The following is a 72,089-nucleotide window of genomic DNA, read 5'->3' on the forward strand; positions in this document are numbered from 1 at the left end:
CTTTTCCAGTCTTCTTACAAGTTTAAAAGCCCCAGAGTAGGACCAGACCTGCAAATTTGATGCAGAATGCAGTAAACTGCCTTCTGGCTCTGGGATCCCAGAAACTTAGCAGAAAAGTTGTACAAAGCATTGTGTGGCATGTTTAAAAATTTACATTTCATTTTCGATTATTTTCCAATTTACAATGCCATCTCTCTCTTATTAATGCATATATTAGCCTTTTTTTTTAATTCTTAGATTTCTGCTCAGAAGTTAATATATTCTGACACTGCATGTTTCGTTTTTTTTTTCTTACACATCATTGTTATTTTTTATTAATAAATTTTGTCCTAAAAATTTGAGTAACTGGGAGAGCTGTTTCTCTGTAAGAGTTTTTATTAAATATATCATTCATCTTAAAGCTGTGCCTAAGTCTGTTCAGCAGTCTATTTAAAATATGTGTGTGTTCTCTGTCCAGTCTTTAGCATTGCAATCTGCCTTGCATCACTCTTAAACAAAAAAATCACTGTCAAATCTGATTCCATTATTGGCAGTCTTGCTGAGCAGCTCAAAGTCTGAATGTACTGCAGGGCTGATTAGGATTCTGGAATGGTCATGTTTCTCATCTGCAAAGGTTGGCTCATTGGAAGGAGACCGAAGAGGACAAAGGATGCTAAAAAAAAGCTTTTCTTTTGTCACATGCGCTCATTGTGTTATGTTTCATTTCATTTCATGAAAACATAGAAATACACTTCATGGCAACATGACATGGCAACATGATGAAAACTGTTACAAGATGATCCATGATGATTTTGAAGATTTGAAATAAAACTCAGCGCTATGGAACTTACACTAATTTCCAATAAAATTGCATTTTTTTCAGATTTATTTTTGTAATGTGAAATAAAAGCTTAATACAATGTAATCAATTTTAAAATATTAAGGAAATAGTGTTTATCTAATAAAACAGTATTGATAAGAAGCCATATTTAAAATCACTGTAGCCATTAAGGAAAATACAAATTCTTAACTCAAGCAGATCATGCTTCTTTCTTTTTAATTGTACTCTCACCTTTAATAATTTCACTCACAGACACTTAAAATAAAGATTTTTGATTCTAAAATGAATTTGCTAATTTTGCCCACATATATTATACTCTTTTCTGAGTCAAATCTTATTAAAGAAAACATGGCTATTATATAAGGATAAATTCATTAAAACACTCTTTGTATCTCCTTACACCTTCACTTCTGCTGCTTAAACTGATACATTTCAGTAATTTAATGCTGAATACAAATCCACGCTGCTACAAAGCTGCCAAAGTGGTTGTTTTGCTTAGATATAAATCTCTTGTTTTCAATTCTGTTCTGATTTGTCAGACAGCATTCTCATGTCTTAATTTTTTTTTTTAATTTTTGTGGTGACTAATAGACTCTGTGTAAGAAATTGTTTTTTATGGCTTCTAAGATCGTGTTACCCATGTTGGTTCACCAATTTTAAAAATGCATCTGAATATTCTGCTTTTGCGCTCACCATGTCTTTGCCATTTAAGAGTTTCCATCATCCTCCTGGCTCCCGTCAGAGTCCTTGCCTAGCTCTGGGTCCTAGCATTCCATCTCTTACTCATAGTCACTTAATAACATGGTTCAACACACCATGCAAAGAATCATTGGTCCTCTATTTCCTTTCAGCTCAAAGTGTTGTTTGGGAGTAAGGACATAGTAGCATCACAAGAAAACCCATTGTCTATGTTGTTTAGCAGCAGCCAACACAATATTCTGTTACACAGGGGCTTTTTAGAGTCTCTACCTTTTGCCAACTACAAGCCAGGAAAGAATGATAATGCCCAAAGTCAGTATGAGAGAAAAAATAGATGCATATTGTTGATATGTTTTTTTTGTTTATTATTTTTTCTGGTAGTGGTCCCAGTGACATTTACCTTTCTCAATATCTGTTACTGAATTATTTATTTAGCAATATTCAACTTATGTATGCACATATACCCACACACGCATATCCATATATATATGTACATGAAAAAAAGGTGTTGAGTAGTCCTCTAAAAATCATTTTTGTTGTACAGATTTCTCCATCATAAGAAATGCTGCAAGCTGTATTGAAACAGATACACAGAAAGCTTTCAAAGTAGTTTCTTTTGAAGCAGTCTCAACTGAAATAATAGATTCTTCATATCAAAAAAAAAAAAAAGATTCTTGAGTGAATTTAATCATGTACAATTGTATCTAAGAAATGAAGTGTTAAATTTACCTAAGTAACAGCAGAAGCTGTATTTATTACTCTTTCATTCATTTTGTCTTTGAAATAAGTAGATGAGAAGAATAATACAAAGTGGACACACTGAGCTTCCGGACCTGTTTTTTTATCTTTAATGATGCCAGAAGTGTATGCTTACATTTCAACGCAAATAGATAAAATATATTCTCTGCAGTCTCCATTTCCAACTTGAAAGGTCCCATAAAGCATTTGTGTCTCAGGGCACTTACAAGGATATGACTGTAGGTTGAATGTACTTCATATCACAAAAAGAAGCCAAGGCTCCTTGCACTTGGGGAATTGACCGTACAGGAAGAAGCTAGGCTTTGCTTTCAGATACAGTAAAGTATCATGGCTATTATCAAGTGTGCGTTATTACTTAACATACTAATACTGGCTGTAAAGTATGTCTGACAAAGTACCACAGCTACAAACCATGTGCAGCTTGTAATCTGTACTTACAGCTCAGCAGCCAGATAAAAACTCCATGGCAACCCAGTGCAAAAATCCTAAAAAAAAACCCAAGGAATTTACTGATTGAATTATCATCTAATAATGGGATATTTGAGTCCCTGTGTTCTGAAATGTATTTCAGTCACCCCTGCTGCTCTCATTTCATCTCTCCAGAGATACCACACATATTATAAATCCATTGCACACATTTTTAGGCACTTTAGTTATTCTGTTACGACAAAGTTTTGTTTGAGTTCTATGATTTTCTCACACTCGGAGACAGCATTTTTCAAACAAGAGAGTGCAGAAGGAGACGTCAGTTTCTACCTATGTTTAATGACTAATGGGTAGATGTAAAAGCTTTCTGACTAAAATAATATGAGTGACTAAAAGACCAACTAACTCTTTAGTTCAGAATTACACTATAGCTGCAACAATACCCAGCTAATATTACAGAATTGACAGCTTTCCTTTTATTTGCTTTTATATGATACATTTCATTCACTGGAGTCATGGAAAAGGATATTTCTATTCAGCTTATTAAACTGAGCTAACAGGAAATTTTTCCATCACAATTCCTTCTTTCCTTAATTACCCTGAACTTCAGTTTCTTGACTTCTTCCCCATGAGTAATGCGTAAAAGTTGATCTTAAAGAGTGTAGTGGTCATAAGCAAAACTCTATTTCTTCTATATAATGCAAAGTTCATCAAAAATTGTAAACCCTATTTGTGCCAAAATATTGTTTACACTTAATCATGCAAATAAAAAGGTGTAAAGAATGTATTGATACAAATGCAGTAATTAAACTGTATGAAAACTGCATGAAACTTTGTTAAAAATAAGAATTGTACAATTTATAAAAAGTACAGTAAAATGAAGTAAATGGTTCCTGCACTCTATAATAAAAAGCTTAAGATGGTTAGCAGCAGTATTCTGAAGATCAGTGGCTATTTTGAAATGTTGAATAGTTTACTTTCCCCCTTTTAAACAAGTTTGTGATAGTTTTAGACAAGATGATCTTTTGTTTTGCCTGTTTTTTGAAGAGAAAAATAAACTTGCACCTAAGAAAATATACAGCCCACGCTTCTTTTTGAAAAAGTTAACATTATCCTAGACTGAGTAATTATTACTGGAAATCTGAATAGTTTTAATGGAATCTGAATCTCCTGCCATGATTCTGTTTTCTCGCTACGGAAGTCTGTGGTATTGATCTTTTTAACTATGCACTTTGATATTTTTTACGTGTTGTTTTAGTGAATGGCCTTTTAATTAATTTTTTTTAATTCTTATTTTAGTCAAAGAATAAAAATCTATCAAAGATCTGGATCTGGTTGCTGTTTTTATCAAAGTTCTCTGAAACAAATCTCTTCCAAATAACTTGCCACTTCAGAGGTGCGGGATTCTATTGCTTTCCCTGGCAGACTCTGAAAGGCAGTTTCACATCACATGCTTTGAAGGTGAGTGTGAAGATCTTCATATTACAGGGAAGGTTTCCTGCTCTGCTTTGCTCATAGGACAAAGCAGAAATCTTGTTAGACATGAAGTAGTGATGGAGACACATTTAACGCAGCAAAAATAAAGGTTAAGGTTGGGCTGAGCTGCCACTGAGATCTTAACAGGAGGTGGCTGGAAGGTTTAGAACTGGTGATGGTTGTGATGCAGGCATGGCTTTAGGAGTCTCAAAATTTTTACAGCAGTCTCTGAGAACAAAATTCTAATATGCACTTGTAGTATTTTGCATTTGTCTTGCTCAGTTAACACTAGTAAATGATAAGTCAGCAAATGAAGAGATGGAATCTGGTTCAGTCACTTGACTTAGGTTACTTGCGGTTTTCATTAAATAAGGAAAAAGATACTTGTCCAACTGAGTAAAATTCTTTGCTGACATAAACAGTGAAAACTCTAGAGAGGTCATCTGGCTTAGTGACAACATAAGATAACATATCCTCCAGTGCTTAGAAAATTTCTGATCTCTGCCTAAGAAAGTTTACATCCCTATTTAGAGTAAAAAGTATACAAACAATGTGTTCTCTCTTGCATTCCACTTTAATTAGGCTGGAATGTCTTCCCAGTGGCCATATGTCTGTGTGTATAGCGAGGCATCCTTCATCTGAGAATGAACAACTGTTTCTGTTATGTTATGGTCTTTTATGGTATAAAACTAAACTATAATTCAAAGTCCATAAAGGAGGGTGATACCCCTTCCTAAAAAGGATTGTTAAAATTATACTAAACTGAACATCTCTGAAAATTGTTCTGTATTTCTCAAGCCATTTCTCACTGCTAAGGCAACTGTTCAAAGAGGGAGAGAAGTATTTCTTCCTTTCATTCAGTGCTTTGCAAATGCCATTTCAAAGGGCAAATTAAGCATCTAAAAATAGTGAGCTTCTGAGGTATAAGGCAGCTGTGTACAGGAGGCTCAGCCTGAGGCCCAGATGTTAAGAGTGCAAGTGGTGCCAATACTTCCCGCTCACACTCTACCCCTTTTTATCCTTCATGAGAATGATACTGTATATACCTCAGGCATTTATGTAAAAACCAGTATTTTTTCATTACTATTTTAAACATATTTTCAACTACTTCTACAATAAAAATTAAGAGGATTGAAAATGATCCCAGTGGTTTTAGCTTGTGATCAGCAAATATTTTGGAAAGAAAACAGCTCATGACCAAATAGAGCTCTGCTGAAAAATAATTATTGTGCTTTGCTCTCAGGTGCACTGCTTTTAAACCTATCCTGCTCTTGGCATTCTGCTGCTGACATCAAATGGGCATTTTACAGTTAGTTACCTAGACTGTGTCATAGATGTATGCGTCCCAGAAGAGGCTACCCATATAAAGACAACTTAGCAAAACCAACAACATTTATAATGTGCCTCAAATACCTGCTGGCTTTTGTAATAAAAGTCCAACAGCAATTTCTACAGTTACAGGGAGCTGCAGAGTATGTTTCTGGCTTGGACAGTAAGAAGGGTGGCTCATTCTTTATAATCTCTGATGTAAAATCAAAGCATGCTTGCAACAATACTTTAAATAGTTTTTTCCATAAAGTGCAAAATTTTGAAGATGATAGCCTCTAGTACAGAATGAATCAACCACAGCTTTATGGTGCTGTCCCAGTAAGGTCATGGCTCCTACCTCAACCTTCCCCACTGAGAGTGTTCTGTGTTCTACAGTGCTGCGATGCCCATGCAGTGCTGCTTCTCCCACTTTGTCTGGGCAGCAGCTGCTTCAAGCCCTGCAGCAGTGGCAGGGTGCTCAGCTGTAGGCAGCCAAGGCAAGGTTTTCCAATACAGTGCCTATGATTACATGCCACGTAACAATGTGTTGTGTTATACTGAATTTTTTTTATCATCCCAGCCTATTTTATTTCTCTGTTTTTCTTTGTCATTTTCTCCAAGAAAATTGAACCATGCTTATTTTAATTGAGAATGGCCAGACTTCTCCTGGAAAGAAAGAAACAGATTCAAGGTGGGATTTCACGAGACAGCTGAGCTACGCTCTGACCCTGTAGTCAGTCGGTTCTACTCATTGTATTAGTAGGAAGCTAATTAAGGTAAATGTGTGATTGGTTCTCTTTCAGGTCAGTGAATTTCAGCTACCACAGCTGTCAAAAAAAAGTATCATTCTGTAAAAGGTGATGACCATGAAAGCATGACAACATGTAGCAAGACAATAGGATGCATGTCTGGAAACCAGATCTGCCTCAGAAGTATCTCACAGCACATAGTGAGTAGAAAGTGTTTTCATTTTTTCCTGATATTTTATACTGATAGTTATGTGAGCTCTGAGAGGTGAGTAATGGGAGGAAGTTGATAATGCTCAAAACAATGTGGTCTGGTCAGTCTGGACCCTCAGATAAGGTAAAGATTGGCCATTGTGAGTTCAGCAGCACAGAAGGAGTCACGGTAAGCCATGCAAGTGATGACTACAGCAGTGACTGGGGCTAGACCACATGAGTTTCTGTTCCTTACTTCGTACTGATCTCCTTGACTTGTCCTGTGCAGTGGATCATGATTATTCTTCTGTGAACAATCCTTGTCTGAGAAGAACTAGATTCATGCTACTCAAACTGCTGTTGCAGAATCACGTGGCTAATGGTATTAAAATAACAGTCATGTTCAGTCATAAATTAGTGTATAGCTGTGACATCTCCGTGTAGACAGAAAGCATCTCTGTGCCCTTTACAGTTGAATTCTGCAGTTGCTTCAAGGATTTCTTGACAACTGCTTTTTCGCTCTGACTTTACGCAATGCCTAGCGCATTAGAGAACTGATGCTGTCTCTTTCTGGATTGGTTGCTATAAATAGCACAGTAATAAATCTCTTTAAATATTATCAGCAGTAGACTACAGATTTCCACAGTACATCCTTTTTCACTGATTACATCAATACCAAAGGTGTGGGTAGTAGAAGGAGATGCAGTCATAATAGGAGAGTAATAAAGGAAAAAGACAGGATTATAGTATTGTATGTTGCCTTTATAGTAATGATAATGGACAAGTAATTGATACTAAAGTGACAGAGAAGGGACAACCAGTAAGCTACAGAGGAGAGGAGAGGAGAGGAGAGGAGAGGAGAGGAGAGGAGAGGAATTGTAACAACTGGAATAAAAAAAATGAGAGAAGTCTGAAGGCTGAGATTATGGATGCCATTGCTTAAATATCTGTAGGTACTTTGTAGGTACTGAAACCTTCTAAACTTTCCTCTGAGCTTCTCTCCTGCATTAATTAAGCTAATTATAAATAGGAACACTAGCAAGATTATGCAAGCTTGACTTTGATTACTGCATTCTCAAAAATTAGCGATTTTCTTATGGGGAGTACTAGCCACAGAGGAATACATTTAAGAAGTTTGCATGAGCCAAACAAATGTAGAAAAAGGAATTCATATTTTTTCATTAATGCGTGGAAACTGTGAAGCATCCTCCACTAAATGAAATCCAGGAAAAAGAAAGAACTCCAGAATGATGAAGAGTCACCCTGTTTTTAATTAGTCTGTCATTTGAGACAATGGCTGATATTACTGTTTATTTCCATTTCAGTCAAGTTGTTTTCCAGAATTTATTTCTCTGCCTGTTACTCTTTACTATGCACTTTGGTCAGAGCAACTCCAGGCAACACTACAGGCTTGGGAAGGAGTGGCTGGAAAGCTGCCTGACGGAAAGGGACCTTGGTGTGCTGATGGACAGCCTCCTGAATATGAGCCAGCAGTGTTCCCAGGTGGCCAAGAAGGCCAATGGCATCCTGGCTTGTATCAGGAATGATGTGGTTAGCAGGACTAGGGAAGTCATCTTGCCCCTGTACTCGGCACTGGTGAGGCCCCACCTCAAGTACTGTGTTCAGTTTGGAGAGCCTCAGTACAGAAATGACAATGAGGTACTGGAGCAGGTCCAAAGAAAGGCAACAAGACTTGTGAAGGGCTTGGAGAACATGCCCTGCGAGGAGAGACTAAAGGAACTGGGGCTATTTAGTCTGGGGAAGAGGAGGCCGAGGGGAGACCTCATTGCTCTCTTCAAATACCTGAAAGGTGATTGCAGTGATAGCGGGGTTGGTCTCTTCTGGCTGGTGACAGGTGATAGAACAAGGGGAAATGGCCTCAAGTTGCGCGGGGAGAGGTTTAGGTTGGCTATCAGGAAAATTTTCTTTACAGAAAGGGTTTTTAAGCACTGGAACAGGCTCCCCAGGGAGGTGGTTGAGACACCATCCCTGAATGTGTTTAAAAACTGTTTGGATGTGGTGCTCAGGGACATGATTTAGTGGTGGGTTGTTAGAGTTAGAGTAGTATGGTTAGGTTGCGGTTGGACTTGATGATCTTGAAGGTCTTTTCCAACCTGAGCAATTCTATGATTCTATGATTCTATGATTCTATGCTGGCTTCCTCTCAGCATTTGTGTAAGCACTTTTGGGGTCATTGTAATCTCAGTCATGTGCTGCCAGAATTTCCCACAAAATTGTTCCTGTGTGCTCTCTACCAAATCCTGAGTCCCTCTAATGCACAGAAAAGGAGGAAAAAGAGGAATAAAAGAAAAAAATTTTTCTTTTAAAAACATTATGTTCCTTTTCGGAAAGAATAAGAGTGAAAAATGATGTTTTGTGGTATGAGCCATTTAGTACAGGGAAATAGTGTGCCTTTTGGGGGGCAGAAGGGTATTCCACTAGCATTTGCAAGAATACATTCTTTAAAGTGTAACTCAATAAATAAAACTAGTAGAATACAGGCGAATTTGTCTATACAACTGAGATATTTTAATAGGTCCAGTGAAAACTATTATTACCGCATGTAATGAAGGGCCATACTATCCTTAGCTTGTACACATTTTTTAATGAGTCCCTATTGCCTTAATGAGAAAAAGAGAGGGCTAGTGGCAGTATTCTAAGTTAAAGGGTATCCATGAGAACAAAAGTAATTGGAGCTAAGAGAAAAAAATTTATGCAAAGCCAGTACTCTTTTTGAAGGCTTGTAGTATCAAGATTTATCCCTTAGATTAACTAGCCTGGGATGTTATTTACCTACAGCGAAAGAAACATTCTACTAGAGACAGCTTATCTGAAAATTATAGGTATAAGAAAGCTGTCTACACTGGGAGTGATCCAATTATATAGTGAAATATGAAATAATATTTCAATTAGTAAGATGTGGTCAAAATTCTTGCTACTGCCCATTCTAGACATGCATCTGACATTACTTAGAAAAGAATCTTGGATTATTTAACTGTTGTTTTTTTACAAGACAAATTTGCTGACTGGGTGCTACAGTCTCAGGTCTTACTTACAGTTGGGCCTGATACAGACAGACAGAGGTATTCTTTATCAGTGCCTTTGTCTGCCAAAGATATTTCCCAGCTTTTATTTTTATTGGCCATATGTACATTTCCAAGGCTGAAATAGAAGAATTACAGCAGTTAGGATTTCTGCAAAAACATCCTGTCTCTGAGGTCCACTGGTAAGTGAATAAAAACATCTCTTACAAAATTATACCTCATCACATTTTATGGCCTGTATTTGCAATGCAGGCTAGTTCCTTTGCCCTAAAGGTCCATCATGTGTCTTCATGTAATGTGAAGGTGTCTCCAACCCCTAACAGGACCACCCAGAATTCAAATCCTATGTCTGAAAGCATTGTCCAAACACTTCTTGAACTCTGGCAGCTTGGTGCTGTGACCACTGCTCTGGAGAGCCTCTTCCATGCCCATCACCCTCTGGTTAAGGACCTTTTCCTAATACCCAGCATGAACCTTGTTAACTATATTTCTTAACTAGCACAGTAATTAACAATAAGCCAGATATCTATGAAGGCAGAAATGCTCAATGAATGAGGCCTGAACTGGAGTTTGGAATGGATATATCCTTTGAGTGTCCTCCAGAAAAAGTTTTTCTACCCTCACTTTGCTTCTTGTGCTTTTTCTTCACTTTCTGTGTAATTCAAAATCATTGTATAACAAATCTTCAGTGCTTCAATGTCAAACAATCCATTGATATAATACTAATAGACAAAAATAGCAATCATCCAAATAATAATAATAACACAGCTTTTTTTTACCCTTCTTTCCTGATGCTTTTTGGCTAGTGCAGCCTGCGCCCAGGTTGTTTTCAGTATCATCAGGAACTGGATCCTGGCCTCTGTTCCTAATCACAGCCAAACAAAGGGCTGGGCTCAGCCACTGTGATGCTCACAGGAGAGCATCACACCCAGCTGACCAGAGTAGGAAGGGGTGATGACCAGGTTTGTAAAAATGCTCCAAGGCTGTGAAGTGCTGGGTATGGGGCAGCCAAGCTGGAGAGAAGTTCACAGAGCTGCTCTGCAGGGGGCAGAAAGCTTGGAGAGTGGGAACAGTTGGAGATGGGGTCCAGATTAGTAGGAGGAGCTTTGGGAGATAGAGAAGGTGTAGAGGGCTGGGGTCAGAGGGAGTGGGGGGATTAGGGAAAGCCAGAACCCAGGGTGGTGGGTGAGGGAGGGCAGTGGGGCTGTGAGGTGGAGTGGGAGTGCACACTGAATGGCTGCTAGTCAGGCCATGTGGACGGGAAGAGCTTCTCTGAGAAGGTTTTAGAGGGGTTAGCAAGCCAGGGAAGGCTAACAGCATGGTTTGCAGAAGGGTCCGTGTAACCAAGGCATTGTGAACATTTCTAACCAGCACCTGTGGTGGAGGACATGCAGAAACAGCTCCCACAAATCATTCTCTCTTTCTCAGCTGCACCATCTCTATTGTTTTATGTTTATTGTCCTTTATAGGCAAATAAAAATGAGGAAACAGCAAGGTCCGTTTAGTTTTTGTACTATTTTGTCCATTTAGTTTTAGTAGTTTGATACCAGTTTGATATCTTGACATGCAGTGTATGCAGACTGCCACTGAAGTCATCATGCTGGCTAGAGGTCTCCAGGTCGAGAAAAAGAGCTGTGTGAAAATGGGGCTTCTGACCTAAAACCTTTACGGATTCTTGCAGGCATACAGAGCCCATTCAGATTTCTGTTTCCATGAGCTAATCCCCTGGCAATATGACTAAGCCTTGTAATTTATTCAGGAAAACTTCCCAGCTCCCTCTTGCTTTGTGACGTCTTTTTGCAGGAGCTTCAGGGCTTTGGGTGGTTTTTTTGGTGGGGTTTTTTCGTGGGTTTCTTTTTTTTTTTTTTTAAGATTTGATAATCCTATTTAACTGTCCTGCAAAAGGGACTCCAGAGAGAACTTTTTAGTTACGCACAATTAGTTTTATCAGCAGCATTATTAAACCATACATTAACTGCTTTATTAAATCTCCTTTATTAATAACAGCAGAAGCTTTTGTATGGAGAATAGAGGGTGGCATTATACAAAATGGTTTCAGACTCCAAAACCAACATATCCTACTTGTGAGTAGAATTATGAAATAAGTCTTCTCATGAGAGATTACTTTTAAAATTTGCTACTCCATTTTTCCTTACATCCTCCAACTCCTTAATGCTTTCTCTGATGCAGGACATAAGGCTGTGCTGGATCCTGAAAGAGAAAAAGGCCATAGGGCAAGTCTGGATGGGTTGCTATTTCCCTATCTAGACTCTAGCATCCAGGTCAGAGGATGGTAACTCATTCCAACCTGCTGCTCTTGGCACCTGAAGCAATGGACCAGGAAAGTGGCCATGATCACTGCAGAATAAATTCACAAGCTATCTCCTGTATGGAGGCACAAGGGCAGCATAAAGGAGCCTGCTGGGATGTGACAACCATGTAAGGCTGGTGGTTGTTAGAGCAGCAGGAGGGTCAGGGTGAAAGCAGGTGCCTGCCTGCTCCAGCCCCACAGTCTCCAGGACAGACTGTGAGGAATGCAATGAGTGTGGGATGTTCTTCTTCCTGCTGCGTTCCCGCTATCTGACTCTGCATTGTACTCAGCTGGTGGCTGTACACAGACCATCACCTCCATATGGTACTTTTTTCCATAAATTTGGCTAACTGCCTTTTGCACCAATTTCTGTTTTTTCTTCAAAAACTTCCTGTAACAACTCATTCAGCAATTCCTTGCTGTGTGAAAAGGTACTTCAGTTTATTTTTAAACCCACAGCCTGATAACTTCACTGTTACGAGACATACTGAACAGTCATTGTTTGTTCACTTCCTCCCTGTCAGTCCTGATTTTCTTTTTTCTCAGTGTATTGTATTTGTCAAGGCTACATTTTAGATCTTGTTCTGAATTTACCAAGATTGTAATGCTTAAAATGCTGCAGTTATGGAATGGAGCTGAATGCCCTTTGTATTTGCCTGCTCTTGGGACTATTCTGTTGCTGTCCTTATTCCATGCAGGCCAGTTCATTTACATTTTAAAACCTGGGATTTTGAATGAATATGTAAATGCACTTTCCAGTCAGTATAGTAATTTCTGCCACTTAGTTTTAAATTAAAATCATGATTGTTAATTGAGGATCTAATATATAGACTGTCTTACTGGACAAGGACATCCAGTAACAATTTGATTTGAGAAAAATGAGATAAATATATAATTAAATCTGAAAAGTAGCATTATCTCTTTCTTCCAAAGGTTCAGAAGCTTATGCTAGTTTTGAATGACCTTTTCAAACAAAGGTTCACCTCTTCAAACTTGCTGGCATGATTCTGCCACAGAAAGGAGCGCATTCTGGGACATGTCCCTGCAAGGGGAACTGGCTGCCCCATCACTTCTGCAGATAGCCCTGCTCTCAGCAGTTGGTTCATTCTGCTGCCTCAGGGAGCAATATAAGCCACTTACTTCTGCTTATAAACAGACTAAAATGAGTGTATATCCATGTTTTTAGCACAGAACTTTCAAATGAAGGAAAGTACGTATGGGCATTACTCATTTCTCAGGTATTAACTGAACCATGGTCTTTGACCTCTCTTCTTTGACTCCCATAAGCAACATAAAATTCATACAAAATTCCAGTGAACAATATCATCTTTCCTTGTTTATTTTGTTTAAAAATATATACTGTTAGTTAAAAAAAATAGATAACATATATACATCAGCAACACGTATAAAATGGCACATATATACTAAGAACAATCTCCAGGTTATTTTGAAGACTATGTCCCATACTGTCTGTAGATATTTACTGACAGCAAGAGAGCTATCAGGAACAACAGTTACCACCTGCACTGGACTAACATTTTCTTTACATATCTACAATTGCTATAGAACTTCTCCAGAGGCTTTAACAGACGGGATACTCTCTCATAATATGCACAGAATACCTTTTGATACATGCTTTTCTGAGGGGAAAAAAAATCCAGCCCTCATACTCTCTGTTGCTTCTTTTCATGGGTATTCTCACTGCTAGAACACAAACAAAATGAAAAAGCAGAAAGATGACAACACAGTATAACCATCCCTAGCTTTGAACAATCATTCAGGAAATATTTGTTGGCTTGATCATTTACTGAGTCCAAAATGCTTTAAGAATAAGTCTTTACAGTCAATTCAGCACAAAAAAAAAAAAAAAAAAAAAAGCAGAGCTGCTCCTTCGGAGCTGCTTAGTGTTTGCTTTATACGCTGCTTAGTTTAATGAGGAAAAATTGTGAAAAATCAGTATCAGAAAGTGACTTAAAGGAGAAACTTGCCTCTTCCCATTTCTTTGGCCTCAGCAGGAGAGGGGTGGCTGCTGCCTTCTCTTTTCCTCCCTGGTTGAGTCCACAAAGAACATCTCTACCCTGCCCGCAATCTGGAGGCTGCCTTGGAGAGTAGCCCTTGCTTATATTTTAAAAGAAACTTCCCTTTTCCTCTGCATCTACTTTCAAAAAAATAAAAAAAAATAAAAAAAATTAAACCTAAGGAACTGAGTCTTTCCCCAAACCCAAACGGAGGACAGGAACCCATGGAGGAATAATTTACTTTTTCTCTCCTGTCTTGACAGTTGTTAATTTAGAAACACGTCACTGCAGTGTGCCATCAAATGGCACAGAGCTGAGTCGTCTCCGCACTGCAAGAACAGGAATGGCTTCTTAATTGAAAAAAAAAAAAAGTAGCATTTCTAGTGTGAGTGGCAGCTCCTTACTGCTGCCCACCATACAGTATGTCTACCCTACCCAGGGGCAGACAGAGCTGCAGGAATTATTTTTCCAGTTTTCATTGTTAGGTGAAATCATAAAATGTGCTCACACATTTTTCATCTGTTTAAGAACCGTACCAACCCAGATGCTAGAAGAATGGTGAAAGGGCCTTGTCTGCCTACACATCCAAAGGGAAATGGAACGGAAACTGGAAACAGAGGGTCACTTAAGGCAAGGACCAGGCTTATTTTGCCTTGTCTCCTCTCAGAGAGCTATTAATCTCACCCGCTTTGCAGAAACCCAGGAAGGTATGTACGCAGGCTCATGGGAAAGCTGTTTTCTCTTGACAGAGTGGGAAGAAAGGAGAAAAGGTCAAGAACAGTGTGTTTACCAGACCCATTTGCTCCCCTATGTGTGCTGCTGCTACATGCAGCTGCTTTCATTCTCAGCTGGCATTTTGTGGTTTTGAATACTAGAGCACTAAATAAAATATGGGATTTTAATACCTATTATTTCATGTATCCAGTGTGGGATGCTAAAGTAAACAGAATATTGCACGAGTGCACATTTCATTCATATGAGCAGAAGCTTGAAGAAGAAATGGGGAGAACAATTAACAACCAAATCTCACAGTATACAGAGCATGGGGTACAGCACAACTACGGACAGATGTAAATTTCCTTTTAAAGAAATATACTTGAAAGACCAGTTGCTTAATGTTGCAAGCTAAGGAGAACACTGACTCACTAAGTCAATATTTACTAAATCTACCAGGCCAAATTCAACTCTTGTTCTGAGCAGGAACAATTTTGCTGTTGTTTCACATCAATGAAAGGAACTAGCCTTGAGACCAAATCTGGAAAATCTACACAAACTTTCACAAGGGGCATGCAGTGCTATGTTTAAGGATTATTTTAAATAATTTATTTTAATTGGATTTCTATTTTTTAAATTTATAATTTTAATATTTCAATTTACCATTTTACCTTTAAAGAAGCCTACTTTAAAAGGAACTAGTATGCACCTTTTCCTTATCCATCAGCACAACAAAACCAATCGATGCTTTTTCCCCTTTTGGGGGCTTCATAACTGCAAGCAGGGAAGAACAGCTGGTCTCTGCACAGAAGCACAAGTTAACAAGAGAATGCTGTTTTATACTTTCTTTGTAGCTCTTTTTCAAACTAGAGGAGACAAGGTACAAAATAGGTGCTAACACCTGAAACAACAGGAATTTCTGACAATCTGTATCCTTTTTCTCCAGGTTTCATCCATAAACAAAGACAGTTACTGTTCTATAGTCTTAAGTAATCTACTGCAAATCAAAAGCAAGTCCACTGAAGCCAAATGACTTGCCTGCATGCTAATTCAGTCATGCCTTCTTGCTTAAGGGTCTTTTGTTGAGTGAGCTTTTTGGTTACCCGAGCAAGAGCTCTTTCCTCAGACTCCTTTCTGTGCCATGAATGCAATGGGAAAGCTTAAAGAAAATATAAAAGAAAGCAGGTTGGAGAAAAGAGGAGGGGAAGAAAAATGTTTACATGTGCTATTTGGTTTTAGAATCACAAAACCTTCCTTGTTAGTAGAGGTCATCTAAGAAAACAGCAGAAGCACAGATTCTTAACTGTAATGCTACTCCTTTGTGATACTCCAAAAAAATTTGTCTTTGTCTTGTCAAGGGCAAGTGATGACAGAACCCAGATTTCTTTTCTCCCAGCTGTCATGAGTATTTGCTAATGTTTCTGAATGAATGTTGATTAAAGATGCTTAAAATGGCTTTAACCTTTTGAAGCTTCTACTTAACTAAAAATTTATTTAGAAGTTTATGATAAAAAATAATAATTACAATCAAGTTGGTTAGTCTGTAGCTATTATTCAGCCTGTATTTTCTGTGTTTATAAGCTACCCAGTAATTGTAAGATTTTTGTTGATGTCTAAGCGAGGTTCTTTTTAGAGCATATGACTAATGAAAATTAATTGCAGCAAAAAAAATCTAGAAAGCACCCCACTGCTAACTTTTTTTTTTTGAGAAAATAATAGCCATCATTCATATTCTTCATACAGTAAGGTTGAAAAGAATGATCAGTAGAAGAGGTTATAAACAGTCTACAACTCTTATATCTACCAAGCCAGTCTTCCCTATTTAACAATAACAGAGAAAGAATATGCAAATAATCAGAGGGATGGACAATGTACACTATGAAAGCTTCCTGTATTTCTGGACAAAATAAAAAAGATAACCCTTTAGAGCTACATCAACAAACCAACTGACCTTGACTACTACGCGGCCTGTCTCTTTTTAAGTCTCCATAAAATGAATCAAAAGCTGTTTTGGAAGGAACGCACAGCACAAGCCTTTGCCTTAAGTGTAAATAACTGTTGAATTACTGTTTTGGTAGAAGACTAATTTAGTCCCAGTTTAGGACAAAGAATCCTAGTTTTTCTAGGTTATCATGTACCTATCCTCTTAGAGTTGAAGATCTGGGACAACAATTAAAATGTTTTAAATATTTAGATTTTAATGCCCCAATGAAAACAATGTAAACATACGCCCCATGGGCTGCACTCATCCATGCATGATTCTGTTTCGAGAACTAATTTCCACCTAGAAATCGGTGTAATCAGAAATAGCTCCCTGTAGAATGTAGCCTATAGTATTCAAGTCATGTTTGACCTCACACTTTTCTTATTTCCTCGGTAGCTATGAGCAAGGCCTGGCAATCTTGGATGGCTGTAGCTGAGAACCATGGGACTAGACTCAACATCAACAACATTTAGTCCTGTTCTGGAAGCACTGCTGAAACACAAATAACAGTAGTTTCCAGATTTTCCAAAAACATATCTTGATAGCCTAGTTTTCTTCCTCCATTCTGGAGAAAGCACTTGCCCTTAAAACTTCCATGCAGTTCACAAGAATCAGCGTTCCAGTTAACTCTCGCCACTGTTTTGTAACTGGATTTTTCATTTTATCCAAGGCTGATTGCAGGTCTTGTAAGACATCCCTGTAGCTGTCTCCATAATGGGCAGCCCATGTGTAGAGAAAGTCATATGCAGGTTTCCACATCATCTGCAAATAAGGGAAAATGTGAAAAAGCTTAATTGCAGAAATTGAACTATTGCAGGAAAAAAAAAAAAACTAAATCTTTGCAACAGTCAGAGAAAAGAGAAAAAAAGAAAATAATTATTTCATCTTTTAGCCATACTGACATGCTTTATCATATAAGGCATATTCATTAAAAAAATCCAGGAACCTCATGAACTTCATTTATATGAAATTCTAGAATTCTCAGAGGAGTAAATAAGAGAAAGACAATGTTTTCATGCAGATAACTATCACCAAGTCAAAATACATCTATGTCTGAAAGTAAAACTAAAAGCACAAGGATAGAAGGGAAAATGCTTTTCCTCTTGATCATTTTTGAAACACATACATCCAATAGCACTTTCCCTGTTTAGAGTTTGACTTGTGCTTTTGGTGGTTAAAGCCCCACTTTTTCAAGATTCCACTGTCCCCCTGCTAAGCTTGGAATGTTTAAACATAGTTCTTATCTTTACAAAAATATTTTCTGGTGACATCAACGGAAAGATCTGCCTAATAGAGCAAAACTAAATAGAAACAAACAAACAAATAAAACTGCTCAAAGAGCAGGAAAATAAAAAATATTTACAATTAAATTCTTAAAATTAGGACATGCTATTTTAAAAACTGTCCTAGAACAAATAAAGGAAATAATAATAAAAATTAAAAAAAAGAAACAAAAACAATTTACCATTGCTCCTTATTACAAATTACAATATGTTTATTTTATGCCAAAAAATATGGAGTAGATCTTTCCCAGCTGTAATTTGTCATTTACCTTGTGACATTAATTAAGATATATGGCAGCATGATTCAGATACCAAGCTAGACTTGCATCTTTCGAAGTGCTGATGTACAGAGTAAGTTTGCTCTTGTTTACAAACAGAAAGCTTGTCTTCCCATCTGCTAATTTTGAAAATTTAGCTTAGACAACTAGCTCCCTTCTCCTCATTGGCAACAGAGGTTTAACAAACAAACAGCAATTTAATTAGCAGTTGCATGGATGATAAACAAAGCCACAAATAAACCCTTCACTTTCCTAAATGGTACTGTCGTATGCTGTTCTGAGAAAAATACAGTTATGCACAGTAATAAAAGCACATGAACTGATGTGTACACATGTATACATACACACAGAAGTGATCAGAAGTCACTTAATTCTAAAAGGTTTTTTTTATCTTTTTCCCTTTTGTAATGGAGAAACAATTGTCATGTTTCTGAAGGATAATTCAGAAGGAAATTGGTTATTTCTTCAATATCCTGTCCTGTGAATTTACAACACAAAATCTAAAGCTCCAATTCCTTACTCTGAGCCCTATTTATTTGATTATTTGAGAAATCAAGTAGCTGGAGGAAATTCCTTTGCCTGTGGTTCTGAACTTTTCTCCACATTTGGGCTAAGAATTAACTCCTAACTTACTCCAATATTAACTCTACTGTAGTTTCTGTCAGTATCTCCCTCATCATCTACTGCCTTTCTCATCCATCCTTAAATGCAAAAACCCATATAATTAATTTCCCTGGTAGTGCACCTCACAGTCTGATTAGTTGGTGGAAAGTGCCAATGCTTTGGGTGAAGTTTGTCATTTAAGCCCTACGGGAGAGAAGGGTAACATCATTACCCAAAATGAATGGTGCCTACTGCTAACTTTAAGCAAGCCAGTCTCAAGTTATAACTGTAAGGTTACAAAAGGGAGGAAGAAAAGTAATTTGGTAGTTGCTGGAAGAAATGAAAAATAAGGAATTGTTTCATTTTATAAGGTGCTATTATGAGTAGAAAACAAACAAGCAAACAAACAAATATTTATAATATAAATATTATGTACAACTGCAAATACATGATGTTGCAATATATTTTAATGAAAAAAACACCTCACTATGGTTGCATGGGTGATGAGATTGGAGAGTTTCTTTATTCTTACTTCTAGCTTGATAAGCAACATAGCCAACAAGAAAAGCTGGGATTTCCTGATATGCTACCAGTGGCTATGCCTTTTCTCTGTCTCCTGCTTCCTTTTCTTTTAGCCTGCTGGACCAGGCTATTTGAAAGATTAGAGGACAGGCTCCTGTCTGGTGATCCTTACTAGTACATGAAAAGACGGAATATTAAAAGATGCTATGCTTTGACTTATGCTGAAGGTCAGTCTGACACTGCACAATCAGAGAATTGTCTGAAACATGCCTAAAATACAAAACGTGCTTTCCTCAACTGATCTTTTTTTTTCCAGGACAAAAGAAAAATGTTGAGAATCAAAAACTTTATGAACTGGTCATCAGTAATGCAACGTGGCAGTAACCCACACGTTCATCACACCTAACTAATATTGCAGACCAGGCTTCTGAGGTAGGTCCTTCTCCACATCCACACACTCTAATGCAATGGCTGAACTAAATCAGGTTTGACACTGCTGAATTTCAACAAAGCAGATTTTTAAGGCAAACCATTAAATCACTGCAGCGTGCTGGGCAAATCACATCTCAGCTACGTGCCTCGGTTTTCCCTCTGCTCCCACTGCCTCTGCTGAGTAGATAATAATGATACCTACATTCTCCATAAAGTGATTTGGAATTTACTGATGAAAAGCACTGCAAAAGCTAGGCATCAATTGTATGCACCTCAAGTTGTCTTTGTGATCATCTGAGAGAAGATTTCTCCCACTAAGGAAAATACTCAGTTTAGAAATAGAAACATTTTTTGGCCAATTAATCCTTCTGATGGAGCATGGTCCTTGATTAATTAATTGGTAAATGTTTTCAGACAATAGTCAGTAATTAGTCAGAACTTATTACTCCTTCATCTTTGCTTAGTTTTCCACTTGCACACCAAATACTACTATCTGCAAAAAAAACCACTTCAGTTGGAAAACTCCAGGCCAGAATAAGATTTTTTTAATGGGGTTTCTTTTATAGCTTCTAAGTAAACTTGATGAACAGCAATCAATCTGTAATAAGTAATCAGACTAACACTAGCCTGGTAACAGTCACGGGGGCTTTCCCACACAGATATGAATTTACACTGCATTAGCTGTGTTCATTTTGCATCCCACATAGGCACTCCCACTGAACAAACACAAGAGATTTTATAAGCAGAGTACTGTTTTCTGAATACAGAGGTTCAATTCACTAGACCACTGAGAAGTTCAGAGATCTGCTACTGGCTTTATGTGATGAACTTGACTGTACTATCTTCAGGCATAAGATGCTGTCATGGGAAAGTGGAGAATCTTGTAGGTGGTTTATTATACTATGATACATATTATGTGGGAATGTACACAGACAGATATATAATGCCTATATATTTGAAGCAAAGTAAATATATATATAACAAAGTAAATATCATATATATGCGTGTATATATACGTTGCACTCATTGTGCTCAAAAAAGTGTTTTAAGATTGTATTGATTCTACTGTCTGGTAGCTAAGAAGAAAGGATTTACGAATACCATGGAGGCCAGTGGGGTCACACATGCTCAGGTATAGTGAACTCTACAATTCTTGCTCAGGAAAGCTGTGATTTTGTCAAACAAAGGAAGCTTAGCAAGTAAAACAAAAGTCTGAGAAGTTAGACAAGGCACTATGTAAGTTAAAAATGGAAGTGACAGTCATTCACACACTAGTGCAAAAATAGAGCTAATTACAAGGTCACTTTTTTTTTCACTGGGAAGACAGTAGTAGACAAAGGATTGGTAGAGCCGAGTTTTATAATAACATAAAATGTAAGGAGAAATGTGCATCCATGCACAAGTAATGTACCCAGAACAATAAAACAAAGCAAAACCATGAAACAGCTCAAAGAGACAAGCAAGATTAGAGAAGTAGGAAATGTTTTCAAATAGTAATGATAGAATTTTGCAGAAAATGCAGAACATTATATGTGAACGTATGGAATCTGGGTCAAATATGGGTCTGGAGTTGGAGCAAGGCATTCAAAGTGAGTAAGAACTGGTGGTTAACAATCAGAGCAGAAATCTCTTGATAGTAATCACAAAGCAGATAAGACTGAGATTAAAGACTCAGTGGATTTAGACCGCATAAAGAAAAATATACTCAACAGAAAACAGGGAGAATCAGCTACAGGGAAAGAAAAAGGAAGAAAGAATATCTTTAGCTGCTATAAAGGTGTGAATGGCAAATAGAAGCAATTTGTTAGGTACCAAGATGTACCTAACAACAGAGAGGGGATTCAGACTGGATAACGTGCATTACCTGCAATAATCAGAGGATATTACAGGCAAAGGAAGAGTCGATCCTAAATGCCAAAGCTCAAGCAGAAAAGTCATGTTTAGCAACATTCAGTGATACACATAAAAGAATGCTCAATGTAAAACCCAGTCTGAGAACTATCAGTTGTTGGCACATAACTCTGTGGGAGACAGTGGATATACTAAGTAGAGTAATGCAGGAAGAAAGTTGGCTGCCCAGGCTAAGGTGTGTCAGGAGTACAGGCTGGCCCTCAAGTCAGAGGTGTGGGCATGAGACCAACCTAAGTCTTATGACACATCTGTCACATTGCATGAATGCTATGGATGCCTCTGAGCATCTTCAAATAGCACTAGGTATATACTTAGGTGCCTAAGTTGCTTCTTGAGTGTATACACACTAAAATACATTTGAGAGGACAATTGGCTTTTATTTAGAAGTCATACTTCTATTTAACTAGAATGCTTTTACAACAGAGAGCAAATATTATGAGCTATGTGGCAAACTATAAAATTAAAACAGGGTTTGCCATGTATGGCATATAAAAGGACAGAAGTGGAATTGGTGTCAGAGATTCCAGCCTCTTGTAACACTGCCTTGTCTGAGTTAGACAGTGACATATTTGACACAGACACAGAACAGGGAAGTGTTAATAGCAGAGTTAAGCTTGCTTTCAGTGGAGAGAGCAAAAGCTGTACTGAGGGTGATTTGAAGAGGCTCATGCAAGGACTGGATGGTCTTCCTTACTGCAACTGAAATGACAGCAGCTGGGAAAGAAAAAGACAGAGGAATGGGCAAGATTAAAAATGTGATGGCAGGTGAATAAATAAGGGACTGAAAGTGACCCCTGGTTTGGAAAGTGAAGATGTGAAACTCAAGATAAAGAGAGACCAGGATCTCCACAGCAAATTAATTTGGCACAACACTGTACAACTAGCTTCAAATGAAAATCTAAATAATTGCAAGCAAAACCTGATGATAATTCCTTGCATTGAATAGATTACAAACTAAATACAGAGGCTGTAACTATAAAAGGAAAGAATTTCACACTGCAGGGAAGAAGAAATGTCCCTGCAAAGGAGTACGTGTGCACACTACGTTACCCAGAGCCTTACCTCCAGAGCTACTGCTCCACTTTTCCCTCGGTGGGGTACCTCATAAGCCTCTATTTGCTGCTTTGTGAGTCGGGCTAGCTTCTCCGCAAGCTCCCGCCAGTATTTGCCAAGCTTCACAGCTGATGTCAAAATGATGGTGTCTTGGGTAAGACGGGCCACTAATCCCTGGCAATCTATTTTCAAAAGTGCCTGCAACAATCATTTTCATTAGTGTTCCTTCAAAAAAGAACTTCCTACAAACATCATTGTCATTTGTCTTCAAAGCGCTAGTCTACATTTTTAAGCTGACAAATATTTTTCCAATAAAAATGTGTTGCCAATAATTCCATAGGAAAGCTGCGCATAAGCTTAAGAAAAAATGAGGCTGGCATTCAGCTGCTTCAGCATTCCAGTTTCACATGGATATTGCCCAGCTAAGGGATCCTGAAGGAAACATATTTTTCTTCAACAAAAATATCAGGGACATCAACTTATCTCAGAGTATGAAATTGAAATTAAAGTACTGTTATACTAAGATGTGGTCCTTAGTCTACTGCTTTTCCAGAACACTGATTACACTGGCCAGCACCTTTTGATTTACTCCTCCCACAATGGATAATTTGCCAGTCATTACACAGAAATGGGAGTCCTCACTTCCCCATGCCAAATGAGCTTTCAAGAACAAACAAATTAAAATGTTTCCAGGAGCAAAGCCCTGAAATCTTGCATTATCATTTCTTATTTATTTCCTCAAGAGCTAATGAGAAAATGGGTGGTGGTTATTAATTTTTTTTTCTCCTCAAATTAATAGCAAAATGTTCCACTGAAAATATTGGCTTGTCAATACAATATCAAGAACCAAAACCAGAAAAGTTCCTCAGCTTTCAGATACTGATTTTTAATACAATAGCAACTTTTTGCCAGAAAACAGCTACTTGTATATTTTAGTTGAAAAAGTTCTTTAAAAATCCTCATTGAAACAGTAGAACTCTCGGAAGGTAAGATGTTTGGCTAATGTAGCCAACCAAAAAATAGTCAATATGGATCCTAAACCCTCCTATACTTAGTGCCCATCTAGAATAAAATACTGAAGTCACACTACTGAGAAGGAGACAGTAGTACACAGTACCAAAATCCTTTACACTTTGGCAAAATCGACTGCCCCTCTGCTGCCATCTGTCATGTAGTAAAAAAATGTAATGGAATATTGTCAGGAAAGTTCAACCTCTACTGCCACACCACCAACATCTTCATCTGACTTTGTGGGCCAATATAATAAAATAGGAGGCATCACATTCAGAGCAACCCTCATATAAGTTGCTACCACTGAAAATAAGTACTAAAATATTTTCAGTGTTGTCCTTAGGTGGCTGCAACACTAAAATTGTCAAATGTGGACAGAAAATCTTGTCTTCAACAAACAGCTAGGTCACAGTTTCCTTGCTTTAAAACTATAAGGCAATCTTAGACATACATCTTATGGCAGAAATACTAATAACAGAGTTCTCCCACTGTGTGGTTATTAATTGCTTCTAATTAGGACTGTGAATTGCTTAGGTAAACAATTTACTATTGATTCATGATTTCCATGACAAAAGACAAAACTACTTCAATCATGGCCTGTCCATGTACTACATGAGCAAGATTCCTGGTATGTTTACAGAATACTGTTTAAAATGAATGGATTAAAGTATTATTTTTCATAAGAGTCTGGATGCATCTTCCACCCTTAAGTATCTGCAACAGTTAGTAATATGTTCAGGTTGTAAAAGTTCCTATGAAGGTGCAGGACAACATTTTCTTTTTCATATATTACTACTGACTTGCCTCCTGGCAATGCATTTCCAATAACCAAGTCAGTTTGTTCAATACTTACAATAATGAGCTCATAAAGGAATAGTCTCTTTTTTTTGTTAGCATGGCAGTCTTCCTTTAGCCTCTTCACAACATGCGCAACTCTGTCTGATTCTTTATCACCATGTGCCTCATTAAAGTCATCCAAAGATATATTTGAATACCCTAGAACCTCAGCCAAAGCTCTCCAGTCATAAACACTCTCTGATACTGTAGATAAAACTACTGAGTAGATATAAGTCAGCTTTTTAAATGGCAATGTAATCTGTTCAACAAGATTCCTGGTTGTCAGTTCACTGTCAGTAGTGTCCATAGCTTGCTCTTTGGAAATCACTTTTATGTTTTTACAGTGTACAAGACCAATCTTTCTTCTGAGTACTCCTACGTACCACTCTTTTATTTTAGCTTGTCCAATGGCTTTTACTTTATCTTCACCAAGAAGTGCTATTGTGTCTCCTTTAAAGTATTCCAGCAAATAGTCAATTTTATTTTGACGTAGCACAGTTTTCAAAGCCACTCCATAAGTATTAACATTCAAAATTTTGTTTTGAAACTTTGGGTATCTAACTGTTGGTATTAAAAGCAAAGGTGCAGACTTGATTTCTTTGCGTTTTTGTAAGCGCTGTGGCCTACTGATAATTCCACTTAATTTTGGAGCTGGATCAGGGGTCGTAACATGGAACTGTGTTACTTGGCTACTTTTTGAGACTTTAATCTGAACAAGAAAAACAAAGAAATGCATCTCCCGACATCCTAGCATGGAAAACAGGAATTGTTGGCGGACCATTTCACCAGTTTTCAGTTCCTCCTCTTTAATATTTTTGCTTTCATCTTCCATCTTCACTTCAAAATCTGGATCACAGGACACCAAAGAAATGTTTAGATCTTGGGGCTTTTCAAGCAGAAATGTATGTTTTCCCCACAGCTGAAACACTACAGGGGGCATATTTTTCCCTCCTTTTTTTATATCACAAATTGTAAGTTTTCCTGGAATGTAATTATGACCAAACACTGCAAAAACTGCTGTAAAAGATGGATGAATATATTTGGGACCATAAATTCCAACTGAGACAGTTCTGTGAATGTAGTCCCAGACATTAGTGGCTGGAGGCTGGAGTTTGTTTGCCTGTACTGCAATCACTGCATACATCACATGACTTAGGTCTGCTAGCTTCACTTGTATAGTATCTTGATAAGTGTAGCAATTCTCTAGCTTCTTAAAAGGCCCTTCTTTATCGAGACTAAAAAAACACACAATATCACTCATAACTTGACTGAGAGGATCATTCTTCACTTTAGCTGCAACTTTCACCTCTAGGAAAATAGCTTCCTTCGTGTTGAGATTGCTCAAGGTAAGTTCTATCAGAGGACTTACAGTGCTAGACAGCTCATTGTTAAATGATGATGGAGGATTAAGGATAGCCCTTAAACCAACTTCTTGGAATTCCCCAGGTAATACATGACCCACAGGGACATGAACATTGATATCAGAGTCAGGTAGCTGTACTGAACCCCCTTCATGATTCAGTTTACAAACTACATGAATGTCTGTAGCTTGCGTCTGTGCCCATCCAGGACTATGGCTCATGGCTTCTAAATCTAGGCAAGATCGGGTGAGTTGTCGGTGACTCAACCAAGCCATCTTGTAGGCTTCACGGTCATTTTGAAGGCATGTCACATCTGAAACTGTAGTTTTTTGAGGTGTTGGCTTATGAGGATTAAATCTTCGGTTATCAATAATATCCAAGAAGTCAGAGACACTCCTAGATCGTCCAGATCTTCTTGTTGAGGTCTTCCTTAGAAGACAATCAATATTTAGCTCATCTCCTGAGGAAGCCAAAGAATCCCTGTCACTAGAAACTTTAGAGAACAAATAGGACTTTTCTTTCAAGATAGAAAAGTATTTATTGTTTTCATTTCTATTGGAAGCAGCTATGTCATGTACAAAAGGGTTGGAGGCTGACAGTTCGTTCCAGAATGGGTTAGTCTTGGAAACAGTATGGGCATGTTTGAACAGATCAGACCACTCAATATCCAAATCCATTTTGCTTTCATTGACATCTGTTTAAGAGAAGAAAAAAAAAGAAAAAAACACAAAAAATATTTCCTAAATCACAAAAACTTGACACATTCCATTAATTTATCCTCTTAAAATGCATATGGATCAAACTGTTAAGGAATATATTTGTACATTTTTCTTCAGATCATTAAAGAGTATCAATATTGAGTATCAATGCTTTTAAGTAGCATTAAGAATCTTTACTAGTAATAATAATAATAGTACTAACAAATCAGCAGTGAAGGATGTAAAACATATTCTGCAAAATGCTGATTACTGTGAACACCAAGAAATGTTAATTAGTATCAAGCATGCTAAGATCCCATAAGATCTAAAACATTACATTTCAGTAATCTTTGGCCTCTTACAAAATTCCATGGTTTTTTTTCTTTTGTGACTACCTGTATACAAAAATTAAGCAATCACTGTTTTGTTTTTCAGACACTGTAGACAGTATGGATTCTTTTTCATGTTAGAGCACATGTATTTAACTGATACCAGCATTCTTACAATTTATCTCAGTATGAGTGGAATTTGCTATACCAGCTTTCCTTTTAAAAATTCATTGGTATAATTTATGACGACTTTTACAATTTGAAATTCAGAGAGAAATGATTTTGTGGCTAATAGCTTTTCTGAGATTGCATTTAAATAGAATAATTAAGGTTTGGAAAGACCATTGAGAACATCTAGTCCAATCTTCAATAGACAAATAAATAGTAAATAAACTGCAAATAGGCAAATAAGGGTATATAAGTGATATTTAAATTTTTTTTAATAAGAATACTTATCATTAACAATAATGACTATTTGCTGTGAATATAAGATGCCCTAGTATTTTATATTAATAACAGTTCATAAAAGTTTGTTTATACATTGGTTGACTCTCACTTCCTACAACAGAGTCTCTTCGACTTTTTGCACTAAGGCTTTCTATCACTAATATTTTGCCACTATTCTATACAGAGGTTATACCATCCCTTCTTTGTACTTGCTTAAAATCCTGTAAGGGATTTTAATTTTAGAGAGAAAACTCAGCATTTCTATTCATTCAGCATATCCATATCTTTCATTATTACACTTCCCATAGAAGGTTCCAAAGTTATTAATTATTGCTGAAGTACAAGAATGGCAGTGTGCTCAGCCAAAAAAAGAACTGAAACATTTGTACTTTTCAGTTCCAGTTTTTCATGAACTGTGACAAAAATCCTAAATAGTGAAATTTTTCCACAGTTCCAGAAAAATCCCAAATGAGAAGAACCAAAGTGGAAATTATCTGCTTCCTAGCTGCCCATCCAGAAGGCTCTAGCATTGTCTTGACCAGAGTCTTTGAAAGGAGTTGCCAGAAGGAACGAGCACAAGGCCACCAGACTGGGCCTGGGCTGCTCAATCACCAAGTGAAAAGGCCTTTCATTTCTGTCCAGTGTCCAAAAGCTTTCCCTGCATTCCAATGCTATTACAGTAGAAACATCTTATTAAAAAAAAAATCTCAAAAGTCAAATTCTATAAATTTATACATATTAGGAAAAAAATGTCTCAGCTTCTGCCTTCTTAAATGGTATGTTTCTGCAGAAGAAGTCTGAGTAGAGAGCTCTGACAGAGCCCGTGTCATTAGGCTGGTGTCTCGCATGCCAAGCTAACAGCACGAGTTATCAAGATGCAGTAGGTTAGCAAGGAAATAATTCCTACCCCCCCCCCAGCTTGCACAGCAAACATGAAGCTCACCGTTAGTCACATCTGCCACTGGAAAAAAGTTAAGAGGTCTACCTTGTGAAGGAGAACATTACCTTAACTTTTGGTTTAAAATAGCAGTGAGATTGAAGTCATTCTGGTTTTAACTCAGATTAACAGATGACATTCAACCCAGAGTTTTCTACAGTCCCAAACTCAAGCTGTTAAGCTGAACTAACTTCAAAAATTCCCTTTTCAGATTTCTGGTATTTTAAAGAAACTCTAAATTAATTAAGTTTGGCTAAGACTTCTCTCTTCTCCTCCCATCTCCATCCTCAAGAACATACCCAAATAGCATTTAGTCACATGAGGATAATGGTTCCTCCTAACCTGACTGAACAATATTTGCCTTGTCAGGGAACTTCTCTTATGCCGGCAAGTTTCTCCTAGGGAACAGTGCGACAGCCCCTGCACTTTGACTCCAAGGACATCCATTATGACTTGAGCTGAGCAAAACACAAGCGATACAAGAAAAACAAACAAACAATACAACTGTTGTACAGGGGTTTACAGAGTAGCTGTAGCTCTTAACACTATCAAGAGTTTTGTAGAAGTACAGACTTGAGGAGGAAAGCCTTAATACAGGAAACAGCAGTAGAGGCATACTGTAGGTGGCAGAAGGTATCCGGTCATCCACGTCAATCAGAGTCCCCTCTGACCTGCTCCGTGGAATCTCTGAGTTATGGAGGGAGGCTGTTCCACTACTGGAAGTGTTTTCCTCCTAGGAAACAGTTAAATGTGTAAAACATTAACAATTATGCAAGCTGCAAAAGAGGAAACTGTTGAAGAATAGTTGAGTTTTGTTCCTGTGATGAGATAAATGAAAAACTTTGTAAGTGACATTATGGTTGAAGAGCATATTTATTGAGTTTGCCTAAGAGCACTGCAGTCCAGAGTGAGTCTTACTGTGTAATTTGCAGCAAAAGTACCAGATGTGACAGCTACAATACAATGCAGCACCCCACCATTCGGAGAAAACAAAAAAATCACATAATTAAATGTCTTGCAATTGGAATTGAGCCAATTATACAATCATTTCCATTATGAATGTCTTGTATAAAGACTTTATAAAAATAATAACAAACATCTTAATTCCTGTTTTCAGTCAAAGTTGACTAGAAACATTGAAGGAGAAGATCTAGGTCTGTTCATTCCTCTGTCAAGTGATATGAAATATTTCCAGCCCTATATTGTTGTAAATGATGGTGGCCAATAAAACCATTATAATAATGGTAATAAATAAAAATGGGGGAAGGGAAGGGGAAAACCACAGATTTTTTTGTGGTCCATCCACAGCATACAACAGGCAGCTTTGTTCAGGAGTCTGAAATATTACAGCCTGCCACTTCTTCAACAGAAACTGCAGCTGACTCAGATCTTGTTTTTATTGTGATTAAAATGAGAAAAAAAAAAAAAAAGCCTTGGGGCTAGTTTTGCTGTGGTTATGAGAAAAAGGAATTTTCAGTTCCAGTTCCAATAGGTGAGTTACGGGAAAAAAGAAGCGTACTTTATACCAGAAAATTACTGAATGAGAAACTGGAAGCTGGATGACTGTTTCCATTGCACACAGTGCAATGGCTGAAGATGTGATTTTTTTCCACTGCCAATGTAACTCAGTACCTTTTATTCTTACCACAATGGCTACCTTCAGCAAATGGGAATCTGATCAGGTGCTGATTTGCACTCAGGCAGGACTGAAGGCTGATGTCAGGCTAAGGCTGACAGCTAGCCAGTGGCTTTGCTGTCATGGGGGCAGCAAGCACTTTAAGGTTCCTGTTACCAGAAATATCATCCTTAGCTTTAGAGAGGCTGATTTCAGATAACAGTGGAAGCTTGCCTCCAAGACTAACAGTTTGTAGCTTCTGCTATTAATGCCATACCGAAACCAAATTGGAATCTAAAATGCCTCTTTCACCTTAACACTGTAATTCCAACAGCTGATATCCCATATCTGTATAGAATTATCACCATCTGTGATAAGGAGCAGTATCTTTGATAAGGTGTTCGCATTCCCATAAAGTAAATATTTTTCATTGCTGCTGCAATGCTGAAAAACTGAAATGCTGAAAAACTGAAAATATTGTAGAAGTACACCAGATTTTTATCTCAGATTTCCATTTCAGGGATTTGGGGTGTTTAATCACTAGATTTGACTATGGAGACATTATGTTGGTATCCACAGTCAAACTCCCAGTAAGTTTACAAAAAGAAAGTCTACTTCTTATAGCATCAGTGTATGCATTGCCAGCACTAACCCCTGACTGACAATTTATTGACGTATTAACCTAAGAACAGTTCTTTAAATAGTTAATAAAAAGAAGTATTTCAGTAGCTCTTTGAATGGGGAGGCAGTAAGTTAAGATTAGGAAAAAGCATGAGAGTGCAAGTAGCTGCAGAAAGACTAAAATAAGAAGCCTAAGGGGAAGGAGAAGGGAGCGACAGAAGGCAAAACAAATCTCTTACACAGTGGGTGTATACTGACAGAGACATGAGAATGAGACTGCATATTGAAATCTTACACATACTACAAATTTCTGCAGAAAGAATAAGTCTATTCCTAAAAGGTTCCTCTGGGAACTCGTTAAAACCTTCACCACTAGCCTGGCACAAAGAAGAGACAGAAACTGAAAAGGAAAACCAATCTCAAAAATAAGGCCTCTCTCTCTTGACGAGGGAGCCCCTGTGATTACAGTGTGTCCTCAGGCCAGCCAGAAAGAGGAGGAGGGAGGGGGACAACATAGATGTTTGTATGCAAAAGATGACCACATTTGGTCAGGATGCCATGGGATGTGGGAAATACCGAGGACAAGCTGTACACATACAATGGGGTACTGCACTGCGCTTCCTGAGCACAGTGACATGATCTGACAGCAGGGCTGGATCCCATCTCTTCTGTGTTCCAGCCTTAGCGCTGGGAATGCTTAAACTCCCAGTGCCTCTGTATCAGACCCTTGAAATAAGAAAGCCCAATGCTTCCCCTTCTCTATGAGTAAATTCTGTGATAAAATAGCATCCTGGCTGAAACTTTGGATAGGGCAGCCCTATTAATTAGAAACTTACCTCGGTAAATGCAGAAGAATGATCCTCCGCATGAGAGGAGAGATCAGTGCACATGGGATGAAAAACCATGCTGAATAGGAGTGAAGGGAAAAGTTATGAAACCCTTTTGCTGCAAAAAGAGGGAATTATGTATGGAAAGAAACAGAAGATACGCTTTTCATTTACTGTAGCTGCTGAGTAAGAAAGATGTAACCTGACAAGTACTTAATGGTGCAGAGAATTATTTGACTGATCGTATGTCAGCTCACAGCGTGAAGTGAGCAGGAAATGAAGAAGTAAAGAAGTTGGAAAGAGATCATCTGCAGAGATGACCAGAGAGCAAACCTCACTGTAGAGAGACATGACACTTTTCCCTCTGAAAGAAAGAAATAGTTTGCTAGGTGCAGACTGCTGTTACAGCCTGGAGGCCCCTGCTCGGCCCGTAGGGGCAGGGAAAGCAGGGCCACAGTGTTCCTGGCAGACACACTGCAGCTGTCACATGGGAAGAAAAAAACATTAGAGAGAGGGGAAAGTCTCAGGTAGAAAGTTGAAATTTTCAGAGAAGTCAGGAGACAGATTTGCTGCAAACAGCATTTTTGCTGCATGCAATGCCTCTGGAAATGTCTTCCAGGTCTTTTAAAATTCAAGTGCTTTTTTTTTTTTTCTTTCTTCCTCTAGAGTTGCTACCAAGGAAAACATGGCCTGCTATGCTTAAAATAGTGGTGAGGAAAAAAAATAAAGAAAGCCCAAAAGCAAACACTTCCCCACTGCCTCTGCCCTCAAAAACAAGACAGAACACATTCTTTCGTGTTTTTAAAGAAAGCAAGAGACCAGCAATATGCCTTTCGTTCAACCTTAGCCCTGTTTGGCCTCCTTCAAGAAGAGTCTATGTTAGCAGCAGAGTTCTACTGTGGCAGTGTCACCCCACAGACTCCTTGCACATGCAGTGATACTCAGGCATTATTCACAATGATTCATGGCCTTCATCCAGAGGATGAAGTTTTGTCATTTGTGGAGACAAGACAAGCAACACAAGCAGGTGATGGAGATGTGCTTCATTCCTCAGGCTCACTCAGCTGTCATGAGGGACGATGACCAGCTAGTTACGAAGGCTGGGTTATTAGACTTACAAGTTTACTTCTGAAAACGGTGCAAGGCCTTTCTGTCAGAATGTTAAATACAGTATTCCTGACCTGACCTAGTACCAAATATACAGAACCATTCAAATTCCATCAAATGAAGAGAAGAAAAGGATTTCTAAGAGAGAAAGGAATACAAAGAAGAGAGAGGGTTTCAGAACGTACTACACATCATCATCATCAAATCTAAAATACTGCCTGTTCTGAACAGATTAACACATTTGCAACTGAGTATCAGTTACATCAATGGGTCATATTACAATAGTTCATTGGTACTTATGGTCTGGAGATAAGTCACTGGACATGAGTTTACCAATCTCTTGACCACAAGGCTGAACTATGGTATTGTAGCTAATGGTAGTACAGGACAACAAGCAAAGTTTTCAGTTGATGTGATGAAGTCTTCGGCTTACTGTCTTAGCCTAGGATATGTGAGACAGTTAAAGATTTGCATCTGTATCTCATTTTGTACTGAGAAAGCAGTGGCTTTTAATGTTCAAACTAAAGATCTCAGTCATATATTAGCTATCTTACAAATACTAAGCAGCAATGTTAGTGCCTCAGTATGATCCTATTACCTGTCACTTTGCCTATAATGATAAGAGAATATTTTCAAATGATATATCTGCTAACTTATTCTGTTTTTAAATAAGTGATTCATTTGGTACCTACTTTTCAATTCTGAAAACTTATCATACTATGATAATGTGATTTGCAGACACATTCACACTCCTACCTGAACCCAAGTTTTAAGGTTTCTGCAGACCCAACATCTCTCTGTGGTGATGCTTGTAACTGACATAGTCACTGCTCATAATACTTCATTTGAGCTAGCTTTAAAAGGCAGAGCTAGTAGTCTTAGTGCAACAAAGAGCGGGACCTGAAGTAGGTCATCCTCTCAGTAGATTTCCACAACTTCACTAGGGTCTTTTTATAGCCTCCACTCAGCTCTGCGCTACCCAAAACTTGCTGCTTCGCAGCCAGTTTGGAGAATACTATGCAAGCAAAAATGCCTACGCTTTCTTTAAAAGGCAAAGACCCTTCCTTTCATTCCACACATCTACACACCTAAATTGCTTGCTGTAAGCATAAGGCGTACAGCCTTTTTTTTTTATTATAAACATTGCATTTGGGAACATTGCTTTCCAGAAACCTCAAGAATGCATAGATAAATCTTGATGTTGTATTTTGAGTTTCAGCTACCACTCTAAAATAAGTTACAGTTTCTCTGGCATCAGAAAAAATAATAATAATACACGTATATATGTTGCTTTCCACCTGTATTACCAAATAACTTTTTAAAGAACTGAAAATGGAAAGTAAGGATGTCCTTAACAAATTAAAGTTACCAACTTTCTGCCATTAAATAGTAATATTACTTCTTTATTCTGAACAGAGAACTTCCCAGGTTGATTTCCTTAATTTTTCTAAAAACTCATTTACTTACTTCTTCTCAAAAACCTCTAAAAACAATAATGTTTTTTTTTTTTTAACAAACAAACAAGCGTGATGGATTCTCACGTGCCATGTATAAACATGTATACTGTCAAGCACAGAGTTTCTTCACTATTGGAGGTCCTGTGAAAACACTCCTGGCTACTTCACAGGGCTTACAAGTTAGTGCTGACAGTAATCCCAACAGAGTTATTCCTTCAAAAGTGATGTTGAACACCTTCTTTAAGGAGCATCTTTTATTTAACAATCTGATTATAAATTTTCATTGCTAAGTGCTGCAATTTTTTTGGTGTTTCAGTGCCACCATGATATATGCCATATTGCACAGCAAAGATAGGGCTTCTATGTAAAGTGTTCTGCATGTAAACCACAGCCCTGCTGCCTATCCCATTCTTTTATTGTTTCCTAGGATGAAACTGTCAATATTTTTTAATAACCTAGAAGGATGAAAGCTACCAGGAATCTCAGAACTTCTGCTAGCTATTTATGTCCCTGTCAACTATAGCTTTTATGTGATTATCGGTTTGTAAATACAGAATATTCAATGTGTTGAGTATTTTTCCCTTGCTTTCATCTTTTTCTCCTAATTAGACTTTCTCTCCTACCCAAACTGCATGCAGAAGTTACACTGGGTCTTTCACTGAGCAGCTTACCTGCCAGGGGAGCGGCTATGAGGCCTTAGGCACCCGCACGCTGCCTCAGCTTAGACAGCACTCCCAGCTTTCCTGCATAGTGTTTATTGTGCTTTTCCCAGGAAAAAGGCTCGTGCCTTTGCGTATTCCTGCCAAAAGGCAGTTCACAGAGGGACAGATATAAGCTGTGGTCTTTGAGGGCAGGAAGCAGTGGTGGAGGGAAGAGAAGCAGCAATAACATTTACAGGAGCAAATAGTTTACAATCTCATGGCTGACAGAATAATAAAGGAGACTTCTTTTATTTTTTTAAACAGAAAGTCTATGCCCTGGAGTCACAAAGTCATGACAAAAAAAATATATATTAAAAGAAGAGGCTTCCTCTATTCCAAACACTGGATTTTGGCAACATCTAAATGTTTAATGCTCTTACAGTTATATATGGAAAACAGTGCATTTGCTATCCACCGAGAACGCAAGTAAAGGATAACAATTTCCAGAAAATCAAACCCAGGAAAAGTAGTGAACTAGTTCTTCATTAGGAACCGGCATTCATGCATTTCACTGAGTTACATGTTTCCCAAAAGTAATAAATTGAAGGGCTGAGCACAGGCAAGGGAAAAATCCCTCTTGACTTTTAACATTTAAATGTCTCATCTGGTCCAGTGATGTGATAAGTGAAACCCTTGAAAAGCTGTGCTCTCTTCATGGCACTAAGTCAAAGCACCAAGGAATTCACCTGCAGAGAAAGGCCATTGTTTTATTCACTCACAGTGCTTCTAAGCTCTTAACTTTCTAATTAGAATCAACATTAACAAGAGATGTTAAGCACCTATACCAGCTGGACAGGTTGCAAAGATAGGAGATTTTTTTTCCTATTCCAACCTAAAACAGATATAATAACACAGTGTAACTGACACTGTGCCAGGACCCAGTCTTGAACTTCAAGCTGTGATACTGACGTTTCCCTCTGGGTACTGAACCTACATTTCTACAGCCATAGATTAAAGATACCTAAGCAAAACATGCAACATGAACCTCAGAGTAAATTCATCTTGATACCCAAGTCTTTTAGACCCAAGTCTACCCAATTAAAAGGTACTTTTAATCCTCTGGTGCTCTAGTTTCAGGAAATTGAGTTGAGTGCCTGAAGAAAGACACCAGCCTAGGTCATCACGTGGATCGTTCTACATGCAACTGTTTACTTTTTTGAGGAGATGGTCAGGATGAAAAACAGTTCACATGGCAGCATACCTGGGGATTTTGCTTAGCAAAGCTTGAACTATGCCAGGCAAGCTTTCAAATTGCATAAACTAGAAAGGAAGAAATCATAAGCATCTAGGGTATGTATGTGTCATGGTTTTATGATTTCTGGTTATTTGTATTCCACGTCATAACATCATGTAGTGTATGTACCTGGTTCTCAGAAGAGAAGAACTACTACATTCCCCAGGGGACTTTGTTGCCTTTTTACCGTTTTCCAGTCAGAGAGAAAGATAGAAACTTGCATATCACGAGACCTGCTCCTCTTCTTGTCCCGTCTCTCATCCCAGCAGCATCTCACTCCCCAGCCATCTCACCATCGGTATTAGAGTAAGGCCTACCTTAATTTTGGACACTCTCTCTCATCTTATTGGATTTATTAGCTTAAATTGTAATTATACTGTATTATATTGTGTTATGTTGCATTCCGATATCTTATTTAGTAAATTAGTTTGTTTCTCCTCAGATCATTGCTGCTGTTTTGTTCTTAGGGCCATCTCCCTACCCTTTTTTCCCTTTTCCCTTTCCCGTGGGAAAGGTCCATGGGTCCCCCGCCCCATTAGTCACAGAACCAGGCCGAACCAGCCTATAAACCGTTGACAGTATGGGGGAAAATAAATAAATAAATAAATAATCAAGTAAAACACTTGTTATGGGTCTGCTAAGAAATAAGGAGAGATTGACACAGAAAAGGAAGAAATGGAAGATGGAAGAAGCTCAGCGTGGAAACAAATGAATAAAGCAATTACCCATGTCCAGAAAATAATTACATTATATATGGTAGAAGGAAGGAGTCCTCCTTCCTTCATTAAGGAGGATTGTCATTAAAGGTTAGTCTAGAGAGTTTCTAACCATAGCATAATCATTCTCCATCACACTCACAAATTACATTTTGTTGTACTTCTGACTGTGTAACTGACACACAAATATGTGACAGAACAAATAATATGTCTGACAGATTGGGATTTTGTTGTTGTTGTTTTTTAAGAAAAAGCAGATACCTGTTTTTCATGTATTGATCTGTTTTGATTGAAGAGCTTGTTTAATAGTCCTTGGCATTTTACCAACATAAAGAAGAGAGCATTCAATGGAGTCTTAATCACTGTGACTCTTTCCCAGGTATACTAAAGAAAGCCCATGTTTTCTTTGTTGCTTTTTATGGCAACTGTAGACCACAAAGCTTGGTCAGAACTTTTTCTCTGGCAGTGAGATGTCATTTCATTTAAAACATTTATGCCTGCATTGCTAGTAACAGGCTGTCCAAAGTTGCACCTGCCAGTATCTTGAAGTTATTTTTGATATTGTTTGCTGAAACTGTAATTTTGAAGGGAAGAAGGGAGGAGAATTTGTAAAAACAGATTTTGTTCTCTAAAAGCCAAACCCAGTACCTCTCATATTGCAGACACTCCCTTTATATAGCAGTTACAAATGTTCTTTACAGGAAAAAAAAAATCTTACTTCTATTAAAAGGGATTTATGTTTAAATGGGCCGTTTCTCTACCAGTGAAGGACATCTTAATCTCCAAATTGTACTCTTAACTATTTATCAATAGATTGTTAAAAATGACATACTTTTACTGAAGTAATATGATTAATATGAAATAATAGAGCCAGATAGATCCTGAAGTTGTGATGATCCAGCAAAAAATTAATGCAGAGGAAGATAAATTGCCATATAATATTATATTAGATCCCATTTAATAATCCATCTCAGGTCGCAGCAAACTATGTATTTCAGAATTAAGAATTGCTACATATGAAGACAGAGGAAGGGCTGTTTCTAACATTGCTGGTAGTTTTATACATACAGTCTTCAGCATCACATACAGGTTCTTCAGAGGAAACATCTGAGTTCAAGAAGATTTGAGGCAACAAGTTCCCAATAAATTCCATGCCCTTACGTATCTAAATTTAGTTCTTAAATCTTGCTGCTTTACATGTTCACTGAATGAACAGTGTGTTCCTATATATAGAGAAGAGGGCATCCATATTTCTCTTACTACTCAGTAGGACAGCATGCCCCATGTCATCCATTTTTTATGCAGTGATGACAAAGACATCTTTCAAAGGAAGAAATAAGTGAAAGTATGCACTGTGTGAGCTAGTTGTTCCACCTCTCCTCTTCCTCCAGTCCCTATGTTCTTTAGTTCTTCATTCTCTCCATTGCACCGCCATGTCCAACTGGCTTTCCAGCAGCAGTTCTCCCTCTTGCAGTTCATACTCCTAGCATGGATGCAATACCTCAGTGGAAATCTAGGTTTCCCATTCTGGAAAACCACATTATTTTAGTGCTACAGGTTGTGTTACTGATTGAAATCACGTCAAGTGTGTATATTCCTTTTTCTACCTTCCTGGAGTGCTCAGAGGCAGAAATCATTCCTGAGGTTCTCAATGACATCTGGCTGACCTCTTGAAAAGACGGATGAATTACTCATATGACAAATCAGAGAAGGCCATATTTTAGCCCAGATATTCCTAGGTTGACTTCAATCTCCCTTTGCCTTTACTCACCTCCAAAAGCAACAGCACAACTCCAGCTTTCTCTTCCTAACAGCCCTACCCCTCGGGCTGCTACAGGTATCCTACCTCCACCCCTACTTGTTCCAGCTCTTTCTTCTAAGCCAACATCATTGGCTTCTGAGGGCAAAATTTGATGAAGCAGATGTGGCCCAGGAGTAGCATGAGCAGGTACTATACACAGAATGCTGCCTGCCCACAAAACTTTTTTCACTCAGCTCTATTTTCCCATGCCATTTGCCATGAAGAAAACAATTTTTTTTTTCTTTTTTTTTTGGTTAATTTGGCAGTGGTGAACAGAAAAAGACAACAAAGCTGTTGCTACTTTCTTACTTCCCAACCATACACAAGCGCATTCGCTATGGCAATGAGTGTTAGAGATGCAGAGGGAGTGAGCACAGGACAAAGTGAGGGGCCAGTGGGTCAAGCACTAGAATAAGTGAGATTTTCCACTCAAGTCACAATTCAAACTGGGGGAGAAGAAAAATCTACCCCTAAATTACCATACATTTCATTCTTCCATTAACAAAAAATAGTCAGTTTACTTGAAGAAATGTTTTCATCTATCTCATAAAAGTTTGGCTGATCCCCCAGAGAAAACTAATGGCTGGAATTACGCAGTTACAAATTCATCAGAAAATACCAAGCACACAAAATTCCGTAACAGTGGGTCTCAGATAATCCTGCAGAAAATCTTCAGGAAATTCATTCAGAAATTTTGTGGATTATACTCTATCGATTCAAATGTGTGCCCAGATTTCTATTTCATTTATTGTTCTTCATCACACTTGAAGTTATTGACTTTCTAACAGAAGTGCAGGGCTGCAGATCAAAAACTCTCCAATCTGATCACAGCAGTTCAGTACATTGTCTCCTAATTGTCTCCCTCAAAAACAAACAACAAAAAAAAACCCTACCAACTCTAGTCAGTAGTCTTGTCCCTCTTTCCTGTCCCTGTTCATGATTTTTTACATAAAGTGTATTCACTTTCTGTAATAATACAGCAGCTACTGCAAGACTGAGCCAGTTTTTAGCCTTGTGAAAATCTGTGTTCCAACTCTTTGTTTCGGCTCATCCTTCATAGAAACTGAACATACCTTCCATTTAATATAAACCAAGCAAGTTCAGTATTTTGTAATACTAACTCTCCAAAAAGGCTGTGGTTCTTTGACCTCACTGGCTTCCAACACAGAAAAATCCTGTGCCTTATTTGCCATCTAAAACCACCTGTGCAGCCATATGATGCTCCATTCACTAAAAAGAATAATCACCTGGCATATGAAGTAAAACATCTATGTAGGCTACTGCCAGCCTACTGTTATCAAGGAAAGGTTACAGAAAATTGATCTGGGATCACTAGGATATTTTAATACTGTGAAAAGATGAATTAATTTCATACATATTATTTTAAAAGGCAATTCTCATACACTACCTCGAGTGGAGGTTCTTCTGACACTGCTCTTGCAGAAGGGTGGCTAATCTCTGGCTGCTGGAGGTAAATGACAACAGTGACTCATACATTGGCTATAGCAGAGTGGATGGATCAGAACAACCATCTCAAATATCCCTTAACAGCCTAGGGTGAAAAGACCCTACAAGCACCAGCATAGGCCATGTCATTTGGGATTACTGTCTACATGAAGCTGGAGTTCCTCTAGTTGCCTAGTTTCACTCTGATCATTGATAGCAGAATAATGTTTGCTTTGAATTGAAACCAGGTACAAGGTTACAAGTAGTATAAACTGAAATCCAGACCACAGTTATAATAGCTTTCTAGAGTTTTGACATTCTTAGTTAGGAACCTGAAGGTATCTGCCATGTACTAAGTCTGAAGGTTCAGCCTATGCAGCAACACCTTCCAAATGCCATCCCTAAAGAAACTTTTTTGGTTTCATCTTTGTAAGTTTGCTGTCCTTGTTCCATCTGAACTGAAATATGTGAGGAAGATTTCACATCTTTACCATAAGGTCATTGCCTTTGATGTTAAAGCATTTCACTCCTTGGCAGGAAGTCTGAAGTTTTCCACCTTTAACCAGTTCCTACTTCTTCAGATAAGGGTTCAAAAATACGTGTTGTGTTATGAGAAATACTGAAGATTCCTATGAGTGAAATTAAACTTTTTTTAAAATGAAATTTGGTATTTTATACATTTTCTATAGAGATCAACGTACAGAGCACATGTACAGTGCAGCTGAAAGACATTAGATCAAGAAACTCACTCCTGCCACTATACATGTATCCTTGACATTACTGTCAGGGGTTCCTTGCTTGAAGCATACAAGTGTCAAAACATGCAGATATCATATTAGCATTTAACTTGTAAACATCAAACATGCACCTTGATGTGTAATTGCAAGTTACTTTGCTTAAGAGGTTTTATTCCTTGGCTGCAGAAAGACTGGAGATTCCTGTTACTTCTCTTGGCTACAGACATGTGCAAACCTGTTTGTGCCATTTATTATATGAGATTTTCAGTCTCCTTTTATGGTAGTTATTCTTCCATCTTTCATGACATTGATGATGACGAGCAGATATTTACAGAACATAAGATTCTGCAACCAAGAGCTATCTACTACAGAGAGCATGAAGAGTGTGAGATATGGAAGTCAAAATGCTAAGGATATGTTTTGCTTCCAAAGTTTCATCTAAACTATAATTTGACAAGTATTCTTGGAGATGCATTGTCCTAACGTTGTCTAGGCATGAACTTGGTTTAGATCAGCTGTTGACAGATTAGATATTAAAGTGTTTTCCTTTAAGCTATTGTATAGCTATCCACTTCCATGAGAAAAAAAAAAAAAGCATCAGTCAGTAATACATCAGGAACTACATGTAAAGATATTTGTCTAATTAAGTGAAAGTTATTATCCTCGGAATTGCAATAGATTGTGCTGAGCTTCACACTACAACTATATCAAGGCAGTATGAATGTAACTGAACAGTTTGTTTTGTTCTGCAAGCTAGGTCAGATTATTTTATTTTGTTTAGGTGAGATCATTAAATTCATCTCACACTACTGATTTCAGCACGTTTTTACAATGCTGAGTCAATGTCTGTTGTCTTCCTTTGGTATGCTGAATCACTAACATGCGCACAAATACTTTTGTCTTAATGTTCTTTAGAGATTAGCATTAAAAAAAAGGCTTAAAGCATAATCCATAAAGAACATTTTCCCTGCAGAAAAAGAGTGAGCTTTCACTCCACTTTCTCCATATGAAGAGAGAGGTGATTTGCCACCCAAGAAAGGTGTAGGCTGCTCAACACACAGACCCACCTATCCCAAGAGGAGTGGGGCTTGAGACCCATGGACTTTAGGACCACAGGCAGAGAAGCTCAAAAGCTGGCAGCTCGTCTATCTGTTGGACTCCTTCAGAATCACTAGATTTGATTTATTCACGGATTTCAAAGTCAAAAGAAACAAAGCAATTGCCTTTACTCTTCCTATGCAGAACCAAGGGCACAGACTTTCACCTTCCTATTATTGTGCCAAGCTAAATATATTTCTATTGAATTGGAACAGTTTGAGAAACATCCAATCTCGAGACCTAGAGCTGGTAGGGACACATGATGGTGGGACACAAACAAGGGTTGTGGTTTAGTTTTTCATTTATATCCTGGCAGACCTAGCTGTGACAGCAACCCTCTGCTAAACTTTGTACAAACATGCAGTAAGCCCACCCTGGTCACAAGGAGCTGACTGTTTAAAACACAAGACAAGGAAGGGCAGAGATAGAAGACGGTAGGAGGGAGGAGTGGAGAAAACCAGTTTACAGACCAAAAACTAAAACACGAAGAGATTACCATAATGTCTTCCACACCTACCATAAGAGCTGCATAAACAAGCACTAAGCCCCTTAAAAATCTGGCTCCAAACAACCTGTCCCAGACCACACAGGAAACCAGCAACAGAGCAGAGGATGTTTGAGTGCCTTGGGAAGAAAGCTACGACTGTGATCAGGTACTGCATAAATATCACAAGAGCCCTTCTCTTTCTCAAAATGTTCACACTCTGAAAAGGCAATTAACTCAAGAACAAGGCAAGTGTTAGTAACACCTCCTGAGAGCCTTGTAGCATGGGTACATTCAGCCTCGCTTTTCAGCTATGAGAAGTAATCAAAAGCAGCAGTTATGTTCAACATGTGGTAGAAAATTACCAATAGAGAGAGAGATTATACACATTTACCACATTTTTTCTGGTTCTTTCATTTCCCTTGTAGAACAATTGACTTTATTACTTCATAAAACAAAAAAAACCAACAAAACAAAACAAAAAAAAATAGTGATGGTGAATGCAACTTCTGTTAAGTGCAGCCTTCAAGAGAATTGTCCTTCTGTTTCCTCTACCATACTCCACATGAGGGGAAGAAAACTCTTAATGAAAAAAATCACATTTCTCTGGTGAGCACATCAGTAGCACACACAGTACCTTTAGTCTGCATGCTTGTGACTGGTGCATAGTCATGACTGCTAACACCACACTGAGGAATTCCAAGGTGCAAAGACTCTGACATATTTTCTGGATTAGCAGTACTTCTCTGCTGGGCAGCCACATTAACAGCTACCCACTGGAGCAAGCCAGGCAAGTCACTGTGGGGGGGAGCCAGCTGGCAGACAGTAATGCCTTTTTGTCTGCCAGAGCACAGATAGCTCTGATAGCCACTACATGCACCTTTTGTTCTCCGCTAATCTGATAAAGAAATTACGATATTTTAGTTACAGCAATTACAATTTACAACTAGGTTTACGAACCATTCAGATGTTTCTGAGCACCTCAGAACAGCAGTTATCCCTCTGGGGAGCCATGCTAGCTAGCTTCCCCCACAATCCTCATAGCTATGTGGAGTTTACCACTGGGGTTTTTCAGCTCATTCAATTAATGTAACCCACAAATTAGCCCTATGTACTACCTAGCTGCAGGACTAGGAAACTTCACCTTATGCCAGCTTGTAGAAGTTTGTCCTTTACATGGAAAGTGAGGGGCAGTGTTTTGCTTAGCTGTCCTCTTCCCACCCCTTGAGAGAGCAACTATGAACACTTCAGCCAGAAGCTCCTTCTGCTGAGAACTGTTAGATGTTTCCTTGGAAAGCTAATGCATTTTTACAAATGTATTTGTTAATGTTGCTCATTTCACTTTTATAATATATAGCATAAAACTTACTGGCAGTGAGTTAAACAGACCAAATTTCAAATGGGAAGTCAAAAAACTTTGTGCACCCACACAATGAGCAGAATAGCAAACAGCCATTACTCAGGTTCAAAGCACAATAATTTCACACAGAACAGCAGGTGACAAATTATGCTGCAGGAATTAGGGCAGCATTATGAATAAATGGAGAATTCTTGTCTCCCTGCTATGTCGAACCCCTCGTCTTTTACAGAGACCCTTAATTTAGGGCAAGCGGATCAGAGCAAGAGAGCTCAAAAAGGTGATCACCACACTACAGGCTTTTCTCCAGGGCTCTGAGTTAGTGCTGCATGAGATCACCTATGAATAAAGCTAACCACCTAAAAGTCTTGCCAGTTGCTCCACCCCTCCCCTCGGTTATTTCAGGCTAAGTCATTTCCTTTTAATTATGCAGCTTAGTGCATGTAGAAATACAGTTTCTTCTTCTTGTAAATACATACCCAAAGTCTGTTCCCAATTAGATCATAAGACTGAAATTAGGCTGCAGGATCTGACAGCAATGGATCACAAGTTTTGAGCCTACTGGTGAAAGTTTTGATCTTGATAGACCTAGGCTAAGGTGGGAACTCAAACAACTCATTAAGTCACCGCACAAATGTTTTCTTATACAGCTTATTGCAACCAACAGGCAAGGAGCTGTTTGCTTTGGTGTGACAGCAAGAGGACTAGCGCAATGGGCAAGCAATGCCGTTAGCAGGTAGGACTAGTAAGTACAAGCGCAAACAGAATTAATGCCATTTTTTTTTTTTTTTAAACTAGAAGTCAGTGCAAACTGAAGTAAAAGCCCACTACATAGGTCACTCCAGAAGTAATGCCTCCTATTTACTTCCATGGAAACTACAACAACTCCAAAGAGCACAATAACACTGATAGAGTGAATTCTGAGTTAGAAAACACTACTTTTCAATATAGTCACCGCCCATTAGCTCTGCATTTTTGTCAGTGATGAACAAAAGCCTGCATGTTGCACTCTTTAAGAATCTGTACCAGTGGAGGTGATCCACAGTTACTGTCACCACTGCTGAAATGCACCACCCAGCGCCTCACTGGGCTCACATCCACTGGCTGGTCTCTGTAAATGTCAGTGGTGCCATTTTTTCTGCACGGAGGAATTCAGTTCTACTCCTTTGCTTCATACGCATTTCCATGTCAGACGCCATTCTGTCAGACTGCACCTCTGCTGCTATCTGTCTCATGTTAACAAAATGTAATGGAGCAGCTCTCACACTTTAGAATAATCTTAAATACTTGTGAGCTACCATTTAAAGCAAGTGAGAACTATATGCTTCCACAGAGAGAGAGATGGACATCAGAGAATTCAGAGTAATCTTGGGATAGAACTAGGGTCAAATCCCCCAAGTTTTTAAGGCTTTTAACAAGAGACATGATCACCTGGCAATTGTGCTTAAGGCTAAGGCTGCTCTTGGGGATGCCACTTGGCTGCAGGGCTGGCTGTTCCAGAAACCAGCAGTCTTACTGGTAGTTATCTGGTCTCACAGTGAGCTGTCCCAGGCAACTATGAGTCAGTGTTTATCTCTGCTGCTCTGTGGGATGTAATGGTAAGGTGAGAGAAGTGGGACTGCCACATTCAGCAGAGGGTAGCCATTAGAGCAGCTTAAATGTAAAGCAAGACCTTACCCAAAGTAAAATAGCAGCTATGTCTCAAGCATGTTGTAAAGAGGAAAACAAAGATTATCTTGAACTCAGATTCTCCAGTGGAAACAGATATCCTCTAAGGAGTAGAAAAGATCCTTTTCCCATTTATAAAGCTAAAGAAAATGGCTGATTCAACTGTTTACATTTTGGATTCCTATAACTGTCCTCCAGAGTCTTTTGTAAATAAAAATTCTAACAGCAGAAGATCTAGAAGTGCCTGTTGTAGGCTGCCAAAATGCTCACTGGGTTTCAGAGCAGTGTCACCCATAACAGTGAGAGGGAGGCAGCATCCACAAGTACACAACAAAGATGTCATTCACGTCATCAGGTGGCCTCCTCCTGAGCAGGCTGGCTCAAACAGTAAAGCTCAGCTGTGCAGGGAAGGGACTCCCATCATTACAGTATATGCCTCCTATAAAATTCCTTAAAAGGAATGCCTGGACATATCCAAACCTAAAAGCCTTTCCCATCCAGCACAAAGAGTACAAAATATCACTCCCTGCAAGCTCTAAGAAAGCTTCACTTTCCTACAATTTTTGGTGGTTCAAAGCCCTGAATCAACTTTGCTTTCACTCCTCAGTATGTATGCACTCCTGTGCCTAAGCACATTGAAGTACATAATAGACACTTACTGAAGTAGACACATTACTGAAGTTCTGGTAAGCGGGAAGGAAAGGTCAGTGAAAAGTGAGTTGAAAGTGTTTGCTCACAAAGAAAAATTCTTTGGTTACTCATGCTCCAAGAAACTACGAAGAACTACCAGAAATCTTCATACACTGGACAGCATAATATTAAGTTTGCTGCATATATAAACATCAAGTGTCATTTTTGGAGGAAAATTTTTTTAAAGTTCCTATGGATTGAGTTCTAAACTAGTTGCAATTTCTTAGGAAAAGTTTATTCATGATCCTGGATACGTTTGCCTAAAGTGCATAGATGCCAAGAAATCAAATAAGATACAGTACTGTACTAAGAAGCAGATGAAAATATGGAAAAATATTACAGATCCAATGCATATATATGTTTCAGATGAATATATGACATCAGCTTTACTCAGGAGTTCAGTTTCTGAAGAAACTCTCTGTTGAAAATACAGAGTTGAGGAAGATGAACTGAAAAGAATTCAAGAAAGGGAGTGACAAATGAAGAATGCTTCTCTAGAAGTTGTTAAAAAGATGCAAGGTCAAATTAGTCTAAACTTTTTGTAATAGCAGCAGAGTATGGGAATATCAAGACAGGGACACTATGGAAACAGCTCCTTTCTGTTTTTCCAACAACATTCTATTTCCCATCACTGGAGCTGGGAAGTAACTTAGGATCCTACGTAGTACTTTGTAGTAGAAGGAATGGAAGAGTGTAGTTCCAGACAGAGTTATGCTTTCTACATTTTTTTTTTCTTCAAGTACACAGCATAGAGTTTGTGGTGCAGAAGTCTGACATACCACAGCTGCCACTGACAAATAGCTCTGATCTTTATATAGGAGATCCTTTAGTGACCATCAGATTCAATTGACTGATCAGCTCTTCGGATTCAGTCTTTTGGTTTTTACATTAACATGGTTTATATTCTTTCACTAAGTTCATTTGGAGTTTCATCCACCTATTTTGCATTCATATTTTAAGGCTGAACTTCCCCTACAAGGACTCGTGCCAAAGTTTACAGTAGCATGAACACGGGTAGTTTCTCAAGTTTATCTGCTGTAGAAAAGAGAAAACAAAGGCATCTGATGTGAGAGAGAGTGAATTTCAAAATTTCTGCTTCTCCGTGGTGCCTTCATAGAAATCTCTCAGAGAGAGTCCACCAAACACCAACATTCTTGGGCCACAAGCTGAACGTCCCTATGACAGAGTTAAAAGGAATTTGAGTAACAGAAGAGTGCAATTGAACACAATTAACCATTCTCATAATAAGAGGAGAGGAGAAAATAAGAGAGAGAGGCAGAATAACAGTTTGGTTTAAACATTTAAATACTCAATAAGCCTTCTACTGCAATATATAATTAGCTTGTTGAACACATTCCCAGAGGATATCGTTGCGCTAAACAGTTTTGTGGATACAACTGAAGGTATTCCTCATTTTTAACATACTCAATGTAAACACTATTTTACAGCTTCCAGGAAGACAGTAATCAGCTTCTATTTGTGCTGTAAATCTCCTTGTATGTCACCCATCCAAAACAGACACCATCCAACTAGTTTCAATGTGTTAAGTTCTTCACTGGAGCATTTCATGTCAACCTCTGTCAAACATATGGTTTTGGGCTACAGAGAGTTTTATTTCCAGTGGTAATTTGCGTCTCCCAAGATCAACACACTAAAAATTATCCCCTCCCTCCCTCACTTACTTGGGAGGATACCTATTTTCATTTCATAGTAAATATAACCCAAAATGATTTCTCAAACTCTATGATTTTGAACGGTCTCCTTTAAATTTTTTTTTTTTTTTATCAAAGCAGAGGTGTTACTAGCTGAGCAGTAATAACAGGTGGGAAGAGAACAAGAACAGTTTCTTCCTTGTCTTACATTTAAACGTGTGGTTGTTTTGTTTGTTTGTTTGTGGGGCTGGGATTTTATTTTATCTAAACAGACTAGCCAGCTCTACTTGTCACATTTTTAGCCATAGAGTTTGTTCAAGGTCTATCAGCATTTTCCTGCAGTCAGCCTAGAGATACAACCTTTCAAGGATCCTATTAATAGAGAACAAATACGTTAAAGGTCAGAAGTATACTCTTTACGCTCTGTTTTTCTGATTTCTAATAGCTTTCTTGTTAACAATGAAGATGCTGATGTGGTGTTCAACACACCCTTTTGCATGTTCCAGATCTCTCTCTGACAAAGCACTGGGGGCCAGAGCAACTGCTGCATGCATCAACAGGAATGTTTCTGTTCATACAGAAGAAAAGAGAAACAGAAAGAAAGAGAAACAGAACCCAACAACAAGGAAGTAAATCAATAAATAAAAGCACCACGCATGCCCACCCACCCAACCAGCAATGGCTTATTTCACAAAAGAAGAAAGACGTGGAAGGTCAGCTTAATACTGGTTAATTTAAATTTTTAAGGGGCTCGCTATTATTTGTCCTCTCAGGAAAGGCAGTCACCAGCACTTAGCAAGCACAGTGCCTTTCTCCACACATCTCAAACTACCCTAGGGTACAGTAACATGCAATCCAAAATATACAAAGATCTGCACCTTCTCCAGAGGTACCTGGCACTAGCTATGGCCAGAAACGGGGTAGCAGACTGCAGCATTAGTACTAAGTAAACAATTACTGCAATATTTCAGACCCTCTGAAATATTTTAAATGCAAACAAACAAAAATACTTGATATTTAAAAAAAAAAGAAAATAACTCACCATTCTGGAAACTAAGAGCCTTCTCTTAGATCCAAATTATGCCGTGGCTCAGGACATCAGCACTGTTGAAAGAGCACCTATTCTTTGCTCCAGCTTTGAAAAATTCCAATGTGCTGAGGGCTGGGTTAGCTGCTAGGAGCACACCTGGTGTGTGCCTGTCTGTGAGAGGTGCTGAACAAAGCCTGCTGGAATTTGCAGTCTAGCAAGTACCTAGCACCACTTGTGCAAGAAGACAGAAGAGAGTGAAGGAACTACATTACCCACAACTGCCTTCAGCTGGTTTATGATTACACCTGAAACCAGGAGAGGTGGTGTGGAAGTTTCACCCTGGGGAGGAGAGACAGGCACACGTGGAAAAGAAGAATAGAATGTGCTCTCCTCATGCGCCACCAGAAGCTGGTTAAGGTTTTCTGCTTTCACATGACACATCACAGATCCGTTGAATGTGCTGGGAGGGGGACAAAGGATGGGCTTCTGATAAAGTTCAGGGTTAGAAATAATTAGATTTACAGGCAATGAATACAGCGACCATAATTGCACGAACCTGTAGGACCGGTTTGGGGATCTCTGTGCATGCAAGGTAATCAGACAACTGGGTATGAGGAAGCAAATGAACAAGGGGCGGCAATGGCTTGAGAAGACATCGACAGAGGAAGCAAGACAGAGACATTCCGAGCAGAAAGATTTCCGTTTGGCCCCGTGACCTTTAGGAAATCATGTTTTCCCAAGCATTATATTGCAGATGCTGCAATACTTATTTCAGCATTCTTTAGGATATAGAGACAAAGAGCATAGCCACAGCGACATTGTGATATTTCAGTCTGGAGAAGAGGGGGCTCAGGGGAGACCTCATCGCTCTCTATAACTACCTGAAGGGAAGTTGTAGAGAGCTGGGGGTCAGCCTCTTCTCTCTTGTAACTAGTGACAGGATGAGGGGGAATTGCTTCAAGTTGCGCCAGGGGAGATTTAGGCTGGACATTAGGAAATACTACTTTTCTGAAAGAGTGGTCAGGCACTGGAACGGGCTGCCCAGGGAGGTGGTGGAGTCACCGTCCCTGGAGGTGTTCAAGAAACGTTTAGATATAGCGTTGAGAGACATGGTTTAGTGGGGTTGTTGGTGGTAGGTGGATGGTTGGACTAGGTGATCTTGTAGGTCTTTTCCAACCTAGCTAATTCTATGATTCTATACGATAAATGGTCTTTGAAGCAGGCATGTCATGGGGAGTTGGAGAAGATATGATTTTCCCGTCCTGTTCTTATTTGCCAGCAATTTTTCAGTAGCTCTTAACATTCACAGCTAGAGATTTCTTTTGATGAAAAGAGGCTTTACAGACTTTCTAAGCTAACCTCCAAAAAGCTGAAATACAAACCAAGATAAAAAATTGTAGAAAAGCAGAATCCTGGAGCAGATGGTGCCAATACTGGTGGGCAATTTCCAAGAAAAAAAAGCTATCATTTGCCAAAATAAGTGGTTTTGTTCAACCAGGGCTAGTAGAAAAGTGAAATCAAGTTCAGCAAATAGTTTCATTTGGTAAAAATACAGAGGGAAACGTATTAATAGGAATAGTGCCAACACCATTTCAACTAAAGGGTCACTCCGTTGCACAGCTACAATTTTTCAGTTCCTTCAGAGAATTCAACACTTTCTCTTCCACCTGCTCATCCAGAAAACAGCCTTTTCTAACTGATTTTATGGGATTGTGAGGTGGGAATCTCTTCTATTTTATATAGTAAACTGAGCCATTGATGGTGACAGAGAGAAAAAAAGAGATGCTCCATTTCCAAGTGTTCTAATGAACTAGAGATATTGTTGAAAGAGCTCTGCTGTGCTGTCAGAAGCAGGAGGTTAGAGTAGTACTGCTGAATAACACAACAAGGATACTTACTTTGTACTAAAACTGTTACAGAAAACTTAATTGATTTCTACTCCCACTGTATCTGAAGATCTAGCTTGGAAACTCAAGGTCCAAAAATAGAATACACAGTTCAGATAAAGTTTTGTCAGGAGGATAAAGGAAATATTTCCAGGGACATGTTTTAGTTTGCTTGGAGATACAGAGAAAGCAAATATTTAATTTTTGTTACGTATTTCATTTTCTTGGGATTTTTCCTTTTTTTTTTTTTGAGATAAGTACTACTATGCCTCTCTAATAATGACACCCCCAAACAAGCTGAAATTCATTGTTATACCACTTAAATAGGAATGAAAACCTTAGCATCTTAATCTCTAAATTTCAACCCCATTTCTATCATCTGAGATTTTTCCTTAACATTTCTATTTAGATATAACACCTTCCAGAGATTTCATGTCTCTGAGTAGATCATCATTGTCTCAGAGAAGAAATGTTAGTTCCCAGTAGAAATATTTTTAGAGCCAGATGTTATTGACAATCCATTCTTTTGATTGAAAGAACAAAGGTATTTTACCTTAAACAAAAGGACTGATTAATATCCTTTTTCAGAGGGATGAATGAAAATTCAGTCAAGCTTATCTGCTTCTCAACTGTTTCCCAGCTAGGAAAATACTATAGAGGATATCTGTACCTGTAGCTTTTTTGGACCTTGCTGACCCATGTAAAACACCTACAAGATTCCAGTTCATCTTTTAACCTCAGAACGTGGCTCAAGTAGTAATATAGTTTATCTGGGCATCCTGTGCAAGGGTGACCAGTAATTAGTTCCCACATTTTTATTAAAGTTGCTACTTCTGTCATGTTAGGTAGCAGAGCTTGCCATCTAAAGTAAGTGTTTAAAAGACAACGCTGCATACCCTGTTTCCTCTCCAAAACCAAATCTGACTGTCTGCTTCCCTTTCCAGGTTCCATAGAAACCCAAACTCTGCAGTAACTTTTCTTTGAAAATCATTTGATGAGATGCTGTAATCTCCTGCAGCTTGACTCATTTTCAAAGCAAGTCTTCCATAAAGTAAATTAACACTGTTAGGTTTTAGGAATGCTAAACATCATGCAGGCAGTAAGCAATTTTGTGAGTTTAATTAACCACACTGTTTATGTACAGGGGAAACCCACATACTGGACACACTGACAAATGCACTAGCAGATGTTCACAGGCTCATTTGGCAATATATTTTTCACTTCTTTTGGTTTGCTGATCTCAATCTACTTCACAGATATGCTTCTGTCCTGAAATCAGTGGAATTTGAGGAGGATTATTTTGGGATATAAGTGGGGCCTAAAAGGGAAGATCTGGAAGCTGAGGATACCTGGGCAGTGCAGGAAGTGCTGGGTGCAAACTGAACATGATGGGAGAGCCCACAGGAACACATTCACTAGTGTATAAAGGCAGAAGAGTTGTTCAGCAGCAGACAGGGTTGCCAGCTCCAGGGCACAAGCAACATCATGGGATACTTACCACATTTTGGAATGGGGTGAGTGCCACCAAGCCACATCCTCTGGCTTTTGCAACCTTACTGGTAGTGGTGGCAGGATCCTGGAAAGCCTGGGAGTGTAAACCGTCACATTCTGGCTTGATGAAACATAACACATATGGGAAATGGCCACCATGTCTTCACTTCTTATTTGATTACAAGTATGTGCTTTCCACTTTACTGATTTTTTTTGTTTGTTTAAATAATTACATATTTTGACGTCTAAAAAGAGCAGTGATTACAGGGTCAAAGGGATCACTTCAGCTCTGTCTGTAAATTTGTTTTGTTTTCAACAAATTGAATAGCTGGGCAGAAAGTAGAGTATCTTTTTTGGACCTGACCTCAGTTTTGCTGCAGTTCTCATCAGGATGATAAACACCAGGGTTTTAACGTACATTACACATTGTTCTCATCCCCTTTGTTTCAGTTGTTCCTGAAGCTTACAAGAGATAAAATATGAAGCCCCTGCCCATCAAGTCATTAGAAAAGAAGAATCATAAATCCCAAGCTACAAGACAGTTACCTAATGATTTTTCTGAAAATTAGCTGTGGCCACTACACCATTGTTTATGTATACACGTGAAAGGAAAAAAGGTACAATGTCAGGTGATTCTGGATATAAATAAGCCACTCGCACATGGCCAAATACAGGTTTCTTTCCTCCCTCTGCCAGTGAAAGAAGAGCTTCCATAACAGAGACTATTCTGGCCAAAGATGTTTACATATGGGCTAACAGCTTGCCTACACCAACCAGCAAAATAATATTTAATAACTAAGAGAGATGTGGGAGTGAGAATTGGTTTTTTGCCAGGTCTGTGATAGAGCACCAACATACTATACTATAATTATGCTGGCAGGAGCACTTCTGGCTGGTTGCAGTGATTCCAGAACCCTCAGTATAATCTATACCAGCAAAAGCACTGATGCTGCCAGTTCTACATCCACGTTCAGGCTTTTGCCAGTATATAATATTGCCAAAAATCACATTCCTAAGGGACATTACTTATACTAACAAAAGTTTCTAATACAAAGCAGGCTTTACAAACACTAACGAATACTCCACCCAGGCAGGCAAAACTACCTTTCTTGATAAACAGTGAACCAGAGATATCAGAAAGCTTTTAACCAATTTCCAAAGGGCAGGATATAGTCCTGTGCAATATTAAATCTCAGAAAACTCTCAAATCATGATATATCCTTAGCAGGACATCTTAGACTGCAGTCAAGGTGAAGACTTGGTTTAAAAAAAAAAAGTATCTGTTACATTTTAATGAACAGAGAACCTGTAGAATCAGTATTGTATGAGAAACTACAGCCAAAGTCCACAGCAGGAACATGTACTAAAACTGCTGAAGGCAATAGGCCCAACTGAAACAGCACTGTGCAGCACAGAAGTCAGTAAGGAAAATATACTGAGTAGCAGAGGCTATACCTATGTTTATTAGGTCTACTTGTACTCTGAGAAAAATTGAAATCAGTTCTCCACAGTGATCTGGATCAAGAATTGAAATTTGTTAGAAAACAAATCAGAAAGTCTTGGTGAAAAACAATTGTTCTGATTAGAACATATCAACAACATGAGAAATATCATGGTTTTCCTGTAGTATTTAGGTTAGTAAAGGAATGAGTATAACATGCCCTTACATGAGTGGAATGTTATAAATATCTTATTAAATTATTTTTAAAAGAGGGGTGGGGGGAATTGTTTGTCTCATTTGTGTTCATAGTTCTTTTATTAGTATTATTTAGAGAGTAAAAATCTTTAAAAAAGAATCACCCAATCAAAACATTAATGTGAATAGCTAGCTAGAAAACTGGACTGAAGAACACCAGGGTGAGAGCTTTCTTAAATGAGGTGCATGTGGCTGCCAAAAGGGACTCAGAAGAAGGCCTCTGAGAGCAGCAGAGAGATCTCTTTCTCTCCTGAAATAGCAAGTGGGTTGAAACTTGAGCCCTAGGCAAGGACCCACAAAATGTCTTTTGTGACATTTTTTTCCTTTCTGTAAGAAAAACTGTTTAGTTTGGTTAGTTTCTAGATTACTTTATGCAAAGTCTGTTCTTTAAACAAACAATTTCTTTTTTGTTTACACCATTTTCATTGTTGCTAGTAAACCTCTCTTCCGCAACAGAATCTGCTGCTCTCTGCAGAGAAGAGTCACTTACTACATTCCCACAGGGAACAGCCACAAAGTGACCTCAGAGAAGGAAAACAAATTTGGCTTCAGCATGCAAGCCTGCCACCTCAGTCAGTAATGCACAAAGACTCACGTGACCCAGGCAGTGTTTTGGGGAGACTCATGGAGAAGTGCATGCAGTAACGCCTTCAGAACCAAGACAGGAGCAGTAGTAGATGACAGAGCCTCAAAACACTTTTTTCTGTAGTGTTAGACTGGAAAAAGAATAACAACTTTCAGATGAGGAAAGGCCTAGTGTTCTCCTAGTTCCTCAGTAAATCCCCCAGACTAATTAAAAAGAATCTTTTCACTTACATTTTTTATTAACAAGGAAAACTATTTATTTGACAGTAAACAAAAACCCTGCACACAGGACTCCAGGCCAAGAAGTTCAGGTATTCAAGATTAGTGAACAGTGAATAAAGAAATACTTCTTCCATTTCAGAATATTTTCTTATATGTTTAAGATTGTCACATTGTCCTTGGCAGCACACTGGTAGAAAATAACTGATCACTAGAGAATTGAATAAGGGTTTTGTTGGTGGTGGTTTTACCCCAATTTCCTCAGTGTATATACAGGGTATATGGAATCACATTGTGTCATGTCTAAGACGATATGCATGCAATCCCATGTTTTGTGAATCCATCATCCATTTCACCTCAGTTCAACACAATGCAGGGACAGAAACATCAGACTTGGTAGAATGCTGGAAGCTTAATGAAAATAGTCATCCATGTAGAAAAATATAGTTAAGGATCTCTATGGAGGAAAGGTTACCACGTTATTAGGTATCAGAGAATCACACAGAGCAATGAGTGAGGGACTGCTATAAAATCGCATAGAGGTTTCAGGACTTGTCCTGAAATCCAGTTCAAAACACAAATTTATGAGAAATGTACCTCTGGAAGTTTCTCTTCCTCATAGATATGCATTTCATTTTTCTTTTTTTTAGAAAGTGTCCATACAGGGGGAAGAAAGGTACTTATCTACATTTATGCAACATAAACAATCTGAATCTGATCTCACTGTAGATCCCAAGCAGGGCTGCTGAATTAAGTAGTATGTGCCTAACTTTGACCATATAGATTGTCAACACGGACCAGTTTTTCAACATGGACCAGAAATTACTTTAAGAACTTGAAAATCTGGCCATAGGCACCTCACTGGGAGTCATGAGATACTAGATGCTGCCTGAAAGACAAGGCTTTTTTTTAGTGGCCAGATTGAAAGCAGGCTCTTCTGAAAGTCATATTTTAACTAGCAGGCTAAGACCTGAAAAATGTGTCCTAGCTCCAATGCAGACTTAAAACTGATTGTCTCCGTGTTAGACAGAGTTGAGCAACAGCATGAATAGTGCTAGTTTCATGTTCTTCATCTTTTAAAGCTAAAAATAAGTATTTACTGGTTATTTTTTTCTTTTCGCTTCAGGTTGATACAAATGCAATTCTGGAAATGCTCAGACACATTAAAACTTTTGTGCTATAATTCCTTACCAACTTGAATAATTATTCCCTAAATATACGTCGAATACAGCATAATTATGATTTACCTATAATTAACTGAATTGTATTAAATAAATTACAGTATAATTTATGTATAAACTAAATATTCATTTCCATATCACAAATTATATCTCCAGTAATATAGGAACTAATAAACCTTGAAAACTTAGGGCCGCAAATGCAGTGTTTTCTTCATTGTAAAGTGAGGACTTTTTTCAGTAGAGAATATTTCCTCAGTTTAGTAGAAAGAGTCTTCTCCATTTTAAGTTTATTCATACTTTTATAGCCCATATTTAATGATAAACTCAAATGTAACTGATTTGCTGAACCTGAAAAGGAGTGAAATAGCAAGTCAACAGCAAAACTGTGACTGGAACTAAAAGCTTGCTTCTAGTTCCTTCCTGCAGGGACTCAGCACCTTTAATTAGAGCATGTTGTTGCTTACATGTCTTTGAAATGCAGTTGCAATAAGCCATATGACAGCATATTGCTGCAGTAGTCTGTCTACTACAGATTTGACCTGTTACACTCAGTACTTGGTGCCTAATACCTTAAGAATCCATCAGTCGTATTCACTGAGTTGATGTTTCAGATAAAGAAGTATAAAGATTTCCTTTAGAACGTTGTATTCCTCCAAATAGGAGTCACAGTTTGTATGATGTCTGTAGCATGAAAAACAAATTATGTGCAAAACTACCATAGAAATGTGAAGAAGATCTGGACTGATCACTTTTTTTATCAATTACTTTCATATTGCTTTTGCAAAAAATGGATGGGTTTGAGTTGCATTTTTCATGTATTTTCCTCAACTCTATCAGAGAGAGTGTCCCAGACCTGAGATACAGAACCAGGGATCTGAGCCCTCAGTTTCTGTGTAATCATACCTAGAAGGCAACATACGGCTCTCACTGCTGGGTACAAAGAGAAAAATCTTAGAGCAAAGAGAAAAACACCACCAAGAAAGAAACTACTCAACTGTGTACTCACTCAGATGTTCATTAAGTTCTGAGTCAGCAAAACATCAGCTAATCTTACTGTTGATGCAGCTCAGATGCATATCTAATTGTGTATTTTGGTGTTTTGCTGTTTAGGAATGACATTATCATAGCGGCGTTGCATATGTATATGTTTTTTTCCTGAGCTGGAGTCTAAGCTCTGGAGTATGTATCTCACAGCTATACAAGCACCGATGTGAACCAGACTGTGCCACCAGCCTGCAAATGCTGCCTTGCTTTTAATGACTGCAATGCAATTTCCTCAAATCTTTACAGTCATCAGGTCTGTAAAACTATTTCTGGAATTTTTTTCCCCCCCCCCTATAAGAAATTTCTGGTGTGCTATGAGCATATCATGCTCCCTTATAACGCAGGCTGATCCCGCTCCCTTCAGAAGAGGTCTGGCAGTATCGTCCTTACAAGGGGAGTTAAAGCCAGGCCCTGCTTTCCAAAAGCCATGCAGGCAGAAAGAGCTGTGCAGACACTTGCTCAGGGATTACCCAAATGCTCTTTCTCCAGCGTAATTCAGAAGCAGCCTGGGAGGGCTTGTGGTGAGGTTGTACCTGCGTTGTGTGAGGGGATCTCAAACCCTGCGTAAGTGAGAGTCTGCAGCAGGACTTGGGAACAATCCTGCGTCAGCTCTGCACAGCCACAGCACATGGCAGTGAGAGGTCCACTACCACCACCCCATGCCTCCTCCACTGCTGAAATTACATCACTTGGCTAATCTGAAATAGCCATTATGGTCCCAAGACCTTCGTAGAAGGTCTTTAATATGGCCTGAGGACCTGGTTGCCTAAAAGGAAAGATCATTTCTGGCTGCCTTGAGAGCAGAAGGGCCAGAAACAAAGAGAATTTCAGCAAAAGAGCCACTCTCAGAACTAGGCAGCTTTGGGAATAGCTATTGCCACCTCTGGGCCCATGGTACGTAATCGAGATCTTCTTATTCAGTACTGCCACCATCACACCCGACTACCAAAATGTTCACCACCTCTCCCTTCCCCCCCCCCCCCCCCAACTCTGCCAATATAATGTTTTTAAGTTATGTCTTTTAAAGCTAGCTTTAAAAAAGCCTTCATGGGACCTGTTGAGGAAGGCAGGTTCTGCAGCACACTGAATATATTCAGTACTGACAGGCTCAAGGGAATACTCACTCAGAAATCTTGCAAGGTTTGTTCCTGTTGTCTTCATTTTGAATGTAATGGATGTTTTTGTTGACACCTACAGAAGCAGGATAAGATCAAGTAATTAACTACTTCAGATTTCATTAAAAGACATGGGTGGTTTCAGGAAACGTTTTCCGGCAAAGCACAACCAACAATCACTTAACCTAACATCTTGCAGTGCTGTACCCCATTTCAGCAGCTTTTAGTTTTTTTTTTTCCCCTCTCTCAAACAAATGTGATGAGGAAGATAGGTGATAAAACCACACCAAAGCTGATTGTGGTGTTCACAGCTGCAACTTTGCTGACTTCAGACAACTTGAAGTAAAGAGCAGCAGTGGCACTGCCCTGTGGGTGGAAGTCCAAGCATGAGCAAAATAATTTAAAAGGCTGTAAATTTATCTCAAAATGTAACAAAAGAATAGCTGCATTTCAGTAAACACACACAAAATACTGAATCCATCTGTGAAATAAGATGGTTTTAAATAGTTTGGATCACAGAGGATTTATGAGGATTCCCTTTGCATGCCTTCCTTACTGAAGGTCTAGTTCAGAAACATCCATAAACAAGGCATTGATACTAGCACATTCCAGTAAGACTTCTAGACTACAGTAATGCAAATACAAAACAAATTAAGAAATTTTAAAAAGCTCACACTTGCGTGTATAAAAACCTACATTTGTTGTTCTCATAATAATATACTCTTTTCATTTGCTTAATTTATTGAGACTTTGGACTGTAATTGTATATAGAGAGGATTTTTGGAATAGGAATTATTACCTCACTTCATTAATAGTGGACAAATTCAGTCATAGTATTAAATCATCCATTAAGACATTAATCTTTTAATTATGAGGAGAAAGAAAAACAACAAAAAAATTACAGATCTGAAGAGTTCCAGTGATCTTCCCAAAAAGAGATTGAAAGGGATTCTTCAGCTGCATCTGCAAGCTGTTATTGTTTTTCTCCTCATAACCATGTAAAATAGTGTACAAGTTCAGTCATGATTGTTAAATTGTAGATCAAAGCCACAGTTCATTACAATGAAGAGCGCGCTTAAATACAGTGATAGACACCATTCATTATCAGTTCTGCCAAGCCCATTGTTACCACCTTCAGCGCTTTTGAAACCAGCTTCTATTGTGCATACTTCTGATCTGACCTAGACAGACTTCTTGTGAGCTCACACTGCCTTGCAAGGATCAACTCATACTGATCCACCGCCCCCCAGTCACCAAGAGGGAATCTTAGGCTCATCACTCCTGTCTCCTGCTCCTCTGTTACTAGGGCTACAGCTCATGCACTGGCCATGAAATACTTTCACCTTGATTCCATTAATGCTTACCAGCTGCACCTGGAGCGCTGGTTAACAAGTAGGGAAGTGTGATGTGGAGACACGTGTTTGCTAGTAGTTGTCACATGTGTATGGACTTCTTTCAGGAGTCAGTTTTCTGGTAACATTCTGGACTTGTTTTTTTGAAACAGTGCTGCTTCCATTCTGCCCTTTTGACTTAGGTGCCAACCTCATGTCCCCCTTTCCATCATCAAGAATCTCTCTTGCACATTGAAGCAAATGAATCTTAAGGAAACATACTGATAAAGTTGGAAAATTGGTAATTTTGTTTGCAGTTAGAATCATTAAGCCAAAGTATGTCTGGATGTCTCTATTCAGGTTGACATCGTTATAAGTTTCCAGATCTTACATAGTTGGTACCTATTTTGTTCAGTGTTTGATTGAGTGCTGAACATTGGCAAATAAATTTACTTGAAATCCACAGAAAAAGTCGTAAAATACTTTGTTGAACTTGTCAATCTAGTTTTGTCTGCCCCACTTTCTTGGGAACTTTTATCTTCCTTGGAATCTCAGACACATCCAAAAATTTCTCACTTAGAATCTTTTTGGTGGATGTCATAGAATATAACCCTGGGCAAATTGTTCCTGACAAAATGTCTGTGTCAGTTCAGAAATTACACCCTTCAGAGATTTTTATCCTGGCTTCTCTGCCAAGAATTCTTTAGCTAGAGCTCTTCTGGCATAACCTATCAGGTGAGTGCTCCTCATTGCATACATAGTCTGAAACTGTACTTATGGAAACTCTCTTACTGCAGTCCTATTCTGCCATTTGAATTACAACGTGCTAATCTTTGCTTGATCTTATTTCCAGATTTCAGCTATTTGAGTGGACAGAAGTAAGATTTTCCTTCTTTTGCTGCAGCTTGCTTGGAAAATAGGTCTACCTTGCCTGGAAATTTTCCATAAACTTAGAGTAAAAAAAAAGTGATGTTTAAAACTCACAATACTTGGCAATCAGTTCAGATAATCATTTTAAATTCTCTCCCAGTTTTCCCTTCGTACCACATGCTAGTCAACCCAGAAATTAAAGCCACTTCTTCCCCACACATACACAATTCTTTTGGTCAAATTCCTTATGATACCATCATTACTCTTCTTTACACGGCCTGAAGAATAATATCACATTTGTATCAAATTAAATTTGGTAGTGTGGCAAACAATTACAGGGATATTAGATACAATAGCAGTATTTTTCATTCTCTACCCAAGCCAAATTCCTAGCCCAGCCATTGCAATGGGCAAATGGAGCTCTTTTCTTCTTCTCTGTGCTCCATTTTATAGTGTGGATCTTTCCACAGTATTGGGATCCTCACAGAAGCCTTCATGACAGTTAGTGAACCTCAGGACTGAATAAAATATTGTATCTTTACCATTATAACTACTTCTCACTGAGTAATGTTGTGGACTCTGTGTGAACCTTCTGTCATTATCCATGCAGGCTTGAACAAAGTCGGTTGCTTCTTGTTCAGGAAGTTTGCTGTTTCACCGGCCACAGTTACTGTTTACAAGAAACCATTGCGAAAACACTCCTCCCAATTTGAAAAGCCATGATTTCTGTTATCTCATTTTGAGTAACTGGAATTACACATTTACTTTGACCCTTTTCCAGTTGCTGTAATTTCCAGGATCGCATTTGTTTTCAGAAAGCAGTTGAATAAAGTTGTGTTCAGCTTCCGAGAAGCAGATGCGTCTTCAGCTTGTTTAGTCCAGTATGATGCAAGTGTTGGTCTTGGAAGATGATGAACAACATTCAGAATTCTGTTATCATTTTCCTCTTCCCTTCTTTCTCCTATGAATACTGAAAGCTTTCCAAGTCACTGACATTCTTTGTGGCTGCTTGGAAAGTAAGGCTTTTGATGCCTCAAGCTTTTTTTTCTAATTAGAGGATCCAAGCACAGTAAACGCTTCTTCTGAGTACTTAATCAGAAGTAATTTACAATTAAAAACTGCATGACCAGAGAAACGAAGTGCATAGGCATGGAACTCAAAATCTAACCCCTGAAAATCCTCAAATTACAGTGAGCAGAGAAGTGGCTTCAACTTCCATTGTTACACAGAAGGGAAAGCTTCAGTGTTCTCTGATGAAACGTTTTAGATATTTTACTGGAATCAAGTGCTGATTCTTATTTTATATGATTATAAATATAATCCATGACTACACCAATAAAAAACTCGTGTTTTGTGAATTTCCTTTTTGAATAAATAACATTTTAAAATATATTTCACTTTAAATACACTTCACCTTATTTTCTAAGAAAATTTTAAACTTTCTCACTATTTTGTTCAATTGCTGATAGTTTTTTAACACTTGACAACTGAAACTGGTTAGACGACTTTGGATTTATCCCTTAACTGTTCTTTGCAAAGTAATCTGAAGTACAAGAGAATGAAGAAGGGAATGCTAGAAAGATGGATTTGTATTTAGACACAGAATTAGAAAACCCTGAAATGTGGTTTCTGATGATGGCATGAAGAATGAACAATTCATTTCTGTTTATTTACTGGAAATGTTAGTCCTGTGATTTGGTAAAATATTGCTTTACCTCTGGAAAGGTATTTGGTTAAACAAACAAATATTCTGTTGAAATTATGAGTTGGCGGCACACTTCTTTACCTCTGATTCATCGGTATTTTTGCAGATGTTTAGAGCCACAAAGAAATATTTCACTTCTGATGGTGTTACTCTTTCTCATGAAACTGAACTGGAAGCATTTGGCAGAAAATCTCCTAAAGCAAGTAAATAGTAAGGTGTATTTTTCTGCTTACCTTTTTCATTCCCCTTCTGATTTTCCCAAACTACCCTTTGCTTAGTCATTGTTCCCCAAGAAGAAAAGCAGTACCTCATTTGTAAGAAAGTAGAGAACCTTGCATTGATCTGTAAGTTCAGGAGTTAATAGAGATCTAGGTTTTCAGTTTCCAATTTTTAGGCGTTACTGCTGTGTTTCTTAACAAAATAAATGGTCATTTCAGCATGCATTACAATTTCATATACACATTAAGAAGTTTCTCAGTATTGTGATCTATTTACAGTTGCTGTTTCTCTAAAGATGTTATCTCAGTCAGTTATGGGTCACTGAATTCACAGTGGTACCTGATGTTTTTTGTTACTTTAACCTCCGGGACATAACGGTTTTTAATTATATGTTTAACTTGAAATTTTTGTATTTAAATGAAATGTGCATTTACATGTTTCTAATGTCATATTTTTTAAGCAGAAAAAGTATTTAAAATTCAATTTCTACAGTAATATTCATTATTTTAAAAGTAGTCTCTATTCAGTAACAGATGTCATATGAGATGCTGAACAAAAATGTGATTAAGTGATTTTAATCTAAAGCAACTTGTTTTCAGATGATTGGAATCAAGAGATTATTGAATGTGAGCTGTATGTAAACATTTGAAATCAGGGTTAGCGGATAAATATCTTTAAAAGAAAATGCTCTAACTTCTTTTACAAGTGTTTCCACTGACCAAACACCCATGAGTCATGTTTTAAAAGCTTTGCAATAAAAAAGCTGCTATAACAGGGCTCTATTCCACACGCACGCACAAAACCATTGGAAACTTACATCTGTTTGATAGTGGAATAATTCTATTCCAGAACATATTTTTTGCCAGCTTTTTTTTCCTATGGAAATAGCAAATCTTTCCCTATGAAATACAAGGCTGGAAACAAAGTGTACTCAATCACCAGAAATATGTGCAAATGTATAGAGCCTCCTTCTAGAAGGATAACACAAGTAGAAAGGAAAGCATACTTTACTTTTACTTACATGTCAGACCATGAACTCAATTTTTAAATTAAGAACTTCTGTGTATCGTTAAATGAAGAATTAAAAATTATTGACAAGAGAAAAATGAAGTGAAATAGAAGTTTCTAAAACATTTTCTAAAAGCTCTTATTTTTTGTGTCAGTTACATGAAATACTTTCAAAATTTTCATTCTGGGTCACTGATTAATTAATATACTAAGAAAATTGAGTCAATTTGTCACTAGTTAAAATATTTCAGCTAAGAATTAAGCAGATAGGCATAAGTAGGTCACTCTGAAAGTAATGCCTCCTATTTATTTCCATGGAAAATACATCAAATACAATGAGAAAAGAACACAATTTGATAGAGCAACTTCTCAGCTACAAAATACTACTTTGCAAAATAGTCATCATCATTAGCTGATTTTCATAGATTAGCTGATCAAGACGCTCTTCATTTTGTGGTATGACAGCTATGCATGGCTGTCCAGGACATGGCTTGCCTTTCACATCACTGTCGCCAAAGCCAAAACATGCCACCCTGCAGCTCAGTGTGCTCACATCCACTGGCTGGTCTCCACAAAGTTTCAGCAAGTGTCAATGAATGTCAGTGGGTGCCCTTTTTTCTGCATGGAGGAATTCAATTCCACTCCTTTGCTTCATACACACTTCCATGTCAGACGTCATTCTGTCAGACTGCCCCTCTGCTGCCATCTGTGTTGTGTTAACAAAATGTAATGGAATATTGGCAGGAAGGTTCAATCTCTACTGCCTTACTACCAACATCTGCCTCTGACACCACGGGCCAACAGGATAAAATAGGAGGCATTACTTTTGGAGCAGTCCTAGTAAATGGTACATGGCTGTGCCTTGCTGCCACTTCTGCAGGAACAGAAATTTTTAAGAGAGCAGCAAAGAGATGCTGCATGCCACAGTCATTTTCAGGTGATGACCTTCGGTGTACTCAACAGATCTGGCACTCTGCCACTGCTGAATCGTACAGTTTGCTATGCAGATTTTTACTGTTGTGATTCTATCAGAAAAAAAAGAAAGAACAGACAAGAAATAATAGTTAGAAAATGGAGAAAACTTCAGATCAAAATATTTCCCTGTTATTCTTGGGCTAATCTACCAAGAGCTATAAGGAAGGCCTCAGGCAGATCCTCCATCACAAGAAAAGTTTAACAGTTCAAGCTGAATTATTTTCAGAGAAATTGTGTGGATTGTTTTATCTGGAAGGTCAAAGCAGATGAACATAACAGTCCCTTCTACCTATGTGATCTATAAAAAAAAAGGTTCCCATAAACTCCAGAAGAGTATTTGAAACAAAAATGTGGCCAAGCCTGTGAAGAAGATTTACTCCGGATTTACAGAATCAGGATAGGCTTAATGTACTGTAGCAACAAAGAGCAAGCCAGGGATGGTTTGTACAAAGAGGACTGTGCTAACACAGCTAAAGGGTTTGGAGACAGGGCTGAAAGAAATCAGCTCTGGAATTTTTAATGGATGAAAGATGTGGAGAGGTGAGATAGGGTGATGTGATAACTTCAGTTGAGTGACATGCACCAGCAAAATCTTTGATACAGAGCCTTATCTTTAAAACACACTTTGCATGTAATTATTAACAGCAATATAGTTTTTTAAAAATATTTTTCCCTTTTTAGAAAGATATAAGGACCCACTTTAAATCCCTTAGGCTTAAGGGAACAATGAACAGTTCTCACAAACATGTTAGGGCTGATTTTTGGCATCAGAGTTGTGTCAAGTGTAATTTGTCAGCAGCTCCGCTGTAATATCATTACCAAGCACAGTGTGTGCAGCAGGCACCAAACAAGGTTTCAGCACAAGTCGTGACACAGCCATGGGCATTTGCAGCAGAGCTGGATTACTGAAGTAACTTCAGCAGCTGCGGGAGCTAGTGATGGCAAGATGAGTCTCAGTTGCCATGGCAGCTAGCTCCCATTAAAAGGAAATGATCTGTGGGTTCTGCAAGTGATGTAGCCCAATTATCAAACCAAAGTGTTGCTAAACATCTTTAAGTTAGGAGAATTCATGCTGTCTTTCCCTCCTTTTTCAGTCTTCTTCTTTGATGTTCAGACTGCACATGTTGTCTTAAGGGAGAAAGAAAAACTTTCTTCTTGTTCCAGAGCAGCTTTTCTGAATTTTCTTTTTGTAAAACTGAGGATTTTAAGCAAAATAAATCTCAAGAGGTCATTTCTCTCTGTTTGATATACTTGATAGATGCCAGATACATCATAAAGTAACTCTAGTGTTGTTCCAGAAAACCTACAATATCTTGGGGATCCGCATTTTGTATCTGCAGAAACTGTATGGTCTCATAATAATTATACTCCTGAAGAAGTAGACAGAAAGGAGGGGGAGAATGAGGGCTTTTTGGGGGTTGCCTGAAATGCTCCTCATTGGAGGAGCTGTTACAAGATCTTAAAGGAATTTGAGACCTCTTAGTCTCATGGGTCATCAGGATTTGGAAATAAATTACTTCTTGGAGCAAAGGTACTTTGAAATTTTATAAGCAGAGATTTATCTTGTATAAAAAGAATCTTTGTGCCAGTATTTCCTGACTCTTGAGTCCTTGATTTTGCAACACATATTTTCAATGGAGCACTAATGATAGAGAGGAATGAGTATGCAGTCCACTTCTCTGTGGTCTAAGTTAAATGAAAAAAAAAAAAAAAAAACAGTTTTCTTGTGTTTGGTGGGGTATTTTCCTTGCCTATGTGGGATATGAATCGTACCACCTTTCCTTGTCCTAAGGACTGTTGGGAGGAAACTATCACTTTCAGGCTACAAGTAAATGCTCAGGAAAACAGTTACAGCATCCCTAACACATGCTTGCTTCCTGGTTACTCAGTAACTCTCAGTGACTACAACTTTTTAGAGCTGTTTCCTGGCTGCTATTAATCTTCACAGTTTCTCATGGAAAACTATCAGCCTTAGTATCATCTTGTGCACTATTTGAGTAGTCAGTGTGATCAACAATTGGTCACCAGTGGTCTGCAGACCACGATTTTGGAATCTGGGGTTTAAAATACTGGCTACATTAAACAGAACTATACATCTTTGGAGGGTCTTTCATCATTACTGACAGTTAAAAAACTAATTTTGTTTAAAAAAGTTTAACTGTGTGCTTTGTAGTGACAGTTTGTCATTTTTAAAATAGAAGTATAGGCCTTGAGAGGTGATTGAGGCAAGTTAGGTGTTCTACTAAAATGTCCCTTTTTCAGAAAGATTGGTACTTGGCAACTTCTCACTTAACAGGAAAATGATTTCACTCCCAGCCTTTTTTGCAGTCTTTCATCCTACTATCTCGCATTTCTTTCAGAGGTCTCAGTGCCAAAAAAAGTCACTGCTGTCAGAGTTGTTACAGAGTTGTTACAGATTTGAAGGCAGATCTCTCATTTAAGCATAGTAACAGTGTTTTGTATGAGAACACTTTGTTGTACTCCTTAAGGATCAGACCACGATTAAAGCAGACTTGCTATAATAGTGTTCTAAACAGGATTCTTACTTTTCTTTTTAAGACTGCATCAAAATAGGTAATGTACAATAGGGGGGCTCCAAAATAAGTTAAATTCCAGCTTATTTTGCCATTGGGGCACAAGATACTGCAGAGCTGCTCTACCTCCGAGAGAAGTGTTTGCCGCTCAAGCTCCCTGGCATACAGAGGAGGAGCAGCGTTACCAGCTGCCTGACTGGCTGCTCAGATTGCAACACAGGGCAAGGGGAAAAGTGCATGACAATCATGAGAATGCATAGGAGCGATAGTTTATAGTTGTGCCTACCTAATGTGTCTGTATGCAATGTACAATTTACAGGCTGCCCTTACAAAGCAGCCTATTATATACGTATAAAATGAAAGTGAAAGATGCCAGCGTACACTGTACAGCCTCTACTGCTCCTTTAGCTCAGCAGGTTCAAAATTGATAATAACCTCTCATGGGACCATGTTTTTAAATAAAATCACTAATATGCAGTTATACACTTAGAAAGATAATCTTGTATATTGGGAATATTATTAGGTTAGAGGAGACTAGAGATGAATGTGCTATTCACTTGCTGAATTAATGTATGCCATATAGATAGTGTGCAGAATATCAAAGACTCTGTTGTACAGTTCTTAGCCCTAGAAACTGTAGTAACCAAGAGACTGCAGGCTTTCTGAACATTAGATTTTTGCGCTTTGGCCCTTCGTAAGGATATCAGCATCTCATAAAAGAAACAGTAAAATGCGCAGGATTTATATACTTAATTTTTATTTTGATCATCTGTATTCTCTAAAATAATATAACATTCTGAATACTTCATAAGGTTATTGCAACTATTTTTTTAATGTAGTTTTATATCTAAGCTTTCGCAGCTGCAAAGCCTTGGAATCAGCATTTGTGTTGCTTGTTGTCTCCTGTGTTCAATTTGATTTCAAGAGTGAAAAAAAGAAATTAAAAAAGTCTGTTTTTCATAGTTAGGAACAGACTCAAACACATTCACATGAAAAATGGTGGGGCCTAAGATCTTAGGAAGCTCTGAGATGGGGGTGCTTTGAAAAAATGATCTTTAATCAAGTGACTTGTCAAATTCTCTGAAAGGGAGTAGGAAAAATGCAGATAGAGAGCTCAGTTTATTCGGAGAAAGAGCTGCAATTCAAGTACATGGGTGACAGCCTACAACAAAGGGTCCTTGGAACAGTGATTGCACCCTGTAGCAAGCACTCATATACTTCTGAGGATCAGCACAAGGAGTGAAATATTCAAGTGTGCTTGTAGGTGGACTGACTTGCAATGCAGTCCTGCAAAATACTGTATACATTCAGTTTTCCTAAAGAATAAGTTGGAAATGAATTCAGTTTTAAACCATCATGTAACAAACACTTATTTTTTAAAGGACATGATTTTTTTCTTTTCATTTTTGTCTTCCTTTTCCCTAAGGGGATTTCAGTAATATTCTGTAGCAGTTTGTTACTGAGGCTATTATAGAATGTGCAGAGGGCACTAGCCTGGAATTTGAGACTTTATTTTTCTCCAGATTTCCCATATGACCTTGTGTAAGTCATATAAATATATGTATATTTTTTTTTTTGAGCAAAATAACTAAAACCTTTTGAAGGGCAGGCCTTAGAATCTCCTCTCTTCCATTTTTAGGCCTGTAAAGTAGAGATAACAAGACTTTTCTATCTTACAGTCTGTAAGAAAAATAAATTAAAAATTATAATGCAGTCAAATACTGAAGAATTTTTCATGATCCTTAATGAAGTATTGCACATGTAGTCTGCATATTTGTTCTCAGTGGGAAAAAATGATGAACTTATGCAAGCTATAATTACAGACTTGTTAGTCCCTGTCTTTGAAAGGAAGACGCTACCCATGAATTAAGATATTAACTTGAAATTTAATGTATGATAACTAAAAAAATAGGTTACTTTTAAATGTCATGACAAACCTGCTTAATCAGATCATCTCGAAAAATCTAAAGTGCAGTGTAGGTCATTGCAAATGGAAGATTGAGAATATACACGTAGACATGAAAGAGTTAGTGTAGCTTCCTGTTATGACAGTCCCAACAGAACAAAGTATATTCTGCCAGACAGGCTATGGAAAACAGACATTTAGGGTGTGTGCGACTGGGAGTGATTTTTCTCTGGAATTAATACGTATATATGGAAAAGTAAGAACCTTGCACATACTTTCACATACAACATGATTATAGAAAAGTACACATGTCCAGTGTATCCAGTTTATATGTACTGTAAAAAGCTTTTAAAAACAACAACAACCAACTAAACAAAAAACCTCAGAACCATAAAAGCTTAAAAGATGATGGGCAAATTAAAAAGATGTGATTTTGTAGTTCTGAGAAAATGAGCTATGGCTTATGATTTTGAGGGCTTGAGTTTGATAGAGGTGACTGTAATGGAAATAGCATCAGTAGCCGTCTGTTTCTTGGAATATTACCTAGGATAGAAATGGAATCACTGATTTGTGACAGCATTTTCTCATTTTGATTTAGCAATTATTTAGTAAAAAAATTTATAATTTTTTTACATATATATGTATGTACGTAATGAAAAATTCAGCTAGTGGAAAATGCACTGTAACTGATCCCCAAATCATAGCTACAGATTGTGTATTCCTTTGTGTGTGTGTGTGTGTGACCGTGAGAAAGGGCACACAAATCCATGTCCTGAAAGCATATCCCTGCATGCTAGAATGGTTATTTCTGCTCCTTTCCCATAGGATTTCTGATTCTAATAACACAACAGTCATACTTTTACACACCCCTCTTCAGGACTTCACCATCTTATATGAAGATAAAATCCTCTTGTACCTCTCAAATTGCCAACTCTAACTCTAGACAGTGGATATACCTTTAATATGGACATTTCTGATGTGTCTTTATCAAATACATAAGTCATATATTTCATTAGCCTGGATTTCCATGCAGGAAATAAACAGAAAAATATGATGGTAGGCATCAATTTATTGAACAGACTCAAGTGAGGAAGAAGAATGTCTAGCACAATACACAGAATAAAAGACAGTATTAGAATGACCTATCATGATATGAACATTTAGCTGCATGATCAGCCATTAGAGAGTTTAAAATATGTACCAAGAAATGAAAAATAATGTCCTTTCATTCTGAAGTGCATCTTCAATCAGGAAACTAGAATGGTAGATCTGTCTAGGCTTCAAGGAATATACACATCAGTATAACATAGAGAACTTCCACTAATGTATTCTGGTATAGAAGATAAATATCTTAAAGTCTAGCTTAAATTGAAAACTCCTGTATGATTTGTCCAGGAGTGAATTCATTTGCAAATGACTGCATGGAAGGAAGTAGGGCAGTACGAGCAAGCAAAGAAAGAGCAGAGGAAGCTTCTGACAGTGTGTGCATGGGAGCTGAATATGAGTTTATTGTGATGGATTTTGCAGCAAAGTAATGAGAGCTTGTACTGAAGCACCTCTTTCTATTTATTCAAACATGCCTTGACAAAGAAATTAGAGCTGTATACTGTGTGCTACTGCCATTCAGTCTGTCTCCCAAAATCCAGAACTTCACTTTCCCACATGGGAGACAACATTTTGTCACCGTGGTCACACAATATATTCTTTCTCCACAACCATTTCTTTGGAATCTGAGAAAAGCGCAGCTATTTGAGATGTGGTTAAGGAGGAGAATTTCAAACATAGTAGAGGTGTTCCCCAGTTTGAAAAAATGAAAGGCTGAAAGATAAAAATCACCAAAATGTAGAGAAACTCTGAGGCTAGACAAGAGTTACCTCAGAGTCAACTTTCCTACACACTTGACATTTTGTTTCGTATTTGATACTTCTTTCTTTCTCGTATTTTCCATTAATTATAATTTTAATTTGTGTCACACTGTGCCTTTTTAATCAGTTGAGTAAATGGAGATGCCAGTTTATCTGTGATGTCAAACTTTCTAACCTTTCAAACTCTTTCACCAGAATAAATATGCTAAAAACGTGAAACATGAAATATTGAAAAGGTCACCAAAACCTACAGAGGAGTGAAATGTAAATTATATAACTTGGTACAGATGTGAGTGCATGTCAGCCTGTCTATATTCACTGTCTCGCATAACATTACCCGCATAGGTAAGCTTAGGAAATGTGGGATAGGCAAGCGGACAGTGATGTGGACTGAAGTCTCACTGGCAGGCATTGCTCAGAGGGTTGTGGTCAGTGGCACAGAGTCTAGTTGGAGGTCCGTAACTAGTGGTGTTCACCAGGGATCGGTGACCTGAATGAAGGAATAGAATGCATCCTCAGCAAATTTGCTGCTCTTAAGAAGCTGGGGAGGGTGGCTGACATACCAGAAGTCTGTGCTGCCATTCAGTGAGACCTGGACAGCCTGGAGAGTTGGGCAAAGAAGAACCTTATGAGGTTCAACAAGGTAAGTGTAGAGTCCTACACTTGCAGAGGAATAACTGCATGCAACAGTACAGGTTAGGGGATGACCTGCTGGAAAGGAGCTCTCAGAGAATGATCTGAGTGTATTGGTGGACAACAGGTTGTCCATGAGCTGGTAGTGTGCCCACTGTCAGTGTACCCTGGCAATGTTCTGGTCACTGCTGCTTCCAATTTCCTTGGCACCAGTCTGTCTTTTCAGCCTTTTCCAAGTCCACATAGGAGGCCATGAAATAGGGAAGAGACCATACTTTTGAGATGCTAGAGAGGAATGTGAAATCTGGAAAGTGGGGTAACAGAAAAGGCATGAAAGATGCCCTTATGTTGTGCTGTGTAGGAGAGAAGAGATGGAAACGAAGGTACCTGGCTATGGTCCTGTGTCTGCCACGGGTTCTTCCTTTTTGGCTTCTGTCTGAGTCAAATCGGATGGGGAGTGCCACCTACTGGGTGACCTTTGGAAGGTAAATCATTGGTTTGCTTTAAGTAAATTTTAACAGAAATTTATGCAGAGCGAAAGCACAGCAAGGGTCTAAAATTAATGAAACAGCTAATCAGACTCAGTGAGAAGGACACACTGCAGTTAAAGGAGATCCCCTGCAGTTTCATGGCCAGCTTACTACCACTTTTAGTAATTCTTTTATAGCATGCTGATCGAGAATCTGTGGAGTTGCTCAGGGGAAGTTTTTCACTGAGAGGATGGTGAGGTGCTGGAGCAGGTTGCCCAGGGAGGTTGAAGATGTCCCATCCATGGAGGTGTTCAAGACCAAGTTGGATGGGGCCCGGGGCAGCCTGATCTAGGGAGCGGGAGCCCTGCCTGTGTCAGGGGGCTTGGGAATAGATGATCCTTCCAACCCAAGGTATTCTATGATTCTACGATAACTTCCTCTCTTTACGTGTGAAGCTTTTCAACAGCAGTCATGCAGAACCAGCCTGTCTGCTACATCTCTCCTTTAGGATTAGATTCTAAGCTGCAATACTGTTACTTTTACACACAAAGCAAAAGAAAGACCTGTCATCATCTCATGTCAAGATTTGAGACCTACACATACTAAATAAAATAGTCTGAGTCTGCCTGGATATCCCAAATGAATTTTCTGTGGTTTGCTCAGTGTAACTGTGAATAGCCAATGGATGAGAAGGCTTAAACTTTTTAAAGTGGTGTACTTTCACTGTGCATACGTACTACTCTGCTAACCCTGGCTCCAGGATTCCTAGGGCAGGGACAGCCACAGCACATTCTAAGAAAGTCACAGTACATGCTAAGAAAGGCAGACTTTTATCTTGGCCATCAGAAGAGATTAACTTTATAGATTACTTATTATTTTTTATTATTACTTATTATTATTTATTATTACTTATTAT

General features: G+C 38.3%; 1 protein-coding gene across 5 annotated transcripts; it reads right to left on the bottom strand.

Annotated features, from left to right (window-relative positions):
* Positions 13,090-48,778, bottom strand: MACC1 (MACC1, MET transcriptional regulator). Of its 5 annotated transcripts, none has more exons than XM_021387999.1 (5): positions 48,453-48,778; positions 28,773-28,932; positions 24,444-26,482; positions 22,589-22,777; positions 13,090-17,259 (listed from the first exon to the last, which is right to left on the bottom strand). In XM_021387999.1, the coding sequence occupies exons 1-5, from the start codon at positions 48,453-48,455 to the stop codon at positions 17,044-17,046; spliced, it is 2,607 nt and encodes an 868-aa protein (XP_021243674.1). In that variant the 5' UTR covers positions 48,456-48,778; the 3' UTR covers positions 13,090-17,043. The 5 variants fall into 5 exon arrangements, with proteins under 5 accessions (XP_021243674.1, XP_021243675.1, XP_021243676.1 ...); XM_021388000.1 differs by having other exon boundaries at positions 28,818-28,932; positions 48,453-48,766; XM_021388001.1 differs by lacking the exon at positions 48,453-48,778 and adding an exon at positions 28,542-28,657 and having other exon boundaries at positions 28,818-28,932.

The sequence above is a fragment of the Numida meleagris genome, chromosome 2 (genome assembly GCF_002078875.1).
Source record: "Numida meleagris isolate 19003 breed g44 Domestic line chromosome 2, NumMel1.0, whole genome shotgun sequence".
NCBI classification, from domain to species: domain Eukaryota; kingdom Metazoa; phylum Chordata; class Aves; order Galliformes; family Numididae; genus Numida; species Numida meleagris.

Bases quoted from the DNA above. Each gene is read 5' to 3' on its own strand.
- MACC1 (XM_021387999.1), bottom strand. The intron at 22,778-24,443 runs GTAAGTATTGAA...TGATTGTTGCAG, and splicing joins TCCTTTATGAGCTCATTATT to GCACTTTTGAAAATAGATTG. The intron at 17,260-22,588 runs GTAAGGCTCTGG...CCTTATTTGCAG, and splicing joins GTGGAGCAGTAGCTCTGGAG to ATGATGTGGAAACCTGCATA.